General features: G+C 34.7%; 5 protein-coding genes across 5 annotated transcripts; 2 read left to right on the top strand and 3 right to left on the bottom strand.

Annotated features, from left to right (window-relative positions):
* Positions 1-5,387: 5,387 nt before the first annotated feature.
* Positions 5,388-9,035, bottom strand: LOC111210072. Its single transcript, XM_048770027.1, has 5 exons — positions 8,736-9,035; positions 8,443-8,670; positions 6,411-8,353; positions 6,081-6,334; positions 5,388-5,992 (listed from the first exon to the last, which is right to left on the bottom strand). The coding sequence occupies exons 1-3, from the start codon at positions 8,787-8,789 to the stop codon at positions 8,090-8,092; spliced, it is 546 nt and encodes a 181-aa protein (XP_048625984.1). The 5' UTR covers positions 8,790-9,035; the 3' UTR covers positions 5,388-5,992; positions 6,081-6,334; positions 6,411-8,089.
* Positions 9,036-10,221: 1,186 nt separating this feature from the next.
* Positions 10,222-14,938, bottom strand: LOC106358561. The gene is made up of 5 exons (XM_013798380.3): positions 11,919-14,938; positions 11,289-11,820; positions 11,117-11,216; positions 10,640-11,029; positions 10,222-10,560 (listed from the first exon to the last, which is right to left on the bottom strand). Exons 1-5 carry the CDS (start codon positions 14,038-14,040, stop codon positions 10,354-10,356), a joined length of 3,351 nt encoding a protein of 1,116 aa, XP_013653834.3. The 5' UTR covers positions 14,041-14,938; the 3' UTR covers positions 10,222-10,353.
* A 14,371-nt stretch (positions 14,939-29,309) lies between these two features.
* Positions 29,310-30,909, top strand: LOC106358562 (F-box protein PP2-A11). The gene is made up of 3 exons (XM_013798381.3): positions 29,310-29,943; positions 30,046-30,164; positions 30,267-30,909. The coding sequence occupies exons 1-3, from the start codon at positions 29,614-29,616 to the stop codon at positions 30,688-30,690; spliced, it is 873 nt and encodes a 290-aa protein (XP_013653835.1). The 5' UTR covers positions 29,310-29,613; the 3' UTR covers positions 30,691-30,909.
* Positions 30,910-45,091: 14,182 nt separating this feature from the next.
* On the top strand, positions 45,092-47,456 carry LOC106351974 (lysophospholipid acyltransferase 2). The gene is made up of 7 exons (XM_013791677.3): positions 45,092-45,559; positions 45,649-45,869; positions 46,096-46,510; positions 46,584-46,669; positions 46,750-46,813; positions 46,903-47,021; positions 47,116-47,456. The coding sequence occupies exons 1-7, from the start codon at positions 45,199-45,201 to the stop codon at positions 47,251-47,253; spliced, it is 1,404 nt and encodes a 467-aa protein (XP_013647131.1). The 5' UTR covers positions 45,092-45,198; the 3' UTR covers positions 47,254-47,456.
* Positions 47,457-52,260: 4,804 nt separating this feature from the next.
* Positions 52,261-53,220, bottom strand: LOC125593419. Its single transcript, XM_048770028.1, has one exon. It carries the CDS (start codon positions 53,218-53,220, stop codon positions 52,261-52,263), a length of 960 nt encoding a protein of 319 aa, XP_048625985.1.
* Between the last annotated feature and the right edge of the window lie 794 nt (positions 53,221-54,014).

A 54,014-nucleotide genomic window follows, 5' to 3' on the forward strand; every position in this document is an offset into this window, starting at 1 on the left:
TCGTCACTAGAATAGTAGAATATTCGACAAACCAATAAGAAGTTGCAAAAATTTGAACACTCAAATTATTTGATAATTAATTAAAATACGTTAGCTATAATCAAATGTCAGTTATTTTTTTATACTCACGTCTTTATAGATAGAAAAACATGCATGTTATAGGTTGAAGAAGTAATGTAACAAGAATAATGTTGAGAAAAAAACGAATAAATTAAATAAAATTAAGAGATTAGACTCGAACCAGTTGTTAACATAATAATTAATGTGGATAGAGAGATTCCTACGTGTGCTCGAACGCATTTGTACCAAACTTATTCTCGTGCTATATAAAAATGTACATACAGTTTGTACCAAAAAAAAACATACAAATCGTCGAAAGTATAAGAGCTAATTAAAAGCCTAAAACTAAGACACTGTTCTTTTTCCTTTTAGACCTCAAGTCGTACATTGTAAACATAAAGAGTCATGACTTGTTACACAATTGTGTTCTGTGATAATTACACAAAATATATATGATAATTAATGATTTTGAATAATAAAGATTTGATAACAATTTATTTATCCTCTAACATTTCTTCTTAATTTTATATAATTAAAATAAATTAAACAATCACATTAGTTATATAATAAAAATATTTTTTTTATATGTTATATTTTAAATTATTAAAAATGACTAAAATGACTAAAACTGTTTAAATTATCACATTGAAATTTTATGTGATCAGTGGTTTAAATATTTTGTTATTACAAGATATAAATGATCATCAAACTATATGAGTAGGAAGTCTCATTTAATAAATTTTCAAATAATATATATATATATATATATATATTAATATCATTTAGATTAAACTATATACTATATAAAATATATAATATTATAATTTTGAAATTCACGTTAAACGAGTATTGAGAACTTAATATTTAACTTCAAAATTTAAATTTAAAAATGATTATAAATTATTAAAACTATTTAAATTTTTACATTGAAATTTTTGTTATCAATAGTTTTAAAAAGATACAAATGATCATAAAATCATATTATGTCTTCTTTAATAGATAATCGTATTAAAAAATATATTGTATATTTTAGTATCATTTAAATTTACTATACTATATAAAATAGATAAATTAGTTGTTTATATTTATATACCATAAAATAATTGTAAATAAATAAGAATGATATATTTTCAGTCATTGCGTCAACTTAATTATATACATAATAATAAATACTGAATATACAATTACTTTACATATATATTATTTTATTATTTCATAATATATATAAACGTATAATAAATAACAATGAATAAAAAAAGTTGTATACATAAACTTTATCATGTATAGAGCGCATATCTTCACCTAGTATACGGCAAACATCTTACTTATTTTTTAATGATTAGGCTTATATTTTGTTACGGAGCTATGCTGATTTGATAGAAAAAACTCGTTCACAGCCATTGGGCATTGTCGTGTATATTACATAGTATATAAAATTATTTATTGTAATCAGGATGTCTTGCAAGGGTTTCTGTAAGATAGTAGTCATGTTACTTTTTTTTTTTTGGTATAATCATGTTACTTATTTTGTAAACTCTTATCTATATTACCAACGGTTCAAATGTATTTCCATGATCCATCTTTAATTTCTTAAACTCATAATTTTTTTAAAACGTAATTGTCTATCTAATTAGTAATTACCATTGCTATCTTTGCTTTATTATATTGTTTCAGTTTGACGCACGGAAGTACTTGTAAGCTAGTAGTGATTTCAAATCAATCACCTTTATCATGGAAATACATTTCAACTGTTGGCATTATGCTTTTCTCCTAAAAAAAACTGTTGGCACTATGCTAATTTGATATAAAAGTTATGATATCACAATCGTTTATTTTTTTATAAAGTATGTTTTGCGAGTTTTTTTTTAAGATAGTCATGTTACTTATAGAAAAGTACCAACAGTTGTTTTTCCATGATTCCATCTTAACCTTTTGAAAACTCTTATATGTTTAAAAAAATAATTGTCTATCTAATTAGTAATTAACCTTTGTATCATATATTTTATTGTGGTGTCTTTAGTTTAGATCACGGAAGAACTTGTAAAGCTAGCTATGACTTCAAATCAATCACCGTTAACTCAAATTTTGAATAAAAATATCACATAAAATTATAACTTCAACTTTAAACAAAAAAAAAATTATAAACTTCAAGAAGGTACCAACTTGAATCTTATGCTACCAGAATAAAAACAAAGGACAAGCTGCACGAAGTTGGTCTCCTACGTACTTCTATCTCCCGCCGATAATGTCCTTATCATTTTTATCTCTCTTTTTTTTTTTAATTTTCTATTTTGATTTTCCAGTTTTTCTGATGATTTTATTTTTTTGGTTCGTTGTTCTCATGTTATATTCCAGTCTCTTGTCGTTCTAATCTTTTGTCGTGTAAGCTCTCGGGTCTTATCACTCATGTTTAACTAGCCAAATAGAAAAAAAGAAACGATAATTGGACGTTTGAAAAATCATTTATTTTTCTTCCGTTTTGGATCCAAAAAATAAACATATTTTTGATAAATAAATAGATTTATAAATTATTAAGTGTTAGATGAAGGCTTATGGAGAGCCATGGAATGAGGTTGGTCGGAATTTGGAACGCAGGTCACTGGTGAGTATTAATCAAATTTGAAATAATTGTATTTGTCGTCACTAGAATATTCGACAAACCAATAAGAAGTTGCAAAAATTTGAACACTCAAATTATTTGATAATTAATTAAAATACGTGAGCTATAATCAAATGTCAGTTATTTTTTTATACTCACGTCTTTATAGATAGAAAAACATGCATGTTATAGGTTGAAGAAGTAATGTAACAAGAATAATTGTTGGGAAAAAACGAATAAATAAAATAAAATTAAGATATTAGACTAGAACAGGTTGTTAACATCTTATATATTAAAATAGAAGTCACAACATTGATTCATGTGTGATTTTTTTAAAAAATGGACCTAATGAACATATTACTAGAAAATCATGTTACATTTAATCTATAATCTTATCATTATTATAGGTCTAACCAATTCACTTTCTAGATTATAGGAACTAAATAATATGTCTATAACACAATATTGCTACATTATAGGAATTAAATAACTATCAATCCTTTCCAAGCAAAAAAAAGTGATCTGAAAACTATGTTATCAATTTTTACTTCCATATCATGTACCATCGTATTAGAAAGAGACTGCAAGGAGCAAAAATATTTCTCGAGACTTCTACACCTAATCAGATACATTTTTAAAACTAAACTGATTTCACATTGATTTGTCTTTTGTATATAGTTCATTTACAAAATATAATTAAATGTTTAATTAAATTCTTTATAAAATTTATACACGAAGCTTTAAGTTTAGTTTTTGTTAACTTTCTTATTTTGTGAAATGTTTGATTATCTTTGGAGATGATAATACTTTAATATTTTCCAAATTCTATTTCTATTTATTTATTCAATAATGAAATACTAATCCAACAAACAAAAAAATACATGAGAAGAAATAAACACATGTGAAAGTTTGAAACAATCTATTTGATGGAGAACAAGTATACTCTAATATTATTATATTTGAACAACCTTAATATACTCGATAATATAAATCTATGAAGCTAAAAATTTAATTTTTTAATAACTTGTGAAATTTTGAAACAACTAATTTAATAAAAATAATATACGTTAAAATTATTATGTTTTAAAAAGTGATAGAAACACCTCATATACATTATAATATATATCAATTTAGAATTGAAAACAAAATATTTATATAAAAATAAATAAAAACAAACATCCGCCCAGATCTAGTAATAATTAATGTGGATAGAGAGATTCCTACGTGTGCTCGAAGGGAAAATGGCATATTCCCCTATGAACTAGCTGTTCCCGGCTTTTTCACACATGAACTTTTAAGTCATGCCAAAAACCACATGAACAATGGAAAAATGACTTATTTTCCTATGAACTAATTGTTCCCGGCTATTTCACACACGAACTTTTACGCCATGCCAAAAGCCACATGAACAACTATATTTTTTTTAATTACATACACAAACTATCGATTTTAAACTAATTCCGCTAAAACCGTAAATGATGTTATTTAAAAGTTAACTTGGATTATATGATAGGAGGAGAGACGGTTTAATTTGGGTTGATAAAAACATAATACTACGTCATTTTTTTTCTTCAACTTCTTCTTTTTGTCAACTTCTCTTCTTCTTCAAAAATCGTTTTACTTTTCATCAATTGGGGATAAAATTTATTATCATGCAAAAGAATAAAACATTTTACATGATGCATAAAGAAAGAAGAGAAGAAAATACTAACTTACCAATCTCCATGTATTGTCACAAGGAACTATAAAATTGGCGCAGTCTAGGACGCTTGGTTGGTTCCATAAGCGGATGTTACTCTCAGGTTCCGGTCCTGCAGAGATTTATATATTCTCCTCAATCCAGAAATTAATGTCATATGATCTCTTTATACGCTTTATGTCATATAACTCGAAAATATCTACCCCAACCGGTTACTATGTCATATAACTCGAAAATGCAGAATAATTTTTTTTATCCTCAATTGATGATGAAGAGTAAAAAGATTTCTGAAGAAGAAGAGCAGTTGACAAAAAGAAGAAGAAAAAAACGATATAGTATTATGTTTTTATCAACCTAAATGAAACCGACCCTCCACTCATAAACCAAGTTAACGTTTAAACAACACCATTTACGGTTTTGGGGGAATTAGTTTAAAATCGATATTTTGTGTATGTAATTCAAAAAAAAGAATTGTTCATGTGGTTTTTGGCATGGCTTAAAAGTTTGTGTGTGAAATAGCCGAGAACAACTAATTCATAGGGGAATAAATTATTTTTCCGTTGTTCATGTGGTTTTTGGCATGACTTATAAGTTCGTGTGCGAAAAAGCCGGGAACAACTAGTTCATAGGAGAATGAGCCATTTTCCCTGTGCCGAACGCATTTGTACCAAACTTATTCTCGTGCTATATAAAAATGTACATACAGTTTGTACCAAAAAAAAACATACAAATCGTCGAAAGTATAAGAGCTAATTAAAAGCCTAAAACTAAGACACTGTTCTTTTTCCTTTTAGACCTCAAGTCGTACATTGTAAACATAAAGAGTCATGACTTGTTACACAATTGTATTCTGTTTTTTCACAGTATGTAGCCATGTAGGTATGATATCGTGTGATATCATGTGTAGTATGATATCGTGTGACCTTGGACAGTAAACTTTTACTGATTACTCGAAAGAGAACTGATTAGTAATGTAAACATTCAAATATTTTGTTCATGTAAGTTTTTTATTACCATTGAAGTTTTAGGTCTTATTCTCAAAATTTCACATAGATTCAAAAAAACATTTTGGACAGAAGTCTAATAAATTTATACCAAGATTTTCAAATTTTTGGCATAAATTACATAGAAATAATAGTAGATATGCATAAAATAATCTGACACAGCTAACCTAAGTAGAGATAAACTATAAAAAGAGATTCTGACTTTGGTTGAACCTTCATCGTAGTAGTGAAAGACAAGAAAAACATGGCTTGAGATAGAATGAACGGCCAGACGCCACGAGCTACCAAAGAGAAAGACGCTCTCAGACTGTGAAACACATATCTACTTCAGCTTCTGATAACCCACACGACATAACATGCCCAAAGAATCACGACCCAACCTGCTAACTCACCCAAGAAGCACCAAACCGGCATCAAGAGGAGTATCCCGCAACCAATAATGCCGTCGTTCGGAGAATTAAGATGAAGATTTTTGTTTATAGTCCACCAATCCGGGACCGTCTACACCCATTAAACCATTAAGTCCATATAGAGTAAAAGGATTGGGTGGGTTCACCTCCTCCAGAGAAATACCACCAAGCAAGCTAGAAAACCAGAAGCCAAACTGACGTACTACCAATGCCACAAGACCTGAACAACTTCATCAGAAGAAAACCGCAATGAAGATATCTAAAAGAGAGAGAAGATGGTAAGGTTCGCCACAAGACCGAGCCCATACCACTTTGGAGAGAAGTTAACATCTTAACGCATGTCACAGATGCATGTAGAGAAGTCAACCTCTCCCACACACCGCCACAAGCAAGAGACATGCCGGAGGAGAGCAAAGCAGGAGGAGAGAGACAAGAGATCCACAAATCTTGAACCCTACCTCACGACGAAGACGCCTCCGCAACCAGCCTAACACCACATTGGGAAGAGACAACCAGAGGAGAGACAACCCAATGCCTCAGCGCATCGTCGACCCGAGAAGATCTAAAACAACACAACAGAAAACTATCGGACAAAAATCCCAGTGAGAGAAACGAAGTAGACACGACAAATGACGAACCATCTTCAAGCACACTGATAACACCATGCACCACCAGATCTGACTCGGAATAGATCTGGACCGCAGAGTGCAAAAGAGATCTCTCTCCTTCCGCTGCAAAGAAGACCACCACAAAAAGTTAGAAGATCGAGAATAAAAGAAGTAAAGACTCAAAGATATAGCTCAAGCGAACGCCGGAGAAGAAAGTAAGTGACTAAAAAAAACCTAGAGAAAATATGTAAAGTCTTTTGATAAAATATAATCTTTTCAAATTTCAAAAAAGAAAATCTGACACATATTCAAAGTTAGTCTTTAAAAGCTTTTATTCGAAAAGTAAAATTTCAAATCAAAGGAAACTTTAAACCCAGATTACAACAAAATTAATCCAATAACACTACCAATACACTATCTTTTATTGTCGTAGTTATTAAAAATTTCTATATAAAATAACATCATTTGTTTTCTCTTTGCGGTGGCAACCGTATGGTAATGGTGTTTGCAGCAGTGCTGGCGACAAATTAAACACATAAAGGAACTGGTGAAGGGTTTTTGATAAAAAAAAAGGAACTGGTGAAGGGTTAACATCTTTTTGGGTCGGTTAGACCATGCTATTATTATTAAGGCTTGTATTGTAGTAGAAAACCTAGTACGGAGGTATAGCTATCCAAATAGTGAAAAGACTGCATTATAATGAATTGGCGTCGTGATATTGAAAAGAAATGCTCATGACATCACTATATACACAGTGGATTCCAGCTTTCCATTCACAAAATTATCATTTGTTGTTTTTTTTTTTTTGTCATCATTTGTTGTATTAATATAAGTTTTTTGTTCTTTTTCCTGTTTAAAATATCATTTTCCATGGTTGTATTTGGTTGCTTATTCATTCCGCAACCTTTCGGCCAAAATATAGCATCAGAAGAAGTTTTTAACTTAGTAATAGTATTATTTATCTAGCAAATTTATGGTTTGTGGTCAACATATTTGTTTTTTTTGTAAGCACAATATGTTCAAACCAGCTAATAAGATTTAGAATGTTCATACTACCTAGACTAGAATCAATATGCAACTTTTTTTTTTGGTTTATTATATCACTACAAGAAAACTGCGCGATACCGATGGACAAATCCGTCATAATCTCGTCGGGAAAGCCGCATACCGATGGAATACCGACGAAAAATGTCCGTCGGTATCATCTCGTCGGTATACAGATATTCGTCGGAAATTTGTCGGTAAATACCGACGAACATATTTCGTCGGCAAATACCGACGAAAGTATTCCGTCGGTTTTTATCTAAAATTTCCGACGATACGTATCCGTCGGTATTTATAGAGAATACCGACGACGAGAATTCGTCGGAATTTAAAAAAAACCGACAAAGGGTGTTCATCGGAATATTCAGAAAATGCCGACGAAAAGATTCCGTCGGTAATTGAAAATAAAACCGACGACTTTATTCCGTCGGAATATCATGAATATACCGATGGATCTTAGTCGTCGGAAAAATGTAGAAATTCCGACGGATAACTCTATCCGTCGGTATTCCTTTTTTAATTAAAAAAATAATTTTTATAATTCTTAATTTAATTTCATGAAAAAATTGATAATTTCTTAAAAACATTATAGATATATAAATTCAACATTATTATACATTAAAGTTATAAAAAGTAATAAAAAGTTTTTGAAAATTAAAAAACAACTAAAAGTCTTCACCGAATCGGGTCCTAAACTTCTGCAACAAGGTCTGGGTGAGAACATTGTTTTCCTCCATAGTCATTCGGTTTTGCTGGAGCTCAACCCGGATTTCAGCATTGTCTTGCTTCAGGAACTCAATCTCCGTATCCTTGGTCTTAATCTGCTCCATAAGCTCATCAACGAGTGGATAGTGAGCTGAAGAAGAAGAAGAAGCCCCTCCGGTCGAACGAGCCAATCCAACATAACGGCCCTTTTTCTTTGGAACAGCCTGAATGAGAAATAACAAATACATATCACACACATACGCACGCACACACACATATCACACATACATAGCAAAAATAAATTAGAATGTACCTCGAGAACAAGGTTGTTGAGTTGCTCTACGGTTAAGGAGTTGGAAGATGCAGAATCGCCTTCTTCACACATAGAAGCTTGAGTCGCGAGGAGATCCACTTTTCGATTTTCCACGACCTGGATTACGCCCTTAATAAGTCCATCCTGAATCTCCCCAGTCTTCTTGTTGGTATAGGCGTTCTTCATCAGGGTAAAATCATCTACGGGAACTCCACCGTTTTCCTTCATCTAAAAACAATATATTTAGTATCACATATTTAAAAATGAATAAGAAAATCAGATTAGAAACTTACTAGCTGAAGTGCTCGGGTCTGTAAACTTGTTGCCCCTAAGTTGTGGACAAACATCCCTTTCCCGCCACGCCCGCTACACCGATTTTGCGAGTTGATTGTCGACAAAGACTTTGTATCATCTTTCGTCCAATGAGCACACAAATCCCGCCAAACGTCTGGGTTGATGTGCTTTGGGACCTCGCCAACATCGAATTTTTGCTTCCACTCATTGATCCGCTTGGTGTAGTGCGAAGCTGCTTTGCGGCGGAAAACAATTTTCACTTGTTCTGTAATCCCTGATTCCCAAGTGAACTCTTGCTGCAAAATAAATACAAATTTTTTTTAGAAAGTTACAATTGTAGAAATTTTTTTTATAATATTAAAAATTGACAACGTATACCGCAAATTGCCGAAACCAAAGTTCTTGATCTTCTTGAGGCATGTCATAGAAAGTTGGATAACCACGCTTTAGCATCGTGTACTCCATCCTAAGAAGGCTGTTGGTGATACCATTGCCAGACAAATCAAACCTACGAAATAAAACCAAACACAATTAAATGTAAAAGATGAATATAAAATGAAAGAACCTTTTAAAACAAATACTTACCAAGTGGTGTTTGGGACAATAAGATAATTTGGATCAAGGCGCTGAAGCGATTCTCGGCCAGGTTGCCTAACTAACTCCGCAACAGTCATCGTAGTAGGCAATCCTCCTCCTCTTGAACTTTGAGAAGGGCCGGAAGCTACAGAAGGGGGGGTGCGGGCTGCTAGAGGGGTGGGGGCTGCTGGAGGAGTGGTAGCTGCAACTGGGCTACTAGCGGGTGACGTACTCTGAGTACTCTGAGTGACTGAAGAAGTACCCCGGCGAGAACGACGTCTAAGTAACCGACGGATTACGGTTTAGAGTTTACACAGGGTGTCGGAATTATTTATATTTGTTATACGACTTTCTAAAACCGATATATTATGTTATATAATCATAAAACATTCTCAAAAAATGTTATAAATTTATTTGAGTGTTACAATTTCTGAGAACTGGCACAAGCCAACTTAAAAGTGTATGTTGTTGTTCGAACAGTTTTGATTGAATGATTATATATATGTCATGTTCAAAGTTTTAAAACTGTGAGAATACAATGGGTAGATTTGTTGTCTGATGTTATATATGATATTTAATACAACTGTAAAAAAAACATACCTGTAAGAAACCGAAACTCTAAATCGATAATGTCCGTCGGTATTCCGTCGGTATTTACCGACGCATTTCCGACGAACCCCTCAAATTCTAGGTGTTCGTCGGAAATCCGTCGGTATTTACCGACGGAATACCGACGAACCCCTAGAATTTGAGATGTTCGTCGGAAATCCGTCGGTATTTACCGACGCATTTCCGACAAAACCCTCAAATTCTATGGGTTCGTCGGAAATGCGTCGGTAAATACCGACGGAATACCGACGGACATTATCAATTTAGAGTTTCAGTTCGATTTTTGTTTTACAACTGTTAGATTTTTAAATCAACAAATCTAATTTTTTTTTTAAAATTTTAAAGTATACAACGTTTCAAACCTATAATTTGTTTTTAGAAGAAATCTACAATGTTTAAAAATAATTTGCATATACATTCATAAAAGAGTATCTACTCTGCATCTGAGGAATTATCTGATGATGAACATGATGAATCTGAATCGTCTTCGTCAAACTCTCCAATCTCGCCGTCCTCTTCGGTTAATTGTTGTTGTAGTGGATCAAATACTCCTTGTACTCGGCTTCTGGGATTTATTGACATGACAACGATCCAAGGATCGTTCCTTTGCCTAATCCGCGGATAACGAATATAGCAAACCTGAAAAATTATAAATTATATAAGTCGAAGTAATTATATATGATTACTTCCGATGGAAAATATATTTCAACATACATACCTGGTCAGCTTGTGAAGCAAGAATGAATGGATCGTAAAAATCCAGTCGTCGTCGCGAATGTACAGATGTAACACCGAATGCGTCAGTGCTTACTCCGCGACCAATAACTTTGTCGTACCACTCACAGTTGAAGACAATACATCTCATGCCAATCATTCCCGGGTACTGAATTTCCAAAATCTCGCGTACGTTACCGTAGTACACATCGTCTCCGGATGACGAAGAAACCCCACAATCAACTGTTCTCCTTACAGTATTTTCCTTAAGAACTCTGAATGCATATGCTCGAGTGCAATATCTCGGATATGACTTCGCAACAAACTTTGGACCACAAACTATCTCACGTAACCAATCTTTAGGTGGGTGCCCAGTAGCTAAACAATGGCTTACCTATAAAAACAAAAAAAAATGTTTTCTTTCATTAAAAGATAATAAGTAAAATGATTAGTTACCACTAATTACTGAGTAGACACTTACATAATCAGAAAGCCATGTTGCAAAGTTGTTTTGCTTGAGTTGTTCGAGTTGTTCTTCGGTCGCATCCGGGTACTTTAAGCGCATCTCTGCCAAGTAAATACTGTAAAAAACACAAAATGTTAGATATGTGTCAAAAATATTGCAAATAATTCATAGTTTTAAATCTATGTACCTCTCATATTCAAGAATGTCTTCACAGTTTGTAAGCAAATATGTGTGCAAATGAGCATGCTCAGCCACTGTAAGTATCCGGTCCGTTGACTTTCCACTATGTCGTCCAATTTGTGTAAACATGTTTGGCACATAAACATAATAAGTTGCCCTTTCACCTCTATCATCATGCCGTGCAGGTCTTCGACTTTTTGTTCGAACTTCTGATGGAAAGTAGTATTCAGCAAAGTTTGAGGTTTCCTCATTGATGCACTGAGACACTATTGATCCCTCCACCTTGCTTAAATTCTTGACCTTCTTCTTCAGATGAAACATAAACCGTTCGTACAAATACATCCACCTGTACTGCACGGGACCACCGAGTGCCGCTTCTCTCGCAAGATGAATAGCAAGATGCTCCATAACATCAAAAAATGATGGAGGAAATATCTTCTCGAGGTTGCAAAGGATCACCGGTATTTTAACTTCCAAATTGCGAATACCATCTGATGTGAGTGATCTCGAGCATAAATCACGGAAGAAAGCACTTATCCCTACATACACGAAGAAAACAAATTCCATAAGCATATATATATATAAGCATTAAAAAATAATATGACAATTAATTTAACTATGTTAAATTTTAAAGTACCTGCGATTGCTTCGTGGACATTTCGTGGCAATAGTGCGGAAAACGCAAAAGGAAGGAGGCGCTGCATCATTACATGACAATCATGGCTCTTCAAGCCAGTAAACTTCCCTTCACTTTTGTCAACACAATTACGCAAACTTGATGCATAACCGTCTGGAAATTTAACACTGTGTGTTATCCAATCAAAAAACTCTTCTTTTGCAGTTGCATCCAGTCGATATATGGGAATATGACCTTTACCGTGCTCATCAACATGAAGTTCGGGACGAGCACAAATATCAACCAAATCCAGTCTTGACTTCAAGTTATCCTTTGTCTTGCCTTGGACATCAAGGATGGTGTTCATCAAATTGTCGAAAAAGTTCTTCTCAATATGCATGACATCTAAACAGTGCCGCAACAAATGAGTCTCCCAATAGGGCAAATCCCAGAAGATACTTTTCTTATGCCAATTATGATTTTCCCCTACACCATAAATCGGTTCATGTCCGTTTCCACCCACGTCTGGCGTTCTATCTGCACCAAAATCTCTTAATTGTTCCTTCAACTTTTTGCCACTTACTTCTTCAGGTGGACTGTCAAACACCCTCTTGTTCTTTGTAAACAATGTCTTACTCTTACGATATGGATGATCGTGTGGTAGAAATCTCCTGTGACAGTCAAACCAACACGTTTTCCGACCATTTTTTAGTTGGAAAGCATCTGTGTTGTCTTGGTAATAAGGACATGATAGCCTCCCATGTGTGGTCCATCCAGATAACATACCATATGCTGGAAAATCACTTATTGTCCACATAAGTACTGCTCGCATCTGAAAATTCTCTTTCCGCGAAACATCGTATGTATGAACACCGTGCTCCCATAATAATTGCAGCTCATATATCAATGGCTGAAGAAATACATCCAGTGATCTCTTAGGATGATCTGGCCCGGGAACGAGAATTGAGAGGAACAAAAACTCCCGTCGCATACACAAATGTGGTGGTAAGTTGTAAGGTGTCAAGATTACCGGCCACAATGAATATTGTCTTCCATGCTTTCCAAATGGGCTGAAACCATCTGTGCATAATGCAAGATACACATTTCTTACCTCAGATGCAAATTCTGGATATGTTGATTGAAAATGCTTCCACGCCTCTGCATCGGAAGGATGTGTTATCTCACCATTTGTTAAGTGCTCTGCATGCCATCTCATTGGTTCTGCTGTTCGTTCAGACTGATATAACCTCTTTAATCTTTCAGTCAACGGCAAATACCACATTCGTTTGTATGGCACCGGAACTCTTCCACTCGTATCCTGATAACGAGGTTTCCGACAGAATTTACAATTCTCCCTGTTCTCATCTGCTCTCCAGTAAATCATGCAGTTATCGATGCATACATCTATCACCTGATATGGTAAGCCAAGACCAGCGACCAATTTTTGTACCTCATAATATGAGCCAGGTGCAAGATTATCTTCTGGTAGAACATCTCTAACAAAATCTGCAATCGCATCCACACATTCTTCAGCCAAATTATAGTCAGTCTTTAGCGCCATCAATCGACTTGCGGATGATAAAGGTGAATGCCCATCTTTACATCCTTGATACAATGGCTGCTTAGCTGCATCTAACATTTCAAAAAATCTTCTCGCTTCTAGATTGGGTTGTTCTCGTTCTCCTTCCTCTTCACATGGGAAATTTTCTAAATTGGGTTGTTCTTGTCTATCTCCTTCCTCTTCACCCGACGGTAAATTTTCTCCATATGCATCATATACCATCTGAACAGTCCCTACCCCAAAATCTACATTTGTGGTAGGTTCATCTAACCTATCGGCAGTTTGAGGTTCGCTACTACTACCATACTCAAATCTTTCTCCATGAAGATACCAAATCTTATAACCACGTGTAAATCCTTTCAAATATAAATGACTCCATACTTCCATTTTTTTGACACGGATATTATTCTTACAAGTAGAACATGGACATAATAAATACTTACTTGTTCTTGCTTCCGGTTGACTTTGAACCACCCCCATGAATTCTTGAATACCACGTGTGTATTCCTCCGTAAGTAAATTTGTATTTGGATCCATATGAGGTTGATCTAACCAAGAACGGAAATTATAAGGAGTACCCATAATTTATATTGTTTTGTTGTGATTTGAATGAATGAAGGAGAGGTCGTATTTATAATGAATTTGGAAAACTTCCCGACGGCAAATATTCGTCGGTATTCCGTCGGGAATAATAACGGCTAAATTAACGTACAAAACCCGTCGGTGTTCCGTCGGTAATTTAAACGGATACTAACGGCTACATAATTCGTCGGTATTTCGTCGGGAAGTGCAACGGCTGCAAATTCGTCGGTATTCCATCGGGAAGTGAAAGGGTGTTCAATCCGTCGGTAATCCGTCGGAATATACCGACGGAATTCTGACCGAGTTCCAAAATTGTCGGTACTGCGTCGGTATTTCGTCGGTATGTGTCAACTTTTTGCAACGGTCATATTTTTGTCAGTTTTTTGTCGGTTTTCTGTCGGGATCGTATGACCAAATACCGACGAAATTAGTCTGTCAGTATTTTCCGACGCAGTTCCGACGAATTTGCCGAAATAGATTTCCGACAAATTTTCGTCGGAATTCCGTTGGAAAATCCTGACCGATTTTTTTCGGTCGGTTTTTCCGTCGGTATTATCCGTGTTTTCTTGTAGTGTATTATGACTTTGCCCATAAATTGGTTGATTTTATTTTGGAAAATTGGTCTGAATGACCATGAAAAAAGACATAATTCACTAAATAACCAAATACCCTAGATTTTCGATACACCAATTCCACTTTATGTAATAATGGTGTTTTGCCCTCAGTGATGACCGGTGAAACCTGAAGAAAATAAAAATAAAAAATCCTAGTTATTAGCTGTTTCAAGTTACTCGTGGCGTAATTATATTCACATCTTTCCTTTTACCTTTATTTGGTAAATTTTGAGTAATTGATCCACAGTTTTCTCCACCTCTTCGAACTACGTTTCCTCCTCACCATCGCCACCGTCTCTGTTCTCTGAGTTTATTTCTTTCTCTAACTGTGTTGCAAAGGGACATCGTCTCCACTTCGGGAATCTATTGCGAGAAGACGTAGTGACAGTCCAATCGGCGAGAAGGAGCACACTGACCCTTTTCCCATTCACATCGGCGCTTTGTCTCAGATCTGTTGTAATACTGTAAGTTCTAGGGTGTGTGCTTTAGATTTTATTCTTGTGATGCTCTTTTTTCCTATTTGGGATGTAGTCCAGCCTAGTCGAATCTAAATTGTTAAATATAAACCTTACTTTGGGTTGCATGTCGGATCTAGTAGACCGAGGTCACCGAATCGATTTAGGGTTGAACTTTTACCAATTTGTCTTACTCATCTGTTTACATCGAAGTCTATGATAATTTTGTTTGGAATCGAGACAAACATAGTATATGTAAAACTAATTGATCGGTCTATGCTATATGACATGGTATAGCTTAAATTGTTAATCATTCACGTACCCTTCTGTTTTTCACTTCTTTATGATGTAGAAACAATCATAAGGTACTTAGAATTTATATTCCATTCAATGTACTTTTGTGTTCAAGTTATATGTATATATACAATACTATATCAAATAGAAATAATTATCTTGTTTATGTATCGAGTGTAGTTCACTCCTCGCAAATGGTAATGTATAACAATTCCATTCTATGTAACCATGTGTACCATGTCATATATAGATTTACTATTCCATATAAATAGAAATGCTTGTCTTGTGCTATGTATTGACTGTAGTTTGCTCATGTCATATTTTCTTTGTGATTCCAAGACAAAAACATTTGGCTTATAATAAATGTTTTTATAGAACTAAGCGACTTTGGCTTTGTATAGGTTGCTCCGCTGTATTTACACTTATTATGTTATAAATGCACGCCGTTGGGATGGAATTGAAGTGTATGGCTTTCACTGAAAAAAATATTTGTGTAGCTGCAGAGAACTACTTGATTGAAACACTGGCACTGTGTCAAGCCGGAGCACTCACCCATGATGTGTAGACATGGGTTTATGGTTTCTAAGCATTGTTTTTATGTTATACCTTTGCTTCTTGTTTTTAGATACTACCATCTAAACTACCTCCGTGTTGTAGTAATGTTTTATGCAGTGACTCCAACTCTATATATCTTCTTCCATTTCGTTGCATACACTGGAAGAATGAAATCATATTCCATATGCGTAAATAGTGTTTCACTAACTGCGTATAGTACATACACTATCTTCAAATAGTTAACACAATTACTCAGCTCGACATGGCAATATACGCTTCTATAACACATATTTGCCATATAACATTATTATGACATCAAATAAAACATAATACAATGTGATGTTGAATGGAATGATATTCATATGATGTTGTATGTTCTACTTTCTTTCTCTAATTCCCTCAATCTTCATTTCTTTCGCTACAGTCAATTTGAATTTGGTGTAAGCATTACCTCTTTCCCTGCAATCATAAACACTTAAAAATGTGAACAATATGTATTATGCTATTTATTTTGTCACATTTTCTATTATATATGCTAATGTAGAATGGAAACAGATCTTATTGGCATTTCAGATTTGGATTTAGTTTATGGAAGATTGGGGTTGACATTCGATTAGGGTTTATATTTCTATGTAGGGCTTAGAGATAAGTGGCTAGGTTTAGTTTATGAAAGATTGGGGTTGACATTGAGTTAGGGTATATACTTCCATGTAGGGTTTAGTAAATTAAGATTGAGATAGGATTATGGTTATATTTCCGTGTAGGGTTTAGTGATTACCTTCATCCCTGTAATCATAGATACCTCAAAATTTGAACAATATATATGCAATGTGCTATATCGTTTGTTACATTTTCTATTATATATGATCATGTAGAATGGAAATGCATGTTACTTACATTTTAGTTTATACTCCGTGTTGGGTAATCCTTGCTTTCTTCACCTTCTTGGTTTTGAGTTCCTTCGGATGGACTTACAGTGGTAATTAGATGGAATACAACATTTATTGGTACACGTTCTAATTTACACCACTTGTTTAACTCTGCACAGTAAAACATCTCTAATAACTTCACCTATTTACGTGGCTTCCTCCTAATCCTTTATATGGAATAGTTGTAATCCATTAGTGGCCATTTACTGCAGGGAATACGTCATCATCTCTGCACAACCGCACACATCAGCGTCTACGTAAGTGGTTATTTTGGGTCATGTGCATACACCTTATCTAGTTTATGTAGTTCATGTGGAATGGAAAGAAGATTCTTCGCATGTATCTATTTACGTTCATAATATTCCATCTGAATCATGTCAAACGGAAAGTTCCGTCATCTAAATTGGACGGTTTTACTGAACTCGGCTTGACTTTATGTAAACCATTTCGTATTTTACTTTCACCATGCACCTTATCACGGTTCTGAAATTGAGAACACCATCACTCCATTGTAAATGAACTTACAATAATCCATTCCACGTACATGACGTAGTATGGAAAGCAATACAATCGGAATAGGATTTATGGCATCATCTTCAGATCGCCATTATGTTAACAGAGTTTCTATCTCTCTCACATCTGTTCGTCACTACTCTTGATTTATATCCTCCCGCATACGTGCTCAAGACAGTTGTGCACAACGATCCCTATTATATGTGATTGTTACAGTGGCAGACAAACCCTACACGTCGTTCACTTAATAACAACGAACCGGCAACCTGTTATGGTAAGGGGCATAACCGGGTGAAATCAAGCCAAAAAGTCTGACAATGAATTACGTCAAAATTATTGTTACTTTCTTCGTTTGTCTTTCAAATCTGGCTATCTCGCCAATAAGCCCTTTTATTTTCACAATTTTAAACGTCATTGGTTAGCAAACAAAAACCTAAAATGACAGTCTATCTCAATGAATGTTTGGGCTAGCTTTTTAAAGAAATAATTTGTTACCTACACATTTAATATGATACTAAAATATATTTGACTCAGATAGTTTCAAGGTTTAGAGGGTGGTAAACTTTTGTAGGATATATTGACGGACAATCAAAGGTAATTTTTTTTTACGGTTCATATCAAGGTTCTTACGAATACATTACCATTTATTTGCTATGCATTAAGCTTTACATATGCCTTGCTTCTATTTGGTAAGTAGGCATGGATTCTTGGTAATATGCAGAAGCTGTATGAGACTGTCAAGAAAGCTCACCTGGTTGTCCAAGTAGAGATTGTTCGTATGCAGAAAGAGTTTGCTCTGGGTGTCCCCTATTAACCAACCCTACACATTACTAAGCTTTCAGGTTAATAATAATTAAAATGGTATAGGGTCACAAAACAATGTCTGACACTAAATAAAACTCCCAAAACATCACAAATATAAATTATCAGGGAGCTGGCCTGCTGAGTAAAACTCTTGGATCACTTAGTACAGATTTAAAGGATCGGAGATTTGATTCTCGTTAGAAAATGTATGTTCTCCAAGGAGAAGTTAATTTAACATGGTTTGAGCTTATCCTGAGAAGATGTACGTGCTTTCAGATCTAAATTTTCTTAGTTATTCAAAAAAAAAGAAATTATATATGCAAATATTAAATATTTAGCAAAAATAACCTAATCTTGAGAAAATTACTAAAAGAATCTATCAACTGATTATTTTCAAAAAAGTGTTTGGTGCATATGACTTAACAACCTCAGAAATACAAAATGATTTAACAATAATAATATTTTGGATATAGGTATGGTTTAGATCCACGTCTTATACTTGGATGGTCAAAACAAGTATACCACGTCCGAGACACGTACGTTTACACAAGCCAGGTTTTCTACTTCTGGTCTTTCACTCGTTACTCGTACTTAGATCGTATAATATATTTATGTACATCAAGCAACGTTTTTCATTGGATTCCGTGTTCCAAGTTCCACATTGTCAGTTTAAATCATATAATATGTCTACTCGCCAGGCCGAGATTCACAATTGTCATATGCACGTTATCAAATGAGTGATAACTTATCACATGGTTAAATAAAAATAATTCGTTGACAGAAAAACAACTGAATTAAATATCGGGAAAGAAGTAAAGAACTGTATATGCAATGTTTGTTAAGTAGATTAAAATGTGAAGTACAAATTTTGACGAAGAATAACATTCTCATGTTGCTGGAGGTATACTTTTTTTCATGACTCAACAGATTTCAGACTAATTTGCCCTTCACTGGGTGAACGAAGACATGAAGCTCGTTAGAATATTATTCCTTTTCTAATTCTGTCTGGTTATTGGGGACCAAACTTATTATGATTTTTTTGTTTTTTGGGAGGAATTATTAAGGTACGTATATAGGTAAAAGAGACAATTGACAGCCGTTGGATGACAAAATCTAAGTTTTGAAAATAAATGTGGGGTTTCACTGCTTTTTGAGACTGGAGAAAGGTAAATTTATGTTGATTATTCTGAGTAAAATCCTATTAGATCTCTTTAATTCCATCGTTTAAGAGAGTCTTTCATATATGTTTTATTTTTTTCTGAATTTAATAGCTAAAATTATTTTAATAAATACTTGTATATAGTGTAAGTCAAAAGTATGGATGTGGACGCGAAAAATTATGGACATAAAAGTGTCTGTGGATGGGGACACTTATTTTAGTTTCAAATGATTGTTAGAAGAGAATGAGTGTGTTTACAGGACGTGTTGTTGTCTTGTTTCCTTTAACAAAAAAAAATATTGTTGCCGACAACGTCGGATGTAAGTGGTAGTGGTACAAGAAACAAGTGATGATCCTAAACACAGAATTAAATGCCATTTTGCAAAGTGGAACAAAGTTATCACTTGAATCATAGTGGAGTTCGTGGTAAGGAGGTTGCACGCTAACTGGTGTTGGAGTCGGTTGTAGATCGTCTGAAGGCTGATTGTTTGGGTAATTCTAGTTACTAGTGATCATCGGAGTGTCCTCCGGTGGGTGATGTATGGTTGTTATATAAACCGTAGAAACCTGAACACTCTCAGAACTGTGGCCAGAAGATGTGTGGACAGTGTGGGAATTGTGGTCAGGTGATTCATGGACAGTTGGTGTGTGGATGACCGGGTTGAGAGTAGGGGAGCTTACCGCAGGAGGAGTGGAAGGTGGCGATTCGTCCATGAATGAGCTTACACGATACTGGGTATTTCCGGGCAACGAGGTCAAAAAACTTTCCGAAACAAGACTGACGAATGGTTTCGAATTCAGGAGTATCTCGAAGAACATGCCGTATGAATGGTATACTCTCTGGCGAGGAGTAGATGTTCAAACTCCTAGTGGGGAATCTATCAGTTACAAATAGTCTCGACGGGAGACGAAAGTCGTGTTCCTGTATTCAGGAGAAAGTTCTCAAATTAATTAGCGATGTGAACCGAAATCTGGGAGGGATCTGAAAAAACTCTAATTTCTAACAAAAATAAGGAGTACGGAGTGGAAGAAAGCCTAACCTCCGATTTCCTTTTGCGGTGGATTTGATTGCCTAGTATTCTTCTCTTTCTTCTTCAACTTTGGTTTCGTCATGGTTGATTACAGAGAGGAAAAGGGTATTGTTCAATAAGATGAGAAATGATGAGGAATTTTGCGTGGAGGAAATTACATAATCAAAACAAGCGGTGAGTATTCTGGGTGAAGAAGAAAGAGAGGGTGAGTCGCGAAATTACGGTAAGCGAATTGGGAAAGTAGATCTGAAATTCAAAAGTGATGTTGGAGAGAGAGAGTGGTTCGATTATTGAATTATTTTCTTACATATTATTTTATGATATATCGCTTAGTTAGAGTTGGGATAGTGACCGGTTAGTTAGAGTTAGAAGATAATAATATAGTTGAGTGTTATTTGAGGGCATGAAGAACATTGCATATTAAGAAAGTGTGTCTCCAGCCACATATGTCTTTATGTGAAATTCATAAGTGAGAAAGTATCCTAAAGAGTAAAAAATTCGTTCCAAGTTCCACATTGTCAGTTTAAATCATATAATATGTCTACTCGCCAGGCCGAGGTTCACAATTGTCATATGCAAGTTATCAAATGAGTGATAACTTATCATATGGTTTAATAAAAATAATTGGTTGACAGAAAAACAACTGAATTAAATTTCGGGAAAGAAGTAAAGAACTGTATATGCAATGTTTGTTAAGCAGATTAAAATTTGAAATACAAATTTTGACGAAGAATAACATTCGACATTCCTTACTATGAGCTATGAAAACGATATAGTATTGTCACTATAACACTCTTTATAATTGTGTTAAGAATTTTCTTATTGTTCATAATACATTATTCTATTGAAACGACATAAGAATCAATGCTTTCTTTGCAAATATTATTGAATAAAGTTCAAATAATTGCAACTTTCGGCGATAACAAGGGGCTATTGTTGTTTATTTTATTTGACCTTTTCTAAGTCAAATTCTTGTTATTTTCTTATTATTATTATTATTATTACATTTGTATGATATCTCTGATATTTTTTTTTTGATCAGCCATATATATAATATGTTGATAAAAAACTTACGGGCTTAATAATTTGGTCAATGAAGATTATGTTATTATTTATGTAAATTCTTGTCAAAGATTTTTTTATTTTGAGTTGGATTTTATGTGATATTTTCTAAACTTGTAGATATATATAATTAGTACTCCATCCGTTCTTTTATAAATGACGCTCTGTATCATTTCACACAAATTTAGGTAATTAGTAAAATACTTATTCTAAATTTTTATAATTGTTTAATTTATTCTGACCGTAATTACGACAGATACATAGCAAGGGTAAAAAAATTAAATTTTGTTATATTTTGCCTAGAAGTTTGGAAACGACGCAACAAATATAGTGGAACAAAATAAAAAATTTACAACGTCATTTAAAAAAGAACAGAGGGATATATTTATGTTTTCTAAATTAAACTTAACACTAAAAACTATCACAGAAAATAAAAGAAAACCAACCAATTCATTGCGATTCGAGAATTAAAATATCTTTTTTGTTGTAGATTGAAAGACATGTTTGATTTTGTACTGCATTTAAAATAATAATGCTGATATTATTGAATAGGTTGTTAAATGACTATATTATACTCTCTCCGTTTTATAATATAAGTAGTTTTGGCTAAAAACACAAAGATTAAGAAAATTATTATGTTTTAAAAAGTATTGTATAATAAATAGGTTAGATATAATTTAACCAATAAAAAATAAGTCTATTTAATTTGATTGGTCACACTACATTTAATAAATGTAAAAGTTACCTAAAAATGTAAAAATTACCTAGAAATATGAAAACTATTTATATTTTGAAACAAAAGAAATTTCTAAAATTACTTACGATATGAAACGGAGGGAGTACTATAAGTTTCAAAAAGAAAAGACTAGATCATATGATATTTTTGATAAGTTCTATGCATGGTTAGTTTATGATAAACTTCTAGGCTACTATACTATAACCTAAAAAGGAAAAACAAATGCAAATCAAACCAACAAAAATGCCAGCTAACTGCACATTGTGAGATTGTCGTTTTGTGCTGACAGTTAGTGCTTTTGCTTGGATTCTCTGCCCCATCAATAGAAAACCATGAAAATAATCTCTTTTTTTTTTCCTTCTAAAAGCTAATAATTATTTCGTTCCGAGTAAATGAACCGCATGTAGTCCAATTCCGTGAACAAAACTTATGAACTATTTTTTTTTTAAGGCAATTTATTATGACATTATATTTACGAAAAAAATTACATAAACAATTCGACAATCGACAATACTACATGCCTTATGAAGATCTACTCCTAACTGCATCATCTGAGCCGTCCTTATGAAAATCCATTTCTGACCAGATTTACTTGTGCACCATGTTGAAGATTTTTTGTAAGTTTTTCTTCTGTAGTCTGCATTAATGAATCATTTTTTCCGGGACTTAAAACCTGGATTTTCTGTAATCTGTAAGAAATTGCATTATCTGGGATTCGAACCCTAGACATGGGTGTAGAAGTATTTAAACCTTAACCAGTAGGCTATGGTGTTTCCACAACTTATGAACTACTACCCACATAATTACTCGGTAATTTTTGAGTGTTCGCGGTTCTTCTCTTTAGGTTTTAATAAAGTAAATTATATTTATTAAAATAATATGTAATACATTGTAATTTTAAATTTAAAATAGTTCCAGTCATATAAACATCTACAAAATTTGGTTATAAACAATAAAAATTCATATAATTAATATAATTATTTACTCAATTTTTTATTATAAAATTTTGTCTTTTTTTTATTTCAATTTATATAAACCAAACAGACCAATTTTTTTGGTTTGTAGTTAAAATTTAATTATGAATTTATTTCAGTTTGACAGATTCAAAAATTAATTATTGGGTTGTCAGCTCATTTATTCTTAGATTTTGAATATTTTAAAATATAAAGTTTTGAATATCTCACATAATCTTATATAAGTATTTGAATCTTAACCAAACCTCTCAAAAGACTAAACCGAATTAAAACTAAAATCTATAAATACTCGAATGAGATCTAAATTTATAGTCCTTAAACCTTTAACAATATTGGCTATGTATCTTATGATAACAGTTTGTTATTTTCTTTCATAAAACCTTATTTTAAGATTGATGTGTTAGTTAATGCTAACTCATTTACTATTTTACCAAACTTATAATTATTTTAACTCATCCAAAATTATAAATATATATGTAACTTTGAGTAAAATTTATTGATTATATATAATTGTAAAATAGTTTCCAAATACATTTAGTTAACATATATGGTATACGCTTTTTTTTTTGATCAAATCCTAGCACATTTAACTTTTTATGATATTTGTATTTCAGCTCTCCAACATTTTAAAGTTATAAGTCTTAGGAAGTTTGACCAAATTCAAGTATTTGTATATTAAAATTAAAATACAAATACAAATAACAAAATTAAATCTTTTTATTTTATTTCAATTCATTAGTACTGAAATTTTAGATACTTATACATAAGAGTAATTTTTCATACAAATGATTCGTGCTGAGCTATAAATAATGATAGGAAGAAAGAGACAGTTTGTCATAATGCTTCTCTTAACTATGGTTGTTGATAAACCAGGAAGTCTTACTTTAGTCTACTACAATATGAGTATGTGTCAGTATGCATCATTAATTGTCTTGATAACAGCAGAAAAGTTATCATATGGTCATGGTTGCTTTTCTACTAGTGATGACTGTGTTTTTCGGCTCCAGTTGATATTTCATGTTACCAAGAGTTTCGTTTGGATATCAGAGTGTGTTACCAAAAAAGAGTTTGGATTTTTGTTTGCATCCTTTAATGGAAATTGCCTCTGTACTTGTCAGTAAGTGATCAAACCATATATATGTAGTATATATTATTATAGACGCATGACCAAGGCAGACGTGTGGCCTTGTGGATACATAGTCTAAAAGACGCATAGTTGGGCAAGATGTCCCCGAGTTGTTGAAGTAATGTAAGACCTCGTGGGTAGCGTTATCAGACTATGCCACTACAAAAAAAAAACACAAAATTAGTGACGAAAAGTAACGAGGAAAATAATTCGTCGTAAATGTACGTTTTTATTTACGAGACTCTTACGAGGAAAAAACAAATCAACGTAATTTTGTCGTAAAATAACAACAATAAAGTTTCGTCGTAAACACGACGCAATTTAACGTGGTTGTTACGAGGAAAACATATTTCGTCATAAAGTGGACGTAAATATAACAAGAAATTTACGACGAAATATTTTATGTTTTTTTAGCATCGAAGTCTGGAGTGCACCAGCTTTTTAGTTTTAAACACGTTTTTTGTTTGGACTACCTAACTATATTTCCTCGTAAATTCCTAACAGAATTTCGCCTACCAGTTTCAAAAACTTCCTATAAATATGGCGTTTGTGTTTCATTTGAAACACACCAAATTGAAAGAAAAAATTGAAAAGATGAGAGAAAAAAAATGTCGGGTGATCGAAATATAGTCGAATTGCGGAGGTGGATGTATACGCATATAGATACTAACGGCAGAGTGACGAAAGAATATCTCGAAGGGCTGGAGACATTTATGCATCAAGCAGATTCTACACCGCTCGCTCAGGAAAGCGGTAAGATGTTCTGTCCTTGTCAGAAATGCAACAATTCAAAATTGGCAACTCGTGAAAATGTGTGGAAGCATTTAATAAATAGAGGATTCACGCCACATTACTATATCTGGTTTCAACATGGAGAATGTTATAATTATGAGAATGAAGCTAGTAGCAGTAATAGCAATTTTCTGGATAAAACGGTAGATCATTTGCATAATGAACATAGTTACCATCATGAAGAGCAGATGGTAGATCATGATATGGTAGCTGATGCATTTGTAGTTCATGATGAAGTTGAAGAACCTAACTTAGATGCGAAAACGTTTTATGAAATGTTAGATGCTGCGAATCAGCCACTTTACAGTGGTTGTAGAGAAGGTCTCTCTAAATTGTCGTTGGCTGCTAGAATGATGAATATTAAAACTGATAACAATCTACCTGAAAGTTGCATGGATGCATGGGCAGACTTGTTTAAAGAGTATTTGCCGGAAGACAATGTGTCAGCTGATTCTTATTATGAGATTCAGAAACTGGTTTATAGTCTTGGCTTGCCTTCGGAGATGATAGACATTTACATCGACAATTGCATGATCTACTGGAGAAATGATGAGAAGTTAGAAGAATGTTGATTCTGCAAGAAGCCACGTTTCAAACCGCAAGGACGATGACGTAATAGGGTATCATACCAAAGGATGTGGTACCTACCAATTACAGACAGATTGAAAAGATTGTACCAATCTGAGCAGACTGCTGGAGGGATGAGATGGCATGCCGAGCATACTCAAACGAAAGGTGAGATGAATCATCCATCAGATGCAAGAGCCTGGAAATATTTCAACAAAGTACATCCAGAATTCGCTAGCAATAGCCGAAATGTGTATCTTGGATTATGCAGAGATGAATTTAGTCCATTTGGAATGTCAAGGAGACGATATTCATTGTGGCCAGTCTTTCTTATGCCATACAACCTGCCACCGGAGATGGGCATACAACGGGAGTTTATATTCTTGACCATATTAATACCCGGTCCGAAACATCCAAAAAGGTCTCTGCATGTTTTACTACAACCACTGATAAAAGAGTTGAAAGATTTGTGGTCAACAGGGGTGAGGACGTATGATTGCTCCACTAAGATAAATTTTACGATGCGAACGATGCATCTGTGGACGATAAGTGACTTTTCTGCCTATGGGATGTTGTTTGGATGGACTACACATGGGAGATTGTCTTGTCCATATTGTAATGGAGTGACAGATGCGTTTCAACTGAAGAATGGTAGGAAGACAAGTTGGTTTGATTGTCACCGTCGATTTCTTCCCATTAGCCATCCGTACCGAAGAAACAAGAAATTTTTTAGGCATAAAAGGGTTGTGAGAGACACTCCTCCTCCATATTTAACTGGAAAACAAATTGAAGCGCAAATCGATTACTACGGAGCTAACAAAAAATTCTTTGTGGTGGTAATTGGCATGTTCCCGCCTTCCCGGTAATATGCCTGATTTTTACGAAGTTCAGCACAACTGGCACAAGAAGAGTATATTTTTGGAGTTGCCATATTGGAAGGATCTTCTTTTGCGCCACAACCTCGATGTGATGCATATAGAGAAGAATTTTTTTTAAAACATCAGGAATACAATATTGAATGTCCCAGGGAAGACAAAAGACAACAAAAAATCGAGGTTGGACTTGCCTGATATTTGCTCAAGAAGCGAGTTACATATAAAAATCAATAGACAAGTTCCAGTTCCGACATTCAGATTGTCTTCCGAACAAAAATCGGGGTTGTTCAACTGGGTGGCATCAGAAGTGAAGTTTCCCGATGGGTATGTTTCAAATCTCTCTAGATGTGTTGAAAAGGGTCAAAAATTCCCCGAGTGCTCCTTATCCTATTTACACCGTTGAGGACCTTCTCGCTCAGCAAGGCAGAGGAGGTTTACTAGTTTTAGACCCCGACCGACCGGACGGAACTTTATGGTACGTTACATTTTTATTGTGCAATTGTTTTATAACAAAAAATAATTAAGCTAACACTTTTTTTTTTGTTTCTTTCAGGTTTGGGATTGACGGTTCTGTCGCTCGGAACGTAACCGAGGTGATCAAAGGCTACTTCCCCCACGCTTATCCGAACTGGAAATCGACGCCGAACTACATCAGAAAGACGTGGCTCAAAATGTTTGCCGTAAGTTACTATTACTCTAATTTTTTATTATTACGAATTATTATTTTTAAAGTAATTACTAATCTAATTTTTTTTTACATAAAAAATATCATTGGTCCATAAGGGTGAACGAGAGGGTGAAGAATGCGTTTAAAGGGAAGGCGAAAAAACGATTGTTGGACACGGTATCCAACTGGAAGGATGATTGGATCTTGCGGGGTTATGAGCAGGGAAAACCCGCTGAGCTCACCACGTGTTTGTGGGATGACCTCATCCGTTCTTGGAACCTTCCATCGTCCACTAAAGTCTCCAACAGTTGCTCCGCCTCCCGTCAGACGAAAGATGAGCATGGCAACGGGCCGATGCTTCACACCACAAGTCAAAAACCCTACACCGGTGTTTGTTTGGAGATGGTATTTAAATATTTTAATTACTTTATTTTTTTTAATATATATATATATATATATATATATATATATATTTTAACTTCTTATGGATCTTTACGAGAGGAGCCACAAGAACAAGGCTGGACAATTTGTTGATCCTAGGTCCGAACAAATCTACAACGACGTGGTTGCTCGAATTGAAGATCGCCAAACCCAGCTGACCCAACAGTCTCCCGATGGAATACCAGTCACATTATCCACACTTGAAGTGGATCAGATTTACGATGAGGCAAATTTTTTTAAAATCTTTAATTTATTATTATTCATTTAATCTAATTTTTAATTACTAACGTTATTTTTTTTAAGGTTGTCCCTAAGAAAAAGGGACGTACGTTGGGGATTGGTTCCGTCAACGATATTCCAAGAGCGACTTCGTCTTATGGTCAGAGACGGGCTGATGAAGTCACTGAGCAGCGTTCCGAGTTGAACGAGACGCGTTCAGAGTTGAACCAGACGCGGTCTTCTTTTGCAACTCGTATGACTTCATTCGAGGGCATTCTAGACGTTCAGACGTCTGGAAATCCTCAGGTGGAAGCTGTGGTGGCACAGATGCGGACACAAACTTCCATTCCAGAGCCATCCCAAAATGAAGAAGAAGTGCAGAGGACGAGTCAGGAGTTCTTCGACGAGCTCCACCCCTCCAACAACCCTTAGTTTTTTTTCATCTTTTTATTTTGTAGTAAAAAATTGAAACTTAAATATTTATAAAATATTTTCATGTTTATTTATATTATTTACATTTTTTAAAAAAATTGAAATAAATTTAAAAATAGATTTGATTATATTTTTGTTTTTGTACAAAATAAATAATCAAAGTAAATTCGTAGCTAATTTACGACGAAACTGAGCGTCTTCTTTACGAGGATAATATTTACGTATTCTTTACGAGGATAATATTTACGTCTACTTTACGAGGATAAATTTTACGTGTACTTTACGAGGAAACATTTACGTATTTTTTACAAGGAAATGATTTACGTGTTCTTTACGACCAAAATGTTTACGTATCTTTTACGAGGAAACATTTAACGTGGTTTTTACGAGGAATTTGTTACGTCGCTTTTACGACGAAGCGTTTGACCCCACTTTACGATGAAAATATTTCCTTGTAAAGTTACGACGAAATATCGAGGAATTATGCGTTGCGACAAACGTTTAACGACGAAACAACTTTCGTAGTCAATTCGTCGTAAATCCTATTTTACGATGAATTAACTACGAAAACCGTCGTCGTTATAATTGCGTTTACTTATAAATTTTCAAATTTTAAAACTAAACATGGAAAACTTATATTAAGTTAATATAAACATTTATGTTATAAAATCTAAATATATATACATTTAAAATTATAGTTTATGCTTGTATAATTTAAATTTAAGCGTGTATAATTTAAGTTATGATTTTTCTTAAAAATAAATTATAGTTTATAAAATTTACAAATATAGCATGGAAAACCGGTGTGAAGTATTTATTTGGTATTGATTTCAAATGCTGAGTTATTTCGTTATTTGGATAAATACTAATGGTTGTAGTCTAATACTAACAGCTCAGCCTTTTTTGTCAACATTATTACAGCTCATGGATTACGAACATTTGGATGTCGAAAAGAAATGTACAGTCAGAAACTTTAAAATTAACAAATAAAATGGATAAAACAGTATCCGAACAGACTATTTCCATAGTACACGAAACTAAAAAAATACATTTGGTTAGCAATAAAATTGCCACTGAATCACTGATATATAAATAACAATACTTTATTATTTGTTATGTAATAGATCCTCCACCTAAAGCATATATATATTATCCTCCTCCCATCATCCGAGTCACCACCAAAACGCTTCCTTTCTCCATTGCTTTGTCTCCGTCAAAAAAGTAGCAAACCCAAAACCGAAAGTCTCGAACTTTCGTATTAGATCCACATCAAAAACAGTTTTTTTTTTTTTAATTCTTCGATTCATTTCTCCCTTAGGGTTTATTGAATGGGTTCTGGGCTCTCTCTCTTTACCAATGGTTCATCGTCTTCTCCGTCTCGTGAACGAGATCTGTTAAAGCCTGGTCTCGGTGATCTGCCGGAGAGTTGTGTGGCTTTGATCCTCGAGAAGTTGGAGCCGGTCGAGATCTGCAGATTCTCGAAGCTAAACAGAGCCTTTCGCAGCGCCTCCTGGGCCGATTTCGTCTGGGAATCGAAGCTTCCTCATGATTACAGATCGATTCTCGAGAAAATCCTCGGTGGGTTCCCGGAAAAGCTGCGGAAAAGAGACATCTATAACTTCCTCTCTCGTGTTAATTCCTTCGACGACGGCACAAAGGTTCGTCCTTTTTCACAGCGTCTCTCTGTTTGTTTCGTTCCTGAGAGGAAAGTTCATGTCTTGATTCGATTCTTTGATGTTTTTTTTTTGTTGTTGTTGCAGAAAGCTTGGGTTGATAAACGAACCAGTGATCTCTGTTTATGCTTATCGGTTAAGGGTTTGTCGGTAACCGGGATTGATGATCGGAGATACTGGAATCACATTCCTTCTGATGAATCTCGGTGAGTTTTCTCACTTGCTTATGTTTGTCTGTTTACATCTGTTCTTAACCGGTTTAGTTTGGTTCTTGTCTTAATGAAATGTTTTTGATGATTTCCTTGTAGGTTCTCGTCAGTAGCATATCTTCAGCACGTCTGGTGGTTTCAAGTTGATGGAGAAATCGAGTTCCCGTTCCCAGCTGGAACCTACAGCGTCTTCTTCAGGCTTCATCTAGGCAAACCGGGGAAGCGGTTTGGTTGGAAGGTTTGCAACACTGAGCAGATTCATGGTTGGGATATTAAACCGGTTCAGTTTCAGATTTGGACTGAAGATGGTCAACACTCTTCGTCTCAATGCAAGTTGACCGAACCAGGAACATGGAGTCACTACCATGCTGGAGACTTTGTGGTTGGGAAATCGAAAAGCTCGTCTACGAAGCTTAAGTTCTCCATGACTCAGATTGATTGTACACATACCAAAGGAGGGTTATGTGTAGATTCTGTAATTGTGTATCCGAGCTCGTGCAAGGATCGGTTGAGGCGGTTTTAAAAGTCTTAAAACCGAAGTTTGGTTTGGTTGTAAAAGCTATACTTTTTAATTAGCTTTTTAACCTTTTTGTAGAATATTTGGGTGGTGATGGAAAAAAACTACATTTAAAAGAGAGAAGAGAATCTCTGTTTCATAGTTTTATGTTGTGAATGTGAACTTGAGTTTGAAGTTGCAGAGTTTTTCTTTTAACTTTTATCAATGGAAAGCTTTCTGTGGGAACTGAAAGGCATCGTGTCATGCAAACCGGAGTTGATATAAACTGACCCGGTTCGAATAAAATTGATTACAAGCTCTCACAGAATCAAACTTTATGATCTTTAAATGGTTTGGTATCGCACGTCTTTCACTGGCCAACAACTATGAGACGTTGGCTTTGAAGAAACCACAACCTAACGTATCAATCAAAATCACTACTACACTGACACCTCTTTTTGTGTCACTTTCTACTAGCCCTGGGACGGATCCGGATATCCGGGAAATTTAGGGTAATCCGGATTCGGATCCGGATCCGTCGGATCCGTGGATTTAATATCCGGATCCGGATTCGTGGTTTCCGGATATCCGGGTTTCGGATATCCGTCTCGATATTCTATTATCCGCGGATATCCGGATCCGGATCCGGATCCGTCAAAATAATTAAAAATAATTTTTTAACAAAAAATGTTAATTTTTTAACAAAAAAATATTAATTTTTAACAAAAAATATTAATTTTTTTAACAAAAAATACTAATTTTTTTAATATAATACATAAATTAAATATTTATAAATATATTTATATATGTTTATAATATTGTAAAACTAAAATATAATATTATAAGATTAATTCATGTATAAATATTAATATATCAAATATAAATATTAATAAAATTTAAAAATTTAATGTATTTTAAAAATACGGATCCGGATCCGGATATCCGGACCTAAAAATTACGATATCCGGATCCGGATTCGGTTTGCACGGATCCAAGATTTTACTATCCGGATTCGGATCCGGGCACCCCGGATATCCTATTTTCGGAGCGGATCGGGAGCGGATCTCGGATCGAATCCGGATCTCGGATAATAAGTCTCAGGCCTACTTTCTACCACACCGTGTTTTAAAAAATATCTTTCCACAATTCGATTTAAAGTCTAACCATTTGGAGAAAGTCAGGAAACTATTGATGTTCAAATCAGAAACCAAAATGAAATGTCCATTACAAACATGAGGTTCTATGTAATATCCGTTACAAACAACAACAGCATAGTAAATCTCCTCACGAGGAATTTAATAGAGTTGTGACTTGTGAGTCTCGTGACTATCGTCAACAGAGTCAGCGTCCGTTACAAATTAGGTCTGCAACGGTATGATGGTACATATTTTTTTGGATGTTTGTAGACTTAGTTTGAGGACTGCATATTTAATTTCAGGATTGTAGACTTATATCATGCCGTAGATTTGTCTTTTGAATCGCAAAATTAATTGGATTACCCTACAATGATTATGACATTTTAAGTACTACTACATCTTTTTTCCGCGCATGCTATCAATATTTTTAAGGGCAATTTTTTTAAATAGACAATTTTCAAGTTTTAGTAACAAAAATAGATCACAAGGAGGGAAATGACCAAAATATTTCATTTAATAGGTAAAAAGACCCTAATACTTTAGATATATAAAAAAATAAAAAAAAATAAAAAAATAAAAAAAATAAAAAAATTATGGTTTTAGATTATATGTTTTCAAAATCGAACTTCTTTATAATTTTTTTTTTGAATTTTTTTTTTGTAATTCGAAAATACTCTTTTAAACTATTTTATAAATTTTTATTTTCAAATTTTTAATATTTATTTTTTATTTTATAAAATTTTAAACCTCAATACCAAATCCGCACCCCTTAACTCTAAACCCTAACATTTGGATTAGTTAACCCTAGGGGTATAAATGTATATTTGCCTCTTTAATGAAACATTTTGGTCATTTTGATTCTTAGAGTCTATATTTGTGACAAAAACTTTTTTAGTGCTATACTATGGTATTTCTCTATTTTTAAAAACTGATACTCTTTCTGTTTCATAATAAATGTCATTTTGACTTTTTTTTCTTGTTACAAAAAAAGTGTCACTTTACAATTTTAATACAAATTATATTTACTTTTAGCTGAAAATTAATTGAAAACTGCATTGATTTTATAAATATTTTTATTTATCTCAAATACTATTGGTCAGAGAAGTATAATTAATAACAACTTACATATATTTCCGCCACTTTCTTAATCTGTGTGAAAAATGTCAAAGTGACACTTATTTAGAAACGGATAGAGTATTAACTTTTATTTGTCTTGTTTTCATATCTTCTGTATTTATGAGGTATTTTTATTTCATAGTTTTCAATCCAATGTGAATTTTATTTCTATCATTTTTTTTCATTTTTTAAGTTATAAAATAAGGATTTTTTTAGATAATATGTACACACATCTTTTTTTTAATAGTTTTCATATTAGTAATCCAAAAAACTCAGTAAGAATAACATAATAAAGGAAAAACTTTTATATATATTTTTATGAACCTTTATATATATTTTATATTAATGTTTGTTGACAATATGACTTTCTTTGTTATCCTAATATCTTATACACACTCCAATGCCGAGTGAATAATAAGTCAACTTCAAAACTTTCGTTCTTGATGTTCATTAATTGTTTGAAATTAGCCGCTTCTTAATCTCATACAAAGAGAGAGAGGTATAAACGTTGACATGCCATAATTTCTTAATATGAAAGCTTCATTCTAGGTGACTATTTTGTTGGTATAATTATATTTTAGTATATTTGTGTTTTCTTATAACAACTTTTATTTTCGTTTATTGATTTTGGAGATATATTCTTTGTATAATACATATTTACCTTATCTGTTTGAAAAATAATTTATTTCAATTTATTTTTTCCCTTAAAAATAAATTTGAGAAGTTCCTTGGTAGGTATGTGCTTATAGTGGGAAATGTAGTAATCGATTGTAATTTTCAGTATATAGGGAAACGTCTTCATTCTTTGATTGAGAGTATTGTTGTTGTTCGCGTAACTTTAACATATGAATGCATCGTTAGCTTTAATTCCTATGGTTCAGATGTTCCATGGATTGTGAGATTTCATAAAAAAAATATGTCATCTTCATAAATTTATATTTCGCAATTTCTTCGTGTTAGTTACAATGCAATTTGCTATCTATTTTAAATTATTTTATAAATATATTTGCCTGATAAAAATAATAACATTTTGATATTACGACACATGTGATTTTCGAGGTATATTATTTTAGATATTTTCAAGATGAGAAATGATAATTGTGAAATAAATAAATAAAATTTGGCTTTGTCATTTCTGCTTCGTTTAAATAATGCTTCTATTTTAATTAACTGTCTTTCTTTTATTCTGTCCCAATCAAAAAAAATTACAAACAAACCCAATATTAAGTAAATTAAAAGAAAAATAAAAGAGCTATCTATGGTTTTATCACAGAAAAATCAAGATAACAACAAATGAGGAAGTGGCCGCAGGATAGATTCTACTAATCTTTCTGTATGAAATACAACACAATAAGCGATATATGTATTGCTCAAAAACAAAAGCGATATATGTAGTTCTTTTATCACTTCGGGTACTACAACTCTTTGAGACAATAGAAAAGGTTAACCCGAACCAGTTTAGATGTTCTTGGAACTATTCTGGAAGGTCCATCTCAAAAATTTCTGGAGCCTGATGGCACTTGGCAAAACCGGTTGGTGTACATGTTTTCAGGAACGACCAAACTCAAAGGTTCTGAGGTTGTAATGTGATTTGTGTTTCTCTAAATATTTCAACTTACAAATCGTTGGTTTTCATGTTTTTCTTCTGAGTTCTGAGGCCCTTAGGGAGTAGTTTGACTAAATAGAAAAGCATACATGATGCAATGGGATTGAAAAATAAAATCTTCAAAGTAATCTAAATAATAAGCCAATGCTCAATAACCAAAGAAATAGTCCAATAGAATCCAAGAATGATAACCCTAAAATTTAACATGGTATTTGATACGAAGTAACTAAAGCTCATAATGAAATGTTTGAAAATCCTGAGTAATCCATACGCTGTTTGACTTGCAGATAATTTCTGCTTTCAATAATCCTAACAAAACTTCATGTTTCTTTTGCTTCTCTATTACTCTCTCTTCTGAAACAACCTAACAAATAGATAAATCAAAAATACCAACCACATTACAAACATGTCATTTCCTCTACCTCGGTGTAAGCCTCTATTCTTGATTTCATTTAAACCAATTGCAATCAGAGAAATACTTGATGGACCGGTCTGAAAACGATCCCTCTTCATATATACTGCAAAAAGAGAATGTATCCAGTCCCCACCAAGCTCAGGCTTCATCAAAAAACTCAACCTTAAATTTCTCTGCGGTTGGTGAGGTCTGCTAGAACAGCCTCGTCAAGTTCTGCTTCAAGTAATGCATGCCTCCAGTCCCCAATGGCCATCAAACACTCCACAGCAAGCACTTGAAAATGAGAAGTTGAAGGATCAAAGCTGACCTGATAAGTTATGCAGATGTATTCCTCCTCTATGGTTTCTAGGCCTGAATGTCAGCAAAACTCTCTGAATGTACAGTTGGAAAAAATTTATTGGCGGATTCTTCAATGGTAGTAGTTTCAAAACTCAGGCCCTGTTAATATACATTGTACACATAATATTCACAGAACAAACAACAATATTGCCCAGCTAAATCAACAGAACAAATCACGATCAACAATTGAAATGGCAACCAAGTCGTCCTTGTTGGAGATAAACTTGAAGATAGCTTAGGAATCAAGTTATCTTTATCCTAGTTGAAATAGATAAATACAAATAGTGTTGTCCTAATGAGTTTAGGATATATATCTCTATATAAGAAGATGGTGAGGTGTGCCATGAACTTGTGAGTTTTAGAGATTATTTGTGAGAGCTTAAGTTTTGAGATATTTTCTTGAGCTAATAAAATTGTGTTTGATAATCTTTGAGTCTCAACATAATACGTTTGGCTAATAATTGGTATCAGAGCAAAACCGTAAGCGTGAACGATGAGTGATCTTGCAATCGTATGCGTGAAACCGAAGGAGGGATCGTCGTCCTTGAAGTGCCCTATGTTAAGCTCGGTCAATTACACTGTCTGGAGGTGGAGACAACCGAGAGTGACAAGAATGATATGGCCATCGCTCTCATCTTCCAATCTATTCCCGAAGCACTTATTCTTCAGCTTGGTGATATAGAGACTACAAAAAAGGTTTGGGATGCGATAAAGGCATGCCATCTAGGAGCAGACAGAGTTAGATAAGCTTGATTACAAACCCTAAAAGCAGAGTTTGATCGATTGAAGATGAAGGAAACCGAATCTATTGATGACTTCGTCGGCAAGCTATCTGAAATTTCATCTAAATCTGCATCTTTAGGAGAAAATATCGACGAGTCAAAGTTGGTAAAGAAATTTCTTTCAAGTCTACCGAGAAAGAAATACATTCACATAGTGGCGTCGCTGGAGCAGGTTCTCGATCTCAACATCACAACCTTTGAAGATATTATTGGACGTTTAAAGGCTTATGAGGAACGGGTAGGCAAAATGAAGCAGATAACGAAGATCAAAACAAATTGATGTACACAAACTCGGATAACCAAAGCACTCAATCAAATCGTGAGCATAATGGACGAGGAGGACGAGGAGGAAGGTTCTATGGGAGAGGTCGCGGACGAGGAAGATATTATCGTGAGTTCGATATATCAAAGATAACGTGTTTTTGTTGCGACAAAACATGACACTTCGCCTCTGGCTGTCCAGATAGATTACTGAAACTTTAGGAAACATATGAGAACAAAGCCGAGGACACTCAAGAAGCTGACAGATTGCTCATGCATGAAGTTGTCTACCTTAATGAAAAGAATGTGAAACCGAAGGATTTCGAAGATAGTTCCAACAACGACAGAATTTGGTACTTGGACAATGGGGCTAGTAATCACATGACTGGAAAACGTGATTATTTTAAAACTATTGATGAATCAATAACAGGGAAAGTACGATTCGGCGATGATTCAAGAATCGACATCAAAGGGAAGGGGTCTATACTTTTCGTGAGCCAAAATGGATCAAAGAAAGTACTAGCTGATGTCTACTACATCCCGGATCTTAAAAGCAACATAATAAGCCTCGGTCAAGCAACATAATCAGGGTGTGAGATCAAGATGAAAGATGGATATCTAACCCTACATGATAAAGATGGAAAGCTCATTGTGCAAGCTAAGAGATCAGTGAACCGTCTCTACAAAGTACTTATGGATATAGTTGATGTTGAATGCAATCAAGTCACTGCACAAACAGAGACAAGCAAGTGGCACGCACGTTTAGGGCATATTGGAACGAGATCAATGAAGATGATGATCAAGGATCAATTGGTGATAGGTCTACCAAAACTGAATGTCGAGAGAGAAACATGTGCATCGTGTTTGCTTGGCAAACAAGCAAGACGTCCATTCCCTAGTTCAAGTTCATATCGAGCTGAGAAAACATTAGAACTTGTACATGGAGACTTATGCGGACAAATATCACCTCCTTCGGCTGGAAATAATAGGTACATCTTTGTTCTTATCGACGATTATTCAAGATACATGTGGTCTATACTTTTGAAAGAGAAGAGTGAGGCTTTAGCCAAGTTCAAAATATTCAAAACAATGGTGGAAGCAGAGACAAAAGCAACAATCAAAACTCTAAGAACCGACAGAGGAGGAGAATTTACGTTAAACGAGTTCAATTCGTACTGTGAGACCTCAGGGATTAACCGACATCTAACAGCACCTTACTCTCCTCAGCAAAACGGCGTGGTGGAGCGACGAAACCGAACCCTAATGGAGATGACCAGGAGCATTCTTATGCATATGAAGGTTCTTTACTTATGGGGTGAGGGAGTTAGACATTCGACGTACTTGATCAATAGAGTCGCAACTAAAGTACTCAAAACATCAACGCCGTATGAAGCTCTTAAGGGACACAAACCGAGCATTGAACATCTCAAAGTTTTCGGTTGCATTGGATATACTAAGTCAGACATACCGCACCTAAAGAAGCTAGACAACAGAACCAGAGTACTAGTACACTTGGGGACAGAACCAGGGTCCAAAGCATACCGTCTGTATGATCCAATGAACCGAAGGCTTGTGGTGAGTAGAGACGTTGTTTTCGACGAGAGCAAGGGATGGAACTGGAGCAATTCAGCTAGAGAGACAAGTGATGAGCCGGGAAAGTTTAAAATTTTGTTTGGAGATTTTGGAAACAAAGGCATAAGAGAGGACGAGGAAGCAGAGAATGCACACGACAAAGAAGACGAAGGAGATGAACAAGAAGACTCGGTCTCACCACTTTCTCAAGACGTTACAGATGAAGAGGATCAAACTCAACCAGAGCTTAGAAGATCAACACGCATAACGAAGACACCAAGCTATCTCGACGATTATGTGTACCTAGCATAGATTGAGGGAGAGAGGCTACTCTTATTATTAAACGAAGAACCATAAGACTTCATTGATGCCATAGAAGAAAAGGTATGGAAGGATGCTTGTGTTGATGAGATATCGTCGATTGTAAGGAACGTGGGACTTAGTTGATCTACCTCCTGGAGCCAAAGCGATTGGTCTCAAATGGATTTTTAAAATCAAACGGAACTCAGACGGTACGATAAACAAACACAAATCAAGGCTGGTAGTGAAGGGATATATACAACGTCATGGAGTAGATTATGAAGAATTTTTCCCGCCTGTGGCTTGCATAAAGACCGTACGATTCATCATAGCATTGGCAGCTTCGAATGGATGGCAAGTGCATCACCTCGATGTAAAGACTGCGTTCTTATACGGCGAGTTGAAAGAAAACATATATGTAAGACAACCAGAGGGTTATGAGGTCAAAGGAAGTGAAGGGAAGGTATATAAACTCAAGAAAGCACTCTACGGCTTAAAGCAAGCTCCGAGAGCGTGGAATGAGAAGCTCAACAAGACGCTTGGAGACTTGAAGTTTGATAAATGCACCAAAGAGCCCTCTCTGTATAGGTTAAGGAAGGATGAGGATCTTCTTCTTGTAGCAGTCTATGTTGATGATTTGCTCATAACAGGTTCTAAGGTAGAGATGATCGAAGAATTCAAGAGAAATATGTCAACTAAGTTCGAGATGACGGATTTGGAACTGTTGACGTATTATCTTGGTATTGAAGTGCTACAATACACCGGTGGTATCTCCATAAGGCAGGAGAGCTATGTAAAAAAGATTCTTGAGGAAACAAACATGATCGAATGCAATGCCACTCAAATACCAATGGATGCCGGACTCAAGTTATCAAAAGCCCAGAAAGAACGAGGAGTAGAAGAGAAAGACTTTCGAAGAGTTATAGGGTGTTTGCGATACTTACTAAACACGCGACCTGATCTATCTTACTCTGTTGGAGTACTGAGCAGATACATGCACGAGCCTAAAGAGTCACACTATGCAGCACTAAAACAGATACTAAGATATGTAAAGGGAACTTTCAGCTATGGACTAGACTTCAAGCGGTCAAGCGACTCAACACTGATCGGTTACAGTGACAGTAGTCACAATGTTGACATCGACGACGGAAGAAGCACCACCGGTCACATGTTCTACCTAAGCGACTGTCTTATCACGTGGTGCTCCCAGAAGCAAGAAACCGTTGCACTCTTATCCTGTGAAGCTGAGTTTATGGCAGCAACTGAGGCAGCCAAGCAAGCAATATGGTTACAGGAACTGTTTGCTGAAGTGTTGGAAAAACCAAACGAGAAAGTGGTAGTTCGTATAGACAATAAATCGGCTATAGCATTAACCAAAAATCCGGTCTTTCACGGTCGCAGTAAGCACATTCATAAGAGATATCATTTCATTAGAGAGTGCATTGACAATGATCAGGTTGAAGTAGAGCACGTCGCAGGAAGTCTCCAAAAGGCCGACATTTTGACGAAAACTTTGGGAAGAATAAAGTTTAAAGAGATGAGAGATCTAGTTAGAGTAAAGGATTTGCTAAGTGATGACTTCAAGTTTAAGAGGGTGAATGTTGGAGATAAACTTGAAGATAGTTTAGGAATCGAAGTTATCTTTATCCTAGTTGAAATAGATAAATACAAATAGTGTTTTCCCAATAAGTTTAGGATATATATCTCTATATAAGAAGATGGTGAGGTGTGCCATGAACTTGTGAGTTTTAGAGATTATTTGTGAGAGCTTAAGTTTTGAGATATTTTCTTGAGCTAATAAAATTGTGTTTGATAAATCTTTGAGTCTCAGTATAATACGTTTGGCTAATAGTCCTTGTAACAATGTAACATTAAGAATTATTAACAGCTTGATTAACGGTCATAACAATATATCTTACGCATTCACCTTTTTCAACAAAACCACAAGCGAACATCTTAAATCGTATTTGTTAAAAGGACTCTCGGCGGAAAGCGTAAGAGAGATCTACAATGCTATGCTACAAAAAAAAACCAAAGTCAATATGAGCCCAGAGCCCTTATACAGAACTGATCATTGTCAGTATGAACATCATATCTTCATTGTCCAATAAACATAATTTTCTAAGTATACAAAATTAATCATAGCTTTGGAAACTAAGTAGAAGCTCTGAAATAATCAAGATATGTAAAAAGCAATGAATAAGTCCTAAAACATCGATAATAGAACTTGGTGGATTGGTTACCCTTGATATGTTTGACTTGCTGGAAATTATATGTGGAATACCATATAACAATAAATTTATAACGTTCACCTTGCCTTGGTTTCTTATGGCGGTTGTAGTTTCGTCATAAGGCTTTTATCCTTTATTCCTTCATTCTCAAAGATAACCTCGAGTCAAATCTGCGATCCATGTACCTATTGGTCAAGCTCTCGCCATTGAACCTGCTTAAAGTTCTTGAAAATAGGAAATGCCTTTTATGTTTAGAATTGTCCAACAAATAACAACAAAACTATATGAGATCAGACAGATTCGTGCAAGTAAATGGGTGGAGAGAGATATTAGAGTGAGAGGGTCAAACCATGTGATCATAAAGTTATGTTAAGGTATCCATTCTGATGTATATCAGACGCTAGCCAAACACCAGTACAAATTGAATTTTGGAACATCACTTTTCTTGAAACAGCTAACCTATAACTTCACAATTCCCAGAGAGATAATGGCTAAGGATTTAAGAAATTTAAAATTTAAAATATCTAAGATCTAACGAACGATGAGTCGTTTACCTTTTCTATCTAAGTAAATGATATTGTTAACCATATCAATGCTTCTCATGTCGTATATTTCCACTTTGTCCTTTTGTTCTTGTTCTAAACTAAAGAGTGAGTTTGATGTCATTTTAAATTCAGTCACTTACCTTCTTGATAAAAGGAGAAGGAGAAGCGTTGAAGGATCTTTGGCAACCTAAAGCATAGTGACATGCAACTTTAGAGATAAACTTGATCTGAGATTTCAAAGCAACAACTAAAAACATCAAAAATCTGAACCAGAGCTTACGGGATAAAAATCACAAAACCAAGATAAAATATGTATTCTATAATATACATTTAGAATGTAAAAATATGAATAAGGTAGAAGATGAAACACAGTTTCTAGGAGATAAACCCAAATTAAAAGTGATGAAACTTTAGTATTGACTTACATGAACGTAGTTATCGGATGAGATGCACGGTTTGTGATCCATCTCTTGTCTCTGATCTAGGATGGTCATATCTTAAACATATATGTAAAAAATGATCAGAAAATACGTAGCCATAGAGTGTTTGACTTTAATCTAGATTGAAATCTCTAAAATACCGTCATTACCTAACTCAAAAGATAGTAACGAATTATGCTAGTATCGCTGTTTCGTTAAAGGATAATTCAATGTATAATACGCCAATCTCAGTTGCAGGGTGTTAATCGGAGAACAATTTAAATCTGGAAAATTACAAATCAAAGAATGTTTTCATAATCAAATATACCTTTTCTCTTCAACTTGACAATATGGCTTAGTTCGAGACCTTTGAAGAAATGTATGGGCGTCTGATATATTTTGTGTGGCTAACCAAACGATTGAATTAGTTAGACTAAATAGAGTTAATGCAAAATATGTTTAGTCTGGGGCTTTTCAATTGGAAAACAAAGAGGCTGAAGCAGTAAAAGCTTGTATAAGCTCGTATGAGAAGATGAAGAGATTGCTGACAATGTATGTGAGTGTTATACAGATGACATGTAAATTTAGTTAAATTTTATTGGACGAATTTATTTGCTGAGGTGGACATCTTCTCCTTTGAGCTTATTTTACTTTTAGTATTGTAAGATAAGATATGTCTGTAAACTCTATTTTCTGAATAATTAGAAGGTTTTGTATACCTATCATCTGATTTTTTTGAACGAAAGATACATTTATAGTAATAAATTTTATTCAAATATGATATTTTGCTATTACAATGTGTTATGTTAATAAATTTCTCTGTTTATAACAAATCATTCTGTAATTAATTGTAGGGTTATAATATAGAAAATCCCCTATATATTAATTGATGATATTTTAAAAAGTTATAACCTGAATTTTGTAAAAATTTTAAAAAACTTCATCCTATGGCACTTGTGTATGCCTTTTAAATCATATTTCAAAGAATACTAAAGCACTTTATATAAATTATAGTCTAAAACTTATACTCTCTAGCAAAATAATATTTCACAGGCTATAGTTGGTCGCATATATCAAATCTTTATTGTTTCGCAGGCTTTCCTTAAATAAAACCTACGGAATTACCTAATGTGATTAAAAAATATATATAGCAATTAATGATTTTAAACAATAAAGATTCGATAAAAATCTGCATACTTTTTATCATTTTTATTTATTTATTTATTATTAAAATAAATTACATAATTACATTAATCATATAATAAAAATCTAGATTTTTTTTGTATATGTTGTATTTTGAATTTTTTCAAAACGAGTATAAATTACTAAAACTATTAAAAGTCTCACATAAATTTTTATAATCAGGGTTTAATTTTTTTTCTATATTAAGATACAATGATTATAAGACCATATGAAGAAATATTTTTATTTTAATAGGTTTTTATGTTAATATATATATATATATATATATATATACATATATATATTTCATATGGTTTAAATTAAACTATACATCGTATGAAAATGTATACATATATTTTGATATTTGCATTGAACATATATTGAAAAGTCAATATTTTAATTTTGAAATCTTCATTTTTTTAAAATGATTATAAATTATTGAAATTATCCCACATTAAAAGCAAATTCGTTAGTGTAAACTTTTGTTACACAAATATGCAAATCATAAAATCATATGAGTAGAAACTTCATTTAATAAATATTCATATTAAAAATGTACTATATATATATGTTAATATCGTTTAAATTTAATTATATATCATATACGATAGATAAGATTGATTGTTTTGATTTATTTACCCTAAAATTATTGCGAATAACCAAGAGTGATAATTTGACTTATATGCACACACCAATTTATTACATAATAGTAACTGATTTCTTAGTTATTTAATATATATACTTATTATTTTATTATTTCATAATATGCAAAAAAACATAAAATAAATATAAAATATTTATTCTGCAAAAGGTGCAGATTTTAACCTAAGTATGTATCTCTTTAATTATTTTAAATCATAAGCATTTTCTAAATCTCAGGTCAAAACAAACAAACGAAATGAGAATAAACTTTAAAATCAATATTTATATCGAACAATAACCAAAATGAAAAAGAAAAAATATTAAAAATATATATTGGCACGTGAACGTAAACTTTTCATAACCATAATTAATTTTTAAATTATTAAATCATAATATAAAACTGAGCTGACATAGTTTCATTGTAATCAAATAGACCCGATATTTTTCGACCTAAACGTTAGGTTCTTATGCGGTAAGTGATTTTTTGACGTAAAAGTTTTATTAAAAATAAGATCAGCTCATCAGTAAACAAATTATGTAATTAACAAAAAGTTAAAATTTTTTTTTAAAAGACCAAAATATTAATTCAATCAAAAATATATATTTATTTTTCCGTATAATATTTTTAAATAATTTTTATATAAATTTAGCGCATGTCTTATCCTAATACATGTTATTTATGTGCATCTTACGCTATTCAATCATGTACTATTGATTATACTTTATATTCCTTAAATTAGCATAATTTTGAGTTGATCTATGAACCTAACATAAATTTCTTAAAGGTTTAAGTTATTGAATTTTTTAAACAGTCAAAAAGTAAAAATAAGAGTGAAAAGAGTGACATCCTCAACGTGTCTCCGACTGGTTTCGCTAGACTCTCTGACTTCTCCGACGAGTTCCGAGTCTTACCGGCTCCATCTCGTGTTGCCCTCTGCTCAGCCGTCGACAGTTACTCCGATGAGATTGGGATACGAGTTACCTCTCTTATGCCTCCCCTCTACACGTTCGCTATCTCCCCTCTCGACTGCCACCCCGAGACTGAGTCTGGAAAGTGTTGCCGGGTTGGTACACCATCACCGTCACCCGCCGTCCACCTCTGTCTCATCCTCGTAACCAAGCAAACTCTAATTTCCTTCTCCGAAGATATCACCCAGGCCTGGGCTTATGTATCTAGAATGGGCCTAGAGCTCAATCAAAATGTCTTATGTGGGGTAGATTTGGGCTTATGCTTTTTTTCCACCACCGCAAAGGCTGTACCGTCGACGACTCTGTGTGTAGTCCTATTCTGGTAGCCTCTTCGCACTTCACTGCAACATCGAGAGATCCATCCATCTTCAGAGACAGTTTTCAGCTGTTCTCAAAACCCATCAATTGAGTTCGATTACGACGTTTGTGCGTTCTTTCGAACGCGGACTTTAAGATTACAAGTGAAGCTTCTCTTTGGGTCTTTTCTCTCTTTTGCCACATCTATCTTTTGTCTTGTTTTAGCTATTTTCGTCTATCAGTTTACCGTCGAGTTTTTTTCCGGTTGTAACAATTTAGTCCATCGAACCTTTAATTTTAATATAAGCATTTGGTGTTTAAAAAAAAAAAGATTGAAAAGAGTGAAAGATAAAGCAACCTAGCAGCTATATATGTATTGTAGAGGAGTATATTTTATTTGTAAGATGTGTTATTCAACTATATATCTCGGATATAAATGAGAGATATGTATTCCTAACAAATACCACCCATTTAGTAAGTTGTTAGATGAAACCTATAAAATGGTCAATAAAACGCGACCCAATACGGCGGTGTTTTAATTTTCGATACGTCCAAGAAATTCTTGTCGTTAATTAGTATTGTCAAGACCAAACATTAAAAGGGTGTTATTGTAACTTCGTCACTTATCGTCAACAAGATCGAGGACCTAAAACAACAACGACCAGCCTATCAGGGATTCAAACCAGACACTGAGCGACCCGTCGTAACTAGTTCACAGACACCATGGAATCGCTCGACATGAGTTCCATGGCGGCCTCGATCGGCGTATCGGTCGCCGTTCTCCGTTTCCTACTCTGCTTCGTCGCAACGATCCCAGTCTCCTTCGCGTGGAGATTCGTCCCGAGTCGACTCGGTAAACACATCTACTCAGCTGCTTCTGGAGCCCTCCTCTCTTACCTCTCCTTTGGCTTCTCGTCGAATCTTCACTTCCTCGTTCCCATGACCATTGGCTACGCTTCGATGGCGATATATAGACCAATGTGTGGATTCATCACTTTCTTCCTCGGTTTCGCCTATCTCATTGGTTGTCATGTGTTTTATATGAGTGGGGATGCTTGGAAAGAAGGAGGCATTGACTCTACTGGTAAACTCTTTTTGTAGATTTATGATGGTGGAACCACATTATGCTTGTCGATTGTTTCTTTTAGCTGAGTTTGATTTGTATGTTTTTAGGAGCTTTGATGGTGTTGACGTTGAAAGTGATATCGTGTTCTATAAACTACAACGATGGGATGTTGAAGGAAGAGACTCTCCGTGAGGCTCAGAGGAAGAACCGTTTGGTTCGGATGCCTTCTCTCATTGAGTACTTTGGTTACTGCCTTTGCTGCGGAAGCCACTTCGCTGGCCCTGTCTTCGAAATGAAAGACTATCTTGAATGGACCGAAGAGAAAGGAGTAAGCTTTCGGTTCTCGATCTTGATTCATCAATTCTTGATTTCTTTATTTACGGATTCTTGATTCTTGATTCTTGATTCTTGATTTACGAACTCTTTATTTTTTCGGTTCTTGATTCTTGGTTTATTAGTTCTTGATTTATCATTTTTGATTCTTGATTTATCGGTTATTGATTATTGATTTGTTGGTTCTCGTTTGTTTGTTGTTTGCTTGATTTGTTGGTTAGATTTGGGCTGTTACTTCTGGGAAAGGGAAGAGACCATCGCCTTACGGAGCAACACTTCGAGCTATATTACAAGCTGGGATCTGTATGGCTCTGTATCTCTACTTAGTCCCTCAGTTCCCATTAACCCGGTTCACTGAGCCAGTGTACCATGAATGGGGTTTCTGGAGAAGATTCGGTTACCAATACATGGCCGGTTTCACGGCTCGTTGGAAGTACTACTTCATCTGGTCGATCTCAGAGGCTTCCATCATCATCTCCGGTTTGGGTTTCAGTGGTTGGACCGACGAAAACACTCAAACAAAGGCCAAATGGGACCGTGCAAAGAACGTCGATATCTTAGGTGTTGAGCTAGCCAAGAGTGCTGTTCAGATTCCTCTTGTGTGGAACATACAAGTCAGCACTTGGCTCCGTCACTGTGAGTAGCTGAGGAGTAGATTGTCATAATCTTTATACGCAATTTAACGGTGTTTCTTGGTGTTTAAATGCAGATGTGTATGAGAGAATTGTGAAGCCAGGGAAGAAAGCTGGCTTCTTCCAGCTGCTAGCTACTCAAACCGTTAGTGCCGTGTGGCATGTGAGTGCTCCTTCTTCCATAATGATTCAATCTTTTTTGTTTGTTAAGTAATCGAAATCTTTACTTGTTTCTCTTTGCAGGGACTGTATCCTGGATACATTATATTCTTTGTTCAATCAGCATTGATGATCGATGGTTCAAAAGGTATAGTGCTTCTCGCCTTTTTAACTTTCATTCACGTTTGTTATCTTTATCTTAAAACATGTTTTCTTTTTTTTTTTTTCATTGAGCAGCTATTTACCGTTGGCAACAAGCAATGCCTCCGAAGATGGCAATGCTGAGAAGTGTTATGGTTTTCATCAACTTCCTCTACACAGTTTTGGTTCTCAATTACTCCTCCGTTGGTTTCATGGTATATATAACTCTTCCCTCTGTTATTTATGGCATCGTGTTAATCATTGTTTCTCAAAATCACTCATTTATTGTTGTTGTGTGATAATGTTCAGGTATTGAGCTTGCACGAAACACTCGTGGCCTACAAGAGTGTATATTTCATAGGCACTGTAGTGCCTATTGTTGTGATTCTGCTCAGCTATTTGGTTCCTGTGAAGCCTGTGAGACCAAAGACCCGGAAAGAAGAATAAATCTGTCTTTATAAATCCAGTGATAACTTCTTCTTTTTTTTTGGACCGTTTATGTACACCACGGAACTAATATTTTGGGTTTTATTCTTCTTCAGTTCTCAAATTTTGAAGAAAGACATGTTTTAGATGTGTTTATCTTTGTTTTTCTTACAGACTTTGTTTGTTAGACACACATGCTCTTGAGTGGAAGTTGTTTAAAGCTATTTCCAACCTCGCTCTATTTTTTATTCTATTTGTACGTATAATACATGTTTATATTGCAGACGACCTTGATTTTATAACATACACTATTATATTATGTATATCGTTCAATTAATTTTAAGTTATCGTGTTGATTCAGTGGCCTTGCCCGCTTTGATAGGGTCATTCTTTTTTTTCCCATTAAAATGAAGGATAATACGGTCTTTGCAAATTCATCTTCTTCATGTAACCCTAATAGCGCAGCCACTCAGTTTTTTTTCATCTTTTTTGTTTGAGTTTTTTGATTTTTAATCAACAAAATCAAAGATGTATCATAAATACATTGGATTTGAATAAATATCGGTTTCAGCTTTCGTTTTTCATGGTTTAAGAAATAATTGATTTTATATATAATAATCGTAAAAACACGCCGATTTAATACAGTTTCGCGGTCAACTCGACATGAACTCGTCTAGCCGCGTTTTGCTTTCGATCAGAGACATATCGCCGCGCTCTGTCACCGATGTGCGTGTACTCGGCCGATTACACGGACAAATCGCCGCGTTTTTGAACAGATTGTAAGTAACTCGCAATAAACATGAATATAAGTTATGTTATGAAATAATTTATAATTTATAGTATCGGGAAATTTAAATAAGAGTAGAATTCAATACCTGTAGGAAGCAAATAACACTTAATATGAGAGAAAGAATTTATTATAAGGAAGAAGAAGAAGATGTAATTGTGTACAAAAGAGTGAGATGAGTGATGGTATTTATAGTGAGCAACAATACATAAAATATCAAAGATGGTGCTTGATTTGGTAAATGAGTGGGTGATCATAGTGCTTGATGAGTAGATGATCATAGTGCTTGATGAGTAGATGATCATAGTGCTTGAGTTGGTAAAGGAGTGGAAGATCATTTCAAAGTTTATCTTATAACACTCCCCCTTGATCATCCATCTTGTATTAAGTTTCGTAACACTCTCCTTGGGGACCGGTGTCACTCTCCGCTCTCGCTTAACGTCTTTGTTGCCTCGTTAAAAACCTTTCTAGGAAAACCCAATGGGAAAAACCATAGTTAGGTAAAAAGAGTACAACTACGTAAGCTCCCCCTCGATTGAGCAGTCATAGATCCTTCTGATGACGCATTCCAATGTTATGGACATGTTTTCTGAATACCGAAGTAGGGAGTGATTTTGTGAAGAGGTCGGCTGCATTGTCGCATGATCGGACATATCTTACTTCAATCTCTTTCTTCTTCTCGAGCTCTTGAGTGTATGAGAAGAACTTTGGATGTATATGTTTTGTTCTATCACTTTTGATATATCCTTCCTTCGTTTGAGCAACACATGCTGCATTGTCTTCATATAGAATAGTTGGCCCCGTACTTTTGTCAATCCCACTACTTGAACAAATGTGTTGGCTTATTGATCTTAGCCATACACATTCTTTACTTGCTTCATGGAGTGCGATGATCTCAGCATGATTTGAAGAGGTAGCCACAAGCGTTTGTTTCTGAGAACGCCAAGATATAGCAGTGCCTCCGATCGTAAAAACATATCCTGTTTGCGATCGGGCTTTGTGTGGATCTGAAAGATATCCTGCATCTGCAAAACCAACCATTTGACCATTTGAATCTTTAGGGTAAAATAAGCCTAAATCAATAGTCCCTTGTAGGTAACGAAAGACATGTTTAATTCCATTCCAATGTCTTCGTGTTGGAGATGAGCTAAATCTTGCTAGAAGATTAACAGTGAATGATATATCAGGCCGTGTACAATTTGCAAGGTACATCAACGCTCCAATTGCACTTAGATATGGTACTTCCGGACCAAGTATCTCTTCTTTTTCCTCAGGTGGTCGAAATGGATCACTTTCAATGTTAAGTGATCTAACGACCATTGGGGTGCTAAGAGGAGTTGATTTATCCATGTTAAATCGTTTCAACACTCTTTTAGTGTATGTGGATTGATGCACAAATATACCATTTTGTGAATGTTCTATTTGTAGGCCAAGACAATACTGTGTCTGTCCAAGATCTTTCATCTCAAATTCTCCTTTGAGATAGTCTGATGCCTTTTGTATTTCTTTTTGAGTTCCAATAATATTTAGATCATCAACATATACCGCGATTATCACAAATCCGGATGTTGTTTTCTTGATGAAAACACATGGGCATATAGGATCATTCACATATCCTTCTTTTGTTAAATGTTCACTGAGACGATTGTACCACATACGTCCAGATTGTTTTAACCCATATAATGATCTTTGCAATTTTATTGCACATAACTCTTTAGGTTTGGAACTTAATGCTTCTGGCATTTTAAATCCATCAGGGATTTTCATGTAGATATCAGTATCTAATGATCCGTATAGATAAGCTGTAACAACATCCATGAGACGCATCTCAAGATTTTTATCAGCGGCTAGACTCATCAGGAATCTAAATGTGATCGCATCCATTACAGGAGAATATGTTTCCTCATAATCAATACCAGGTCTTTGAGAAAATCCTTGGGCTACAAGGCGAGCTTTATACCTTGTAATCTCATTTTTCTCATTTCGTTTTCGAACGAAAATCCATCTGTACCCAACTGGTCTCACATCTTCAGGTGTGAGTACAATAGATCCAAACACTTTTCGTTTGTTAAGCGAATCAAGTTCGATTTGTATTGCTTCTTTCCATTTATTCCAATCATGTCTCTTTTGACATTCATATATGGATTTCGGTTCTGGATCATCGGTATCTTCATTTACCTCACTTGACACGATATATGAGAAAGCATCATCAAGGTCATTTTGTTCATTTCTATTCCATATCCTTTTATTATGGATGTAATTAATAGAAATCTCATGATTATCTTTCGATTCATGATGCTCTGATTCATCAGAGTCCTTATCATTTATTTCTTCCAAAATATTTTCTGCTATTTTGGGTGCATCATATATTTCAGCTTTCTTCTGTTTCCTAGGATTCTTATCCTTAGAACCAGCAGGTCTACCACGCTTCAGGCGTGTTTTTGGCTCTCGTGTGTCATCCTCCTTTTCTTGTTCATTTGGCATTTTGATACGAGCAGGAGCATTTGCAGCTGGTATATGAGATTTAGTTACCGTCTTGGTATCTGCAAATGCATCAGGTAGCTGGTTAGCTATACTCTGTAAATGCATAATTCGTCGAACTTCTAGTTCTGACTCTTTAGAAGGAGGATCAAGATATAACAATGATGGTACACTCCATTTTATATCACTTCCAACATTTTTGTTTTCTCCCCCTAGAACTGGGAATACATTTTCGTCAAAATGACAATCAGCAAAACGTGCTGTAAAGACGTCACCAGTCTGTGGTTCTAGGTATCTTATAATTGATGGAGAATCACAACCAACATATATTCCCAACCTTCTTTGTGGTCCCATCTTTGTTCGTTGTGGTGGTGCTACAGGCACATATACCGCACAACCAAAGATTCTAAAGTGGGAAATGTTTGGTTCTCGACCAAACGCTAACTGTAGTGGAGAATACTTATGGTATGCACTCGGTCTGATCCGAATGAGTGCTTCTGCATGCAAAATGGCATGTCCCCATACAGAGGTTGGAAGTTTTGATCTCATGATCAATGGTCTTGCAATCAATTGCAGACGCTTAATTAAAGATTCAGCCAAACCATTTTGCGTATGAACATGAGCAACCGAATGTTCAACTTCAATTCCCATTACCATACAATAGTCATTGAATGCTTGGGATGTGAATTCACCAGCGTTGTCTAGTCTAACTCTTTTAATAGTATAATCAGGAAACTGTGCTCGCAGTTTGATTATCTGAGTTAGAAATCTCGCAAATGCCACATTTCGAGATGATAATAGACAAACGTGTGACCATCTACTGGATGCGTCAATTAATACCATAAAATAGTGGAATGGTCCACATGGTGGATGTATCGGTCCACATATATCACCTTGAATTCTTTCAAGGAACTTTGGTGATTCTTTATCGATTTTGGTTGGCGATGGCCTTACGATCAATTTTCCTAGAGAACATGCAACACATGTCATTTTATTCCCTTGAGAAATCTCCTGGATTTTCAATGGATGACCATGTGAACTTTCTATGATTTTACGCATCATTGTAGTGCCTGGGTGGCCAAGGCGATCATGCCATAACGTGAACTCTTCTGGGTTCCGTTTTACTACAAGATTTGATTCGATCTCATCGATATAAGTATGATGTAATCCCGAAGGAAGTTCTGGAAACTTTTCCAATATGTGTTTTCTGCCACATTTTTCAGAAATTACATACATGTATTTCTTTCCATCCTCAGTTGCAGACTGAGTATCATATCCGTGAAGATATATGTCTTTAAAACTCAACAAATTCCTTTTAGAACTCGGAGAGTATAAAGCATTATTTATGGAAAATTTTGTTCCATTCGGCAAAGTAAAGTTTGCTTTACCAGTTCCTTCAATCACGTCTGCAGGACCTGATATTGTATTGACGACAATTCTTGTCGGTTTTATATCAGAGAAATATCTCTTTTGTCTCAGAATAGTGTGCGTTGTTCCACTATCTGGTATGCATATTTCACGAATCCGTTTCTTGGATTTTGCTCCATTAGTATTTTGATCCATTTCTGAAATTATCATAAACATTAAATAAAAGTGAAACGTGAAATTTATTCATTGATTATATAAAGAAAACACACAATAATTATACAAATATTGTTGTTAAAACAACATTATTCTTTGAAAACATAATTATTATACATTACAAATGAGGACTATTCAGCAGTCTTATTAGAAACATTTTCGTACTCTTCAAGAGTATTCTAGTCCAGCTCATTTGCGAAATCAGAGGATTCAAGGTATGAGGTCCCTTCAACGTTTTCCGTGAGGTTCACCTCTTTAGCCTTTCCTTTTATGGATTCTTGATATAACTTGCACAAATGTGGGGGAGTACGACAGGTACGGGACCAATGTCCTTTACATCCACATCTGTAACATACAGTCTCACTTTTCTTTGTGGTATCCTCTTCGGTTTCTTTGCCTTTATGAGGTTGTTCAGATCTAACCCATTTGTTAGATCTAATACTTTTAGGATAGTAAGGCTTTCCACGTTTGTTGTTGAAACGCCGACCACGACCTCGATTGGTATGGTTTCTCCTTCCCGAATATTCTACCGCCGTAGCATTCACTTCGGGAAATGCCTTGGCTCCCGTGGGTCGGGAATTATGGTTTTTGATTAGTAACTCATCGTTCTTTTCAGCCAACATGAGTGTTACCATCAATTCAGAAAATTTGGTGTACCCACATTTTCTGTAAATTCGGGATAAGACGTTGTGTTCTTTGTGGAAGGTATTGTATGTCTTGTCAAGCATTTCTGCTTCGGTGACAGGGTTACCACAATATTTTAATTGTGCAACTATCCTCAAGATAGTGGAATTGTAATCTCTAACCCTTTGGAAATCCTGAAACCTCAGGGTTTTCCACTCTTCAAGAGCGTGAGGGAGATTGATTTCCTTTTGATTATCGAATCTGTCTTTCAAGGCTTGCCATAGTACAGCTGGGTCCTCAACGTCTCCATAGTCGTGAGTTAGATTCTCATCTAAGTGCTTCTTCAGGAAGATTATCGCCTCGGCTATATGCTCGGGTGGCGATTTGTTACCGACTTTTATAGCTTCAGATATCTTTTTTATTACAAGATAAGGTTTCACATTTGTGACCCATCTGACATAGTTTTCGCCGGTTACTTTTAGAGCCGGGAACTGGAGTTTCTCGATGTTTGCCATTTGTATTTCTAAAACACAAAATAGTAATTTTATTAGAACTTCATAATTTAAAAACCGTTTACATTAATCATACAAGCAATTACAAGGAGAAGCGATGTAAATAAAATTAAACCGATATTCATCTTAAATTCACTCGGAGTAAATTCTCCAACGAATGAACCATAAATAGAAACACAAATAAAAATGGCACATAAAAACAAAAGTGCGCGAATCATCTTTCTTGAAATGAAAAATCGGAGGAGAGCGATTTGAAATTTTTGAGAGAAGATGAAATGTTTTGGATGATGAAATGGAGTGAAAATGAGTTGTATTTATAGATGAAAATTACTGTTCATGCCCGTTGGAGAAAGGAGAAATTTTTGAAAATTTTTCTTTGTGACCGTTGGGGTTAAATCGAGTGCACCAAAAATTAGTCTGAAAATATCGTTTTAAACGGTCAATCAAATCTATAAAATTTCATAAAAGTGAAAAATTATGACAATGAAATATTTATGTTATATGACAACAAATCATGCGACGGCTCAGCCGATCAATGCAAAATAATAAATAAATTATACGGCAGCTCGGCCGACCAATTAATAATAAACAGAATATAAGGCGGCTCAGCCGACCAATAAATAATAAACAAGATATAAGGCGGCTCGGCCGACCAATAAATAATAAACAGGATATAAGGCGGCTCGGCCGACCAATAAATAATAAACAGGATATAAGGCGGCTCGGCCGACCAATAAATAATAAACAGGATATAAGGCGGCTCGGCCGACCAATAAATAATAAACAGGATATAAGGC

This window comes from Brassica napus, chromosome C9 (assembly GCF_020379485.1).
Source record: "Brassica napus cultivar Da-Ae chromosome C9, Da-Ae, whole genome shotgun sequence".
Taxonomy (NCBI): domain Eukaryota; kingdom Viridiplantae; phylum Streptophyta; class Magnoliopsida; order Brassicales; family Brassicaceae; genus Brassica; species Brassica napus.

Coding starts and splice junctions, on each gene's coding strand:
- LOC111210072 (XM_048770027.1), bottom strand. CDS start 8,789: ATGTTTGTCCACAACTTAGGGGCAACAAGTTTACAGACCCGAGCACTT. Junction 8,671..8,735: donor AGACCCGAGCACTTCAGCTA/GTAAGTTTCTAA, acceptor TATTGTTTTTAG/ATGAAGGAAAACGGTGGAGT. Junction 8,354..8,442: donor TCAACAACCTTGTTCTCGAG/GTACATTCTAAT, acceptor TTTCTCATTCAG/GCTGTTCCAAAGAAAAAGGG.
- LOC106358561 (XM_013798380.3), bottom strand. CDS start 14,040: ATGGGTACTCCTTATAATTTCCGTTCTTGGTTAGATCAACCTCATATG. Junction 11,217..11,288: donor GACATTCTTGAATATGAGAG/GTACATAGATTT, acceptor TGTTTTTTACAG/TATTTACTTGGCAGAGATGC. Junction 11,030..11,116: donor CAACATGGCTTTCTGATTAT/GTAAGTGTCTAC, acceptor TTGTTTTTATAG/GTAAGCCATTGTTTAGCTAC.
- LOC106358562 (XM_013798381.3), top strand. CDS start 29,614: ATGGGTTCTGGGCTCTCTCTCTTTACCAATGGTTCATCGTCTTCTCCG. Junction 29,944..30,045: donor CCTTCGACGACGGCACAAAG/GTTCGTCCTTTT, acceptor TTGTTGTTGCAG/AAAGCTTGGGTTGATAAACG. Junction 30,165..30,266: donor ATTCCTTCTGATGAATCTCG/GTGAGTTTTCTC, acceptor ATTTCCTTGTAG/GTTCTCGTCAGTAGCATATC.
- LOC106351974 (XM_013791677.3), top strand. CDS start 45,199: ATGGAATCGCTCGACATGAGTTCCATGGCGGCCTCGATCGGCGTATCG. Junction 45,560..45,648: donor AGGAGGCATTGACTCTACTG/GTAAACTCTTTT, acceptor GTATGTTTTTAG/GAGCTTTGATGGTGTTGACG. Junction 47,022..47,115: donor ACTCCTCCGTTGGTTTCATG/GTATATATAACT, acceptor GATAATGTTCAG/GTATTGAGCTTGCACGAAAC.
- LOC125593419 (XM_048770028.1), bottom strand. CDS start 53,220: ATGGCAAACATCGAGAAACTCCAGTTCCCGGCTCTAAAAGTAACCGGC.